This window comes from Quercus lobata, chromosome 10 (assembly GCF_001633185.2).
Source record: "Quercus lobata isolate SW786 chromosome 10, ValleyOak3.0 Primary Assembly, whole genome shotgun sequence".
Lineage (NCBI taxonomy): Eukaryota > Viridiplantae > Streptophyta > Magnoliopsida > Fagales > Fagaceae > Quercus > Quercus lobata.
In genome coordinates this window covers 31,106,360-31,178,448 of record NC_044913.1, presented here as the reverse complement: position 1 = coordinate 31,178,448, position 72,089 = coordinate 31,106,360, and the positions used below count along the sequence as shown (strand labels likewise).

Here is a 72,089-nt window from a genome sequence, read left to right as displayed (position 1 = left end):
ATTTCCCTAATTATTTCCGAAACAGTGCTCTGTTGCTAAATATTTCAAAAATTAATGCTGATGGGCCATTTTTGCCAGTCAACATGCGTTTCTCTCCCCCACCCCTCCCCAAAAAAAAAAAATAGTTAACATGCTATATTATATGGATGCACTCAAGATTTTAAGCTAGCAGGTAGAAGAGTAAAAAATTAAAATAAAATAAAATAAAATAAAAATTAAAAAAAAAAAACTCCAAGTAGACATCCATATAGTATTAAAAAACTATAAATACACAAAATTGTTATTTCTAAATACATTAAGATGCAACCATCTACCAATAAAGAAAAACAAAAACAAAATAATTTTTTTTTTTTTTTAATACTGGCTGGTTAGGATTTTTTGTTGTCATTGAAGTTAGAAGTATTCACAGTGGTGGTACTAAAAATTTTAGTTTTTAAACCCTTAAAAAACTAATTTATCTATTTTACTACTGTGGACACAAAGGGGTTTCGGAGTCGTCGTCTTAGGAAGATGTTGGGCATCCAAAACTGCCCAACTCTAAGGTTGGTTTCCCATTATTGTGTCTTATGTCTTAATCCTATTAAAGGCACACTCAATATTGATATCTAACTCACACACACACACACACACACACACACACACACACACACACACACATTCATCTAACAATCAACATGACATCAATCATCCCTAACCATACATCTATCATGGCATACCCTAGCATTCATCTAACAAACAACCTATCATCCATCTAGCATACATGTCATGGCATCAAGGCATTTATCGCAACACAAAATCCTAATCATACATCTAATCATGCTTCATTACAAACCCTATCATCATATCATAGCTATCCAAGGCAGAAGCATGTGAGCTTTAAGATCAAAGGTAAAAACAAAGCCAACCAAAACATGTCATCATCCAAGGCATTAAGATCACAATTATATCATCAAACCCAACCATGCATGTGCATTGTGAATGCATAACTTACCTTTACTTACCTTGCAGCAATCAGGACCTATGGCATTATGCATGAACATGTGAATGCATGTACATGGCATCAAAAAAAAGAAAACACAAAACAAACCCTAATTCTAACATGTGAAGGCAAATAAACAATTAAACATGTGAAACAGAAGCTTTAATAGCATAAAAAACATGGAAAAGAGGCTATATAGAAACATACATGTGAAAGCAGAAGCAAAAACAAATAAATAAAAATTAGAGTTTCTGGGTAAGTTCATACGCACATACACACGCATTAACTTCCCTACATGCGTATAATCAAGTCTGCATGTGCAAGCAAGATTATGCATACATAGTTTCTGCCTAGAAACCCTAGAAACAAAGCAGATGCAATAAAACTTCAAAAATAGAAATCTAACATCCTAACATACTTTTAAAACTACATAAACCTAAGCTAGATAAACATACTAATCCATATTACGACAAAAAAAAAAAAAAAAAAAAAAAAAGGGCAAACAAAAATATTAAGGCATAAAAAAAGAAGAGAAAAGGAAAAGAAAAGTTTAGACTAATACCTCAAAGAAAAGCTATTCAAGATTGATTTTTGACCGTTTCCTTTAGTCAAATCTATTCACAAACCAATAAGAAAGTGATTAATAATATTAAACTCAAAGATCAATGCCAGAAAATGCCCTAATCAAAAGAAAATTGACTTGAGGATATTTTGTGAAAAACTCCTTCTTTGATTCACTATTTCTAGTGAATCTTAGTATTTTCTCATGGGATTTCTTTGTGTTTTTTGAAAATATACCATGTAAGGCTACTTATAGTGTGAAAATAAGGGTTTGGAACAGCTCTCAAACGATATGGGATTCGTTCCAAACCTCAATATTAATGCAGAAAACTTGTCTTGTATAATTTATGGAATTCGCTATGCATGCGCAAGATTAGGTTTGTGTACACGTGCAAAAAGTTGCATGCGCAAGTCGATTCTTATATGCACATAGCAAGGGTTTACTTAGCCTTATTTTTCCAAAAATAGATTTATTTGCTCATTAAAATTTATATTTTCATTTTAATATTTCTCAACTCAATTTAACATCTAATTGGGTCCTAAACCAACCTTGGGTCTTATAATTCAGCATCATTGGAAAATGGGGGCCCGAGTCGTAAGAGATACAAAATGCGGTGTCTACAACCATTTCACTTTACAATACACCCAATATCAAATGTTCTATTTTTTTTTTTTATCATTTCATTTAAAATAATATAAACAAATCATTAAAATAGTAAGGGAAGAGAGAGAATTAGAGTTTTTTAATTGAAGGAAGAGATATAATCTTAATAAAATATTGTATTTTATTTTTAATAACTTGCTACAGTCAACTAGTATTTATTCAAGTTTGCTACAGTTGAAAAAAATTAGCTTTAGCTTCTCCTATAATACATGATTTTTTGGTTCTTTGGTGGTAAAATAGTTTTTTTTTGCTAAAATACAATCACTATTGTGAATGTTCTTATTGTTTTTGATAAATTTTTGGATTGGATAGTTGCTATTTGGGTTAGACTAACTAGGCTAATTGGGAAAAAGGGGGCCTAGGGTTTTGGAAAGGAGCCTAACTACAAAAATAAAATATATAATAATTATATAATAAAAAATTGGACCCAGGGGGACCCGAGCCCTCTTGGGCTCCCACCTGGGTCCGTCCTTACTGTACTAGATTACTAAAACATCACATTTGACGGTCTTATTCTCACATTATGCAGTACCCACATTACATGTGACTATACTTTTGCCACATTCGATGGTTTCCTTATTTTTTTTCTTACATTTGATTATTTCATTGTAAGTAATACCAACATCACATTTTAGCGTGCTTTTATCACATTCGATAATTCCTTAACTTATTTTCCTCACATTTGACAGTTCCATCATCACATTGGGCAATACCAATATCATATGTGACTATACTTTTGTCACATTTGATGATTTCTTTTTTTTGTCACATTTGATAGTTTCATTATCACATTCGACAATACCAGCATCACATATGACTGTAGTACCAACATCACATGTAACCATACTTTTGTCACATCGATGGTTTCCTTATTCATTTTCTTACATTTGATGGTTCCATTATCACATTAGGCAGTACAAACATCACATATGATTGTACTTTTGTCATATTTGGTTTTACCTTTATTGTTTTCTTACATTTGACAGTTCCATCGTCACATTAAGCAATATCAATATCATATGTGACCGTATTTTTTATCACATTCAATGGTTCCCTTATTTTTTCTCATATTTGATGATTCTATTATCACATTAGGCAATATCAACATTACATGTGACTGTACTTTTGCCACATTTGGTTGTACCTTTATTTTTTTCTTATATTTGATAATTTCATTGTCATATTGGACAATACCAATAACACATGTGGCCGTATTTTTATCACATTTAGTGATTTCCTTTTCTTTCTTTCTTTTTTTTTTTTTTTTTTTTTTTTTTTTTTCATATTTGACAGTTTCATTGTCCCATTGGGCAATATCAATATCACATGTGACCAAAATACCTCCAAAATTCTCAAAAATTACTAGGATGCCCTTAAAATCTAAAAAATGACCGAAATACTCTTAGAACCTATGAAATGACCCTAAAACCTAAAAAAATGTCAAAAATATGCTTAGAACCTAAAAAATGACCTAAATGACTCTGAAATCTAAAAAATGACCAAAATGACATTATAACCTAAAAAGTGGCTGAAATACCCTTAGAATCTAAAAAATGACGATTATGTACTTGAAACCTAAAAATGACCGAAATACCCATAAACCTTAAAAATGACCGAAATAACCTAGAAAAGTAGAAAATGACCGAAATACCCTTAGAACCTAAAAAACGACCGTGTTAGGTTCTAAAATCTTAGGATTTTATGTATTTAGAACTCTAATTTGTATTGTTGGCAAACCATGATCAAAACAATCTGTTTAGAAGTGTTTTAGTCTAGCTCAAAGTTGTGATTTTATGTAAAGTTGGAATCGAGTTAAAGCAGGAAGTATTGTGCCTTTCGGCCTGGCTCGATCGATCGAAAGACAGGCTCGATCGATCGAAGCTCGGGCAGAATGATTTTCTACAGATTCGTCCAACTCAGCCCTAAGTGTTTTAAAACGTTTTTAGGGTTTCTTATTTGTCCTAAGTATAAAAGGCAAACCTTAGCCACATTTTAGTGTTGCTCATAATTGCGGTTTGTGTAAATCTCTTGTGAAATCTAGAGGAGCTTTCCTTTACACAAACTTAGGGTTTTCAAGGAGAAGATTTATCTACGCCTTGATGATCAATTCAGTTGCTGCTATTGAAGCTTAAAGAAAACACAAGCGAGTGTGCTTGTATCTGGTGGTGAATCCAAGAAAGAAGGAGTCTGTAGATTCGGAGCTTGCACGTGGTCGTGTCAGTAAGTTCTACTGGTTGGTAGCAATAAGAAGTCGAGCGTGGGGGCTTGTAAGTCTTATTGTATGAACTTTGATTCTTTCAAGATAGTGGATTCAAGTTTACCTTGAGGATAGTTAGGTCAAATCCTCCCCAAGTTTTTACCGGTTTGGTTTCCTGGGTGATCATATCTTGTGTTATTTATTTTCCGCTGTTTTGCATGATTTGAGCTTTATTTTTGTGATAACCTAGACTTGTTTAATTGGACTAAGTAACAACTTGGCTAATTACCTAAGTTAAATCAATTGTTTAAGGGGTGTAAAAACTATCAAGTAGTATCAGAGCGGGTAGCTCTTTTGTTGTTGATCCTTTGATCACTGAGCTAATCGTTGATCCCTTTGTTATGGACTCTTGGAAATTCTTTCTGCTTATTCATCAACTTGCTTACTTTGTGTATTTGTCTCTTGTTGAGTTTGTTAAATCTTTCCTTGAACGTCTTGGTCTTATCATATGTGGTAATAATTATTTGTGTTATACTGCCTTAACCGCCTTAAAGGCACATGATTCTTGTCTTTGGTATTTGGATAGTGGTTGTTCCAGGCATATGACAGGAAACAAAGGATTATTCAAGACCCTCTTTGAAGGGAAGATTGGGACAGTCACTTTTGGAGATGGAAGCAAATCTGGCATCAGAGGCATTGGAACTGTGGACATCCCAAGGTTACCAATTTTTGAAGATGTTTGGTATGTTGATGGATTGAAGGCAAATTTACTCAGCATCAGTTAAATTTGCGACAATGGACTAAATGTTCTCTTCACTAAGTATGAATGTGAGATACTTGATGGAGGAGGTGACTGTATGTGTGTTGGTGTAAGGACAGCGGACAATTGTTATGGATTGACACCAAGCATAAGTAACAAGTGTTTTAGTGGAAAGATTGATCAAGTTGATTTGTGGCATCAACGGCTAGGGCATGCAAGTCATAAGCAGTTAGAAAAGATTTCCAAATGTGATGCTGTTGTTGGTTTACCTAAGTTTGAGAAGATAGATAAGTGCATATGTGGACCATGTCAGATAGGTAAACAGATAAAATCTAAACATCCGTCTGTGGCTAGTGTTCAAACTTCAAGACCTCTGGAGTTACTGCACATTGATCTTATGGGTCCTGCTCGAGTTCAGAGTTTAGGAGGAAAGAAGTATATTCTAGTGGTTGTGGATGACTTTACCAGATATACTTGGGTTGTGCTTTTGAAAGATAAAGCCGAGGCTCCTGAGAAGATGATACATCTATGTAAGAAATTGCAAGTTGAAAAAGATACAGTGGTAGCCAGAATCAGAAGTGACCATGGAAGAGAATTTGAGAATACCAAGTTAGCTACCTTCCGCAATGAACAGGGCACACATCAAGAATTTTCATCACCCAAGACACCCCAACAAAATGGAATAGTTGAACGAAAAGATAGGGTCGTTCAAGAGATGGCACGTGTCATGTTGCACAATAAAAAATTTCCAAAATCTTTCTGGGGAGAAGCAGTTAACACTGCTTGCCATACACTCAACCGGGTGTATTTCAGACCTGATTCCAAGAAGACTCCTTATGAACTCTGGAGAGGAAAGAAGCCGGTCGTTAAGTATTTCAGGATATTTGGCAGTGATTGTTACATTCTACGTGATAGAGAGCACCTAGAGAAATTTGATGCAAAGAGTGACAAGGGATATTTTCTAGGGTACTCCTTTACTAGTAGAGCATATAGAGTGTATAATCTGAGAACCAAAACTGTCATGAAATCTTCAAATGTTGTGATCAATGATGAAGTATGTCCAGAAGCACATTCAGAAAGTACTACTCAAGTTCAAGATAAGCCTATGGAGGTTAATGACTCTCTTCCTGTTGATTATGTTGGGAAACATAGTGATGAGGAGCTAATGGTGTTGAATGATGCAATTTCTGTACTCCAGTTCATGAGACTCAATAGGTTCAACATGAGTTTAGTCCTTCATCAGAACAGAGAGGTACATCCACATCTCTAGTTAAAGGTCCTTCCTCTAGAGTAAGGTTTAATCATCCCTCCTCAAATATATTGGGAAGTCTGAATGATAACATGAGATTAAGGTCAAAAGCCTTAAGTGTAATTACACATCCATGCTATTTGTCCCAATTTGAAGCGAAAAAGGTAGATGAGACACTTCAAGATGCTGATTGGGTAAACTCTATGCATGAAGAACTTCATCAATTTGTTCGGAATGATGTGTGAGAATTAGTTTCTAGACCAAATGGTGTAAATGTAATTGGAACTAAATGGATCTTTAAGAACAAGTCAGATGAACATGGCACTGTTATCAGAAATAAATCAAGACTTGTTGCTCAAGGCTACACATAAGTGGAAGGAATTGACTTTGATGAGACCTTTGCTCCGGTAGCAAGATTGGAATCCATTAGGATATTATTGTCTATAGCTAGTCATCTGAACTTCAAGCTATATCAAATGGATGTCAAAAGTACTTTCTTGAATGGAATACTGCAAGAAGAAGTATATGTTGAACAACCTAAAGGATTTGTTGACCTTCACAGACCGGATGATGTGTATAAGTTGAAGAGAGCACAGTATGGTTTGAAACAAACTCCATGGGCTTGGTATGATAGATTGACTGCATATCTTACTGAGCATGGCTTAAAAAGGGGATTTGCAGACACTACTCTCTTCATAAGAAAGGATAAGAACAGTTTTGTTGTAACTCAAATTTATGTAGATGATATTGTTTTTGGTACTACTAATGACTCTCTTGCTCATTCTTTTGCAGATGAAATGAAGGCGATGTTTGAAATGAGTATGGTTGGTGAACTAATTTATTTCTTGGAATTACAGGTGAAGCAAATGAATTCAGGGATCTACATCAACCAAGCAAAATATGCAAAGAATCTAGTCAAGAGATTTGGACTGGACAATGCTGCCCATGCTAGAACACCAATGGTCGCCAATGCAAAATTAACAAATGATCCATCAGGTGAGTCTATTGATGTTACATTATACAGAAGTATAATTGGATGTTTGTTATATTTGACTGCTAGTCGGCCAGATATTGCATTTAGACAGGTGTTTGTTTTAGATTTCAATCTAATCCTAAAGTTTCACACTTAAATGCTGTCAAAAGAATAATTAAATATGTTGCTGGAACTTGTGATTATGGATTATTTTATAGTAAAGAGTCTAATCTATCTCTTGCTGGTTTTTCTAATTCTGATTGGGCTGGTAATACTGATAATAGAAAAAGCACCACTGGTGGATGTTTTTATGTTTGAGCTAATCTTGTTGCTTGGATGAGCAAAAAGCAAAATTCTGTGTCCTTGTCTACTGCCGAGGCAAAATATATTGTTGCTGGAAGTTGTTGCTCACAACTTATTTGGATGAAAAAGGTTTTAACTGATTATGGGATATCCCAAGATACCATGGTGGTTTACTGTGATAACTTTAGTGCTATTGACATATCTAAGAACCCTGTTCAACATTCTAAGACTAAGCACATAGAGATTAGGTATCACTTCATTAGGGATCTTGTTGAAAGAAAGATTGTGTGTCTTGAGTATATTCCTACTGAACGTCAGAATGCCGACATTTTCACCAAACCTCTTGATAGAAGTAAGTTTGAGACTCTTCGTCAAGTAATTGGTGTAATTCTGTGTTCCTGATCTGTTTTGATCTTTTTGGTCCTTGTACTTCATTGCTCTACCTTTTGTGACCATTGTTCTTTGGTTGTGGTTTTTTTTTTTTTTTTTTTTTTTTTTTTTTTTTCTAGGATCTGCATAGCATAACATTCATGCATTTCATTTTAGGTTTTTTTTTTTTTTAATTTTTTTTTTTAAAAAAAAAAAAAAAAAAGAAGAAAAAGGAAGCAAATTTTGTTTTCTACTATTCTTCTTGGTTTTTTAGAACAAGGTTGGTCAATTTATTTTCACATAACATGTCTTTTGTACCTTGTTTAGCTTTGATGAGCTTACTTATTGCACTTTACTAGTTGAAGTTTTGTAGTGCATGTTGTGTGGGAAAGATGTTTATGGCTTTTGATTATTTTGTCTTAATCTTGAAGTCACATGTTTTTAATTATTTGACTTGAACTTTTGGAGAAAAACATAAATAACCATCTCACCACTGTTCACTAGCCAATCATGAACACCTTAGTGCATATCATAAGATTTTGTACTCGAGAAAGTGTAGCACATGCACAAAAAGAACATAAGGTGAAGCCTCGGTTTAAATTGCTTAATTCTTAAAATTGGTGTGTACTATTAGGCTTGATGCCAAACTCACATGACTTAAAATTGGTATATATTATGAGGCATAAATACAAGAAACTTACATGATTGCAAGCTTATGATCTAGGAAATGTGAGAGTTATATGAAGTAACTCTTTAGGTGATAGTCTCTTTTAAATTCTTTGTGATGAATTTTGTTGACTTTGTGATTGATTGCTATTCACATATCACCTCACATGTATCTCAAGTTTTTGCTAGTTGCACACACTACACGAGTTACTCTTTGCTAAACTTTGTACATGTTATTGTGTGTGTTTATTGGTCTGACCAACCAAGTTTTGTAAATACTTTGAATTTTGTGCAAAATTAATTTGTTGCTTGAAAATTTGTGGAGAATGCAAGAAATTTTGTTTTGGAGAATTTGGGCTTAAAATTATTGTTTTTGAAAATCATATCATCTCATACTCATGCATTTTGTTCTTAAATTTCAATGCTTTGAGTTGATTCTAAATTTTTTTCAAAAAAACTGTGTTTTTCCTCAAATTTGGTGAGCCTCTGCCCATTTCGATCGATCCATTCTGTTTTTCGATCGATCAAAAATTTTAAATTTGATAGAGAGAGCCTCTGTCTGTTTCGATCGATTGAACTTGTTTCAAATTTTTTAAATAGAGTCTCTGTCTGTTTCGATCGATCGAGGCTATTTTTCGATCAATCGAAACTCGTGAAACATGTTTTTTAAAAGGTTAGTTTGTCTTTTTTCAAAAGGTTCTTTTTCAAAACTTTTCAACCTTTTCTCTCTCTCCAACTTGGCTAAGGCTCCACCATCGATTTTTTGTCGTTTTCCTCCAAGTTTTTTTGCAAGGTTTTTGTCCTTGAAGGCCGGTAAGTCTCTTTTGCCCTTCCTTTTGCATTTTATTTCATGATTTTATGCATTTTTCATGCATTGTTATGGGTATTTTCGGCAATTTCTATATATTGGGGTTTTTGATGATTCAAACCTGTTTTGGTGAAATTGATCAATGGGTTTTTGTTCTAGGATGCTATAATGATGATCCTTGTAGTTTAATTTGATCAATTTTGTGGTTTTTGAAAAATTGGAAATTCTAGGGTTTGAAATTGATCCGATTTGGGGATTTTTTCTAATTGGGTCAAGATTGATGAAATTGGCTTGTCATATTGATGTATTTGGTCATTAATTTTTTAATTCTATCATGTGTGATGATCAATTCGTCAATATTTTCCAAATTGATCAAGTGGTTTTCCAAATTTTGGGGTTTTTGTGTTAATACCTCTATGTTCAAGCCAATTTTGTGAATTTGAACTTTTTGGACTTAATTGCACTGCATTAGAACATGCATCATTCCATTTAAAATTTGTCATGCATCATATAGATTGTAATTCTATATTTTTTTTGTGCTAACTTGCAGTCTGCCATTGGTTTTATGTTTTGTTCTTGTGCTCTGTGTTTTGGTCCTTATCTTAGCACCATGCTTAGGAAAACTAGAGCCAATAGGACCCCTTCCACTTCCTCTGTGTCTCCCTCTAGGGTTGAGGAGTTTAGGAATGATAAGTGCAGAGAGGCCTTTGAGACTTTAAACCGTAAGCGTAAGATTTGGGCTGAGTGAGCTGTGGTCTTAGATGAGCTTGATCCGGCCATTAGGGCCAATTTTGAGTCTAGAGGTTGGTTGCCTCTCTTAGAGATAGATCATCCACCCCCGACCGCCCTGATTAGAGAGTTTTTCTCGAACCTCTCTTGCCACATCTATGATTCCAATACCCTTGTTAGGAGTTGGATACGAGGTGTTGAGTTCACCATTACCCCTAGGGTAGTGGCTGAGGCTCTTGGGGTTCCGGTTGTTCGGGAGCCTGACTATCCCTATGATGAGTCACCCTCATTAGATGTAGTCATGTCATACATCACTGGGTCATCTATCCAGTAGGGTTCTGATCCTCGGATCACGTCCGCTGAGCTTACCGAGACTGCCTATCTTTTCTTTAAGATAGCGTGTAATTCATTGTGGCCTATTTCTCACTTCCACACCATCCCTTTAGAGCGATGTGTGTTTTTGTATGCCTTTGTTTCTGGAGCATCTATCAGTTTTCCTCACTTGTTCCTTCGTTCTTTGAACGAGGTTCATAGGAGTTCTGCCGTAGGGCATGCGCTGATTCATCCTATTTTCATTTATAGGATTTTGCTCTTTTTAGGTCTAGATGGTTTTCCGTCTGATGAGTCTGTTCATGTTGTTGCTCCCATAGGTGCCACCTTTCTTCGTTAGAGGACTACTCACTTGCGAGTTGCTCCTTCTCGTCCTAGAGGTGCGTCATCTAGTGGTGCGTCATCTAGTGGTGTTCCCCCTCCTCTCTCTTCTACAGGTGTTGATGCTGCTGAGACATCAGGTGCTGCTGCTGATGATGATGTTCCTCCACCAACTACTTCGGATGATTCAGACATTCGTCGCACGTTGGATCATGTCTTGACCGTTCAGGCGGCTCATGGACAGATTTTGGTGGACATGCTCGATGAAATCCGTGCCCTGCGTGCGGAGTTGGCACAGTTTAGACCACCTCCCTTTTGATGATGGATTCTGTTTGCCCTTTGGCATTCCGTCACAAAACGGGGGAGTACTTTGTAGAGTTTTTGCGCTTTCAAGGGGAGTTTATTTGTTTTTGGTTGGAGCTTGTGGAGTTTAGATTGTATCTAGGTGCTTCACTTTGTACTTTACTTTTTTAGCTCTTGCCATGTTTTTTTATGGGATATTCATGTTAGGGGGAGTTTTATGTTTTGTTAGTACTTTATATGTTTCTTGTTTCAAACTGCTTATTGATTTAAATTTATGAGTTATTCATTAATATATGTTTTTATTGTGTGTTGTTTGAAATCAAGAAGTTACTTTGTTTACTTGTATTGTTTCCACACATGCGGTTATGCATTTTGTTTAGTGTTTCAGGAAATATACAGGTTGATTCAATTGAGCTGCTGTCTACACTTGCAACTGATGGATAGTAGTTAGGATTGAATTTGTTTTATGAGCATTATTTTGCAAAGGGCTTTTTATTTTGTAAACTTTGAGCTTCTAGTTTTGTTTTGTCACGGATTGCCAAAGGGGGAGTTTGTTAGGTTCTAAAGTCTTAGGATTTTATGTATTTAGAACTCTAATTTGTATTGTTGGCAAACCATGATCAAAACAATGTGTTTAGAAGTGTTTTAGTCTAGCTCAAAGTTGTGATTTTATGTAAAGTTGGAATCGAGTTAAAGCAAGAAGCATTGTGCCTTTCGGCCTGGCTCGATCGATCAAAGCTCGGGCAGAATGATTTTCTGCAGATTCGTCCAACTCAGCCCTAAGTGTTTTAAAATGTTTTTAGGGTTTCTTATTTATCCTAAGTATAAAAGGCAAACCCTAGCCACATTTTAGTGTTGCTCATAATTACGGTTTGTGTAAATCTCTTGTGAGATCTAGAAGAGCTTTCCTTTACACAAACTTAGGGTTTTCAAGGAGAAGATTTATCTACGCCTCAATGATCAATTCAGTTGCTGCCATTGAAACTTAAAGAAAACACAAGCGGGTGTGCTTGTATCTGGTGGTGAATCCAAGAAAGAAGGAGTCCGTGGATTCGGAGTTTGCATGTGGTCGTGTCAGTAAGTTCTACTGGTTGGTAGCAATAAGAAGTCGAGCGTGGGGGATTGTAAGTCTTATTGTATGAACTTCAATTCTTTCAAGATAGTGAATTCAAGTTTACCTTGAGGATAGCTAGGTCAAATCCTCCCCAGGTTTTTACCGGTTTGGTTTCCTAGGTGATCATATCTTGTGTTATTTATTTTCCGCTGCTTTGCATGATTTGATCTTTATTTTTGTGATAACCTAGACTTATTTAATTGGACTAAGTAACAACTTGGCTAATTATTTAGGTTAAATCAATTGTTTAAGGTGTCTAAAAACTATCAGACCGCAATGCACTTGAAACCTAAGAAAATGACTGAAATACCCATAGAACCTAAAAAGGACCAAAATGACCCTGAAACCTTAAAAATTACCGAAATACCCTTAGAACCTAAAAAATGATCGAAATAACCCTAAAACCTAAAAAATGACTAAAATGACCTTGTAACCTAAAAAGCAACTGGAATAACCTTAGGACCTAAAAAATGACTATAATGCACTTGAAAACTAAAAAATGACTGAGATATCTTCAAAACCTAAAATGACAAAATACCCCCCCCCCCCCCGAAACCTTCTAAAATTACAGAAATACCCTTAGAACCTAAAAAAATGACCGTAATGCCATTAAAACCTACAAAATTACCCATTAATTATTGCTCCACAACAATCTTTTATTTCTTGTTAGGCACTTTTCTCATTTCATGGCATAAAAAGAAGCAGGATATTGTTGCCTATTCTAGTATCGAAGCCAAGTATTGTGCCCTTGCTAGCACCACCACCGAGCTAGTCTAGGTCTAATAGCTCTTGGCTGACTTGGATACTCCACAACTTACTAGCACTTCTTTTTATTGTGACAATTGATGTTAATCACGTTGCTCTAAATGATGTCATCAATGAACTTACCAAACATATTGAAATCGATTGCCACAGCACTTGTCATTAATTATCTCAAGCAAGGAACTCTCTAGTTGCATTCCATTTTCTTAGTAGACTAACTTACAATGTCTTCACCAAGTCTCACCCACCTAGTCATCTTCAAGATCTTATCTAAATTCTAGTTGACTATCTCCACGCCACCTCCAGTTTGAGGGGAGATGTTTGTATATATGTTAGGTTATCAACCCACTAGGCTTAGGTGCATTGTACTATTGTATTTGCTCTACACTCATACAGTCATACTACTTGAACTACACACATAGTGTGCCTATATAAAGGCTCTCTCTTGTACAGTGTTACACACATAAATATACAAATCATTCTTTCTCTCTCTCTCTCGTGTTGGTAGTAATGGAGGATGATGAGTATGCTTTTTTTTTTTTTTTTTGGGTGGAGAAGGATGATGAGTATGCTAAAGGTATAAAGCTGCATATTACATAAGAAATAGTTAAGGATAATAATACGAAATGATGTTAATTAAAATGTAACTACATTATTTTATATCACTTATAAATATTAATCTTTTTCCCCCTCTAAAATAAATCTAAAACACAAACTCTTTCCTTGAAATATATTCATCCTATATGGTATGTTAATTTGGTTCAAGTGAAAAAAGGAAGGATGGAAAGGCAAGAAAAGAAAAGAGAGAATGCCATTCTCTTAATGTTTGGTTGAGTTGAAAAACAAAATAAAAAATAAAAATATTATGGGACTCGATGTTTTCCATCCAAACCCACCAAAATGTATCTGTTGGAATCCGAAAGAAAATGGGGAATAAAATAGGAAAAGAAACTAAAATGAATCTTTTGCCCACGTTCCCAACTACAACTTTTCCCACATTGAATCTGTTAGGCACCCCATAGTACCTTAGTTTTTTTTTTTTTTTTTTTTTTTTTTTTTTTTTTTGAGAAAGCCAATAGTACCTTAGTTAACAATGAACTAAGACATAATCATTTTTGTGATTAAAACCAACTAGAGGAATTAATGAGTCAAACAATTTAATGACTTGCCACAAGGTTCAAATAGAAATATCTTCTCAAAAGTTTAAAAAGAAAAGAAAAAATAAATAAATAAAAAAGAAGACTAGGATAATGGTGGTTCGTAGGCTTGTAAAGGGATAAATAAATTACATATAAGTGAGACATATAATTTTCATAATGAAATTCAATAACAAACGGCCTCAATAATTAGCATTTAACAAGATAACGTACTTTTTTATAGCAATAAAGTACATATATAAAATACATAAAATCTTTATTGACATTTCTGTTTTCCTTTCTAGATGCAATTTTTAAACAAATTATTTTTTCAATTGCACAAACTTTTTATTGATGAAGATAAAGTTTCATGCGTAGTCATCCCAAAGTTCTTCCAAGGACTTATAAGGCCCCTTTTCAGTAACAAAATTTTCAGCTTTGAATGCCCTGCACTGATCATTTTTTTTTTATTTTCTCTAACTCATCATCACATGCATAACTCCCAATCAAATATTTGCATGTTTTCTTTCATCCTCTTCTTGTTGAAACTCTCAACAATGACAAACATCCCATGCTCGAGTACCCACCTTAGTGCAACCTGTGTTTTGTTACATAGTCAGTTTGTCACATATATAGAGAAAGGTACAAAAAAAAGTAATGATTCATGTAATTATTAGCTATTATTGAAGTACTTCAAAGTTAGATGACTTTGACTTGCTGATTACTTACTGTGTAGGAATGATTTGCCAATTTTAACTTGGCACTCTATATATATATATCATAGTTGAAGACTTCTATTGAAGGATGTTGGATACTGTAATGCCAAATAGTTGGGAGGAGAGATTTGAAACCTAAATATTTTTGTTGAAAATATTAGAATGTATCAATTGAACTGCAAAGCTCTTGACATAATACTAATAATGATTATAGTGCATAAACAAAATGATCAACTTCAAATTATAAAATTTCAGGATAGATTTAGATGGGCATCATTTATGTCTATTGGTTGCCAATGCAAAAGACAAAAGGATGATAAAATTGAGTTTTACAATAAAAAATATGAACATTTTAAAAGAAAATTCTCTCGTGGACTAAAACATCTTTGATATTGAATTTCAATTAATTTTAGATTTTTTTTTCAAACATTTTAAAAGTTGTTACCTATTTTTTGTAACCCAAAATAAACATAATATGTTTTTAAAATATATAAAATATACATAGAGGGATGTAAAAGATACTACATTTTTTTTTATTAATTTTATAAGAATCGGGGCAAGGGGATTTGAATCTTGATTCTTCTAGTGAAGAAGATCAAACTATGCCATTGAGCTACATAAGTTTTACAAATTAATAAGTCAAACTTTTAAAAACAATTCAAAAAAATTACTAAAATAATTTATTTCTTTTTCGAAGTGACACCACACCAATTCACATCTATTTGTAAAGTTTTAGAACTAAAATTAGTAATATAGCAATAGCGTTTTCCATATTAAAAAGTTTATTACTTGATAAGGATATGGCATGTATTTACTTAGTTGTCATTGACTCGACTCGACCACAATGAGGCTAATCATAGTTTTCAGAACCGGACTAGACCGGGAGGTCGGACCGTGAAAACCGAGAATCGGGATGAAAACCGGTTTTTTAAGCCTAAAGAACTGGATTTTTTATTAATTTCGTGAACCGCTAAAACCGGGGTTGGACCGCACGAACCGGTAAGAACCGTGGGGTCCAACCCCTAGCAAATTTTTTTTTTTTTTTTACAATTTTATTCTACTTAATTAAATTATCCATCTCTTACAAGGAATAAAAAAAATTATAATTAAAATCCTTTAAAGATATTCAAATTTACTTCAAAAATTAATCATAAATTTTAATGTTTTCATGGTTATTATTTTATTTTATTAACTTTCTTATTTAATTATTAAATATATGCTTGAAAATCATTAAATTTCCCTCACATATATAGATATATTGTCAATTTTGCTAGTTTTATAAATTTAATATCTATATTTAGGCTTTAATTAATTATGACGTCATCACGGTTCAACCTCGGTTCGACTTCGGTTCGTCCTCAAAAACCTTGAACCTCTCCCTTTTACGATTCAATGAACAGTTCGGGTCTGAAAACCTTGAGGCTAATTCATCAAATGTCCATTTCGGAATTAACTAAGAGAGAGAACAATGAGTCGATGACTTCAGCAGGAGAAACAAATGAATTAACTAGCAGGGGAGCCAGCAACTATGTGTTTTCGTAAAATATGTTGCCATGTTTTTAAAGGTGAAATGTTTTACAGTTTTTTTTTAAAATGATTTTACAATCAATTGAAATATTTTACAAGTTTGACCACATTTAACATTTTAAATGCAAACAAACCCCTGAAAATGAAAAAATATTTTCTAGAAAATATTTTCAAAACAAACAAAGTGTAAAAGCGCATTTATGGTTTTTAAAACCGGACTAGACTGGCCAATCAAACCGGGTTAACTGAGAATCAAACACCAATCCAATTTTTAAAAATAAGAAAACCAAAAATTTCAATTTAACTAGAAACCATTTGAACTGAGGTTGAACCCTAGTTTCCAAAAACGGCCACGGGTTTACTGGCTAAACCTCAAAATCTTGTGTAAACGATTTCTCTCAAGAATGGCCAATAATCAATCTTATTATTCGCCTATAAACCCAACCCATCAATCCCGTTCGTTAGGCTCTAATTTCTTTGCCGATGATAGCTCCACTTTGCTAGATCTTGCCGCATGAAAGTTATGGGGAAAAAAATAGAGATTAAAAGGGAGGAGGAGGCTTACGGGAAAAGAGAATGATGCATTGGGTGGGGTTCTGACTTTAGGTGAAAGGTTTTTTTTTTTTTTTTTTTTTTTTTTTTTTTTTTTTTTTTTTTTTTTTTTTTTTAAATCAATTAAGCTCTCTCTCATGAGAAGAGATGATGAGTGGCCCTTTTGTTTGAAATTTAAAATTGCACCTACTACCAGTATTTGCTAGGAAATGACATATATTCACTTCTTTTCGTTTCCCTTCCTTTCACCCCTTTCCAAACATAGCATTAAAGTTTTTTTTTTTTTTTTTTTTTTTTTTTTTAATTTAAGATAATACTATTTTTTTTAAGATTATATATATGTAGGGATAAGAGCCCAAATCATATATTGGGCCTTGGGCTTTGTCCGAAAACATTGAATGATCCGAGGAGAGACAAATAGTTATGAGAGGTTCCAATTTAAAGTCTCATGAATAAGGAATGAATCGAAGGTGGTCCGAGAAGGAGCTTCTCCTCAAATATGATGAATGCAGCTCAAATATGTATTCCAGCAATTAGAATGACCCTCCAAGAGGCTCTAGGGATAGAGGCGTGCCTCATGAACATACGAGAAGGAAGGAAACCCAAAAATATCTAAGGGAAAGCTGCTACCACCGCATTAAATGCATTGCAGCTACTTTTCTGGCCGCATTTATGTGGAGAAGACCTCTAAACAGTGCTGTCTTGTTTACTACCACTCACAGAAAGCCAAAGAGGGTGTCTGATGGGACAAACACTCAAGTAAGGACTCAAATAATCAACAAGTGTAAAATCAAGATGATCCCAAGAGAGCTATATAATGTGGGAGACCCTTTATGAGAGGGGGATCAAAAAATTGATTAGAAAGAACATTTTAGCAATCTAAATTGCACTTGTACCCAATTGTGATCAATTTATAAAAGTGAGACTTCCTTAGATTGTAAGTCCATTGATATCAGAATCTCTTATTTGTATTTGATTGTCATTTAATTCAGTACTAGCCGTTGTCCAAGTCACTAAGGCCTAATTCTTTGACTCACTCTCTACAAATTCATTGTACTGGGCTCACTAGGCTAAGATCATACAACTTGGGTTTAGGTTGCGAAACGGGTCCTTACAATTGGTGCCGTCTGTGGGAAGAAGTTGTGTGACAGTGAGTACGACGTTTAACTATGGTAGGATCAGGTCCCCATCAAGAAGAATCTATGGGTTCTAAGTGACATGATGACTTCCTTAACCTTGAATGTAAGCGAGATCGAGAAGATAGCACACACACCACACATACTGGTAAAAGTCATTCTCAAGTTGGGAGTCACGTCTCTCAAGAGCAGAACAAAAGAGCCATGCAAAGGGAGATTGACAATTTAAAGAAGAAGCTGCGCCATGCACAACGGAAACAAAACCCTTCCAATTCTGACGTCTCCTCCAATGATGAAAAAGATGCTAGTTATAGGCAAAGGTCAAGAACTCCACCAAGCGAATCTTTCTCCTACGATGAAGAGCACCACCACAAGCAAAGATACAAGAGCCCGCCTCGTAAAGGCTTAGGAAACAACGCTATGAGCAAGGCGTTGAATCAAATCTCCAAATCACCTTTCACACGCAAGATAGAGAAGGCAAAACTTCCTCGACGATTCCATCGGCCCACATTCACCATTTACAATGGTCGAATGGGCCCTGTAGAACATGTGAGCCAATTCAACCAGAGAATGGCTGTCCACTCTAAGGACGAGGCTTTGATGTGCAAAGTGTTTCCTTCCAGTTTGGGACCTGTGGCGATCAGATGGTTCGATGGTCTGAGGGTCAATTCCAAAGATTCCTTTAAGGAGCTTACCTAGGCCTTTGGCTCTTGTTTTATCACGTGTAGTAGGGTACCTCAGCCCTTGGACTCACTACTGTCCTTATCCATTAGAGAAGGGGAGGCCCTAAAAACGTACTCGGACAAATACTAGGAAATATACAATGAGATAGATGGTAACTTTGATGATGTGGCCATCAGTATTTTAAGGTCAACCTCCCTGCCGAGCACAGTTTAAAGAAGTCTCTGACTGGCAAACCTGTTACCAGTGTGATCCAACTCATGGACTAGATTGATAAGTACAAGAGGGTTGAGGAAGACCAACAGTAAGGGAAAGGTAAAGCGAAGGTTTTTCTTCAGGAGATGAGAGATTTCAGGTTAGACCGATTCAATAATAATCGACCTCGGAAAGATTTCGCTGGACAGTCAGGGTCTGCCAACACCCAGGCGGTTAATGCAGTGTTCCGAGAACCGATGCATCAGGTTCTGGAGAAGATTAAGAATGAGTTCTTCAAATGGCCGAACAAATGGCTGGAAACCCCATGAGGCGCAACTAGAGCCTTTATTGCCAATACCATCAAGACCAGGGACACACTACGGAGGATTGCAGGAATTTGTAGGACCATTTGGACCAACTGGTCCGAGAAGGAAAGTTGAAGCAACTATTGCACCATTCCAGTGGCCAGGTGACGTAGACAGGTTCAAATCCCTAGAGAGATGCTTCTTCAAGACCTCCTCTGGGAACGATCAATATGATCTTTGCTGCTTCCGGTAGGATCGATTCTTGTCCCTCCAGAGTGATGTTTGTGGCTCAGTTGTCCACCGAGGACAACAATTCAAAGACAAAAAGAGCCAGAATAGAAATCCAACCAATTTTGGACTTCTCGGACAAGGATAAGATCAGAACCATCCAACCCCATGACGATGCTTTGATGGTCACACTCAGGATAGGGGGTATGATGTGAAGAGAGTGTTGGTAGACCAGGGCAGTGATATCGAAATTATGTACCCCGACCTATACAAAAGGCTAAATTTGAAATTCGAGGACCTAACAGCCTACGATTCCCTTCTTGTAAGTTTCGAAGGGAAGACTATTATTCCAAAAGGTCAGATTAGACTACCCATACAGACCGGTTCAGAAGTAGTGGAGGTGGATTTCATTGTGGTGGACGCTTATTCACCCTACACAGCTATTGCGTCCAGAACTTGGTGTCATGCCTTAGGAGCCGTCTCTTCTACCCTATACCAGAAGGTGAAATATTCGTCAGAGGGCCAGGTTAAAGAGATTATGGGGAGTCAGTCCATGGTTAGGCAGTGTATGGTGGCTGCCATCTTACATCGGCCCGAAGCTGAGTCCTTGATCTCTGCTGAAAAGGGCTTATAGCAATCAAAAACTCCAATGTTGCTCGATAATGGATCAACTGAGGAAGCGAAATGTGAAGATCTATAGAAGGTTGTTGTTCGCAATGATCTGGAGAAGTTCTTTCAGGTCGGTTCCCAGCTGCCTCCCCAAGAGAGGGAAGAGCTAATTGAGTTCCTTAGAAAAAATGTTGATGTATTCGTGTGGAGTGCTTATGAAGCTCTAAGGGTGGACCCAAACTTCATTTGCCACCATTTGAATGTCAATCCATCTGTTAAGTGAAGAAAAAGAATGAGAAATGGGGAGTATGTGTGGATTTCACGGATTTAAACAAGGCTGCACCAAAAGATCCCTTCCCTATGCCTCGAATAGACCAGCTAGTAGATGCCACTGTAAGCCATCCTCGGATGAGCTTCTTAGATGCCTTTCAAGGATACCATCAAATACCACTAGCCCTAGATGATCAGGAGAAGACAACTTTTGTCACTCCCACTAGAAATTACCATTAAAAAGTGATGCCCTTTGGCTTGAAAAATGCGAGATCCACCTATCAAAGGATGATAACTAAGATGTTTGAACCACAGTTAGGCAAGAGTATTGAGGTCTATATAAATGACATGGTGGTGAAGAGCAAGGTGGTGTTTGAGCATGTGGGAGACCTTGGAAACATTTTTGAAACTCTAAGGAAACACAAGTTACACCTTAATGCTTCCAAGTGCTCTTTTGGTGTGGGATCAGGCAAGTTTTTGGGTTATATGGTGACTAACCGGGGAATCGAGGTTAATCCCAACTAGATTAAGGCGATAAACAATCTACAACCACCTTGGAATCCCAAAGAAGTTCAAAAGCTAACCGAAATGACTACTGCCTTGAACCGGTTTATCTCTCGGTCAACGATAGATGCAGACCCTTCTTCCTGTTGATGAATAAATGGAAGGGATTTGAGTGAACCGAGGAATGTGCTTTAGCCTTCCAGCAGCTTAAGGAATATCTCTCTCATCTACCTATCATGTCCAGTCCTGAGATGGATAAAGTTCTATTTGTTTTAATTGTTGTGGCCCCTCATGCTGTGAGCTTGGTCTTGATTCAAGTTGATAGCGGCATACAAAGGCCAGTTTATTATGTGAGCAGCTCGCTGCATGAGGCCAAGATCCGTTATTTGCCATTAGAAAAGACCGTTTTGGCGGTAGTACACACTACATATAAACTCCCCCATTATTTCCAGGCACATATAGTTGTTGTCCTAACTCAAGTTCTGCTCAGAGCTCTACTCCATATTGCTGATTACAAGAGAAGGATTGCCAAATGGAGGTACGATCCTAAGGGCTTTTGACATCAAATATATGCCCCATACCTCTGTCAATGGCCAAATCCTCGCGGATTTGGTGGCCGAGTTCGCTAAAGCCCTGTTTAAGAATAAGATAGAAGTGCAGCACATGGATGAAAAATTGGTTAGCTCAATTAGCCCGCAAGAACCTTTGTATTGGAAGGTGTATGTTGATGAAGCAACAAACCAAAGGGGATCCAGAGTAGGGCTAGTTCTGATCTCACCTGAAAAGCTCACCATTGAGAAATCATTAAGATTGGGCTTCTCAGCCACAAATAATGAGGCTGAATATGAAGTTTTACTGGAAGGAATGTCCATGGTTCAAAGAATGGGAGGAAAGGTAGTAAAGATATTCTCCGACTCAAGACTAGTTGTCGGCTAGGTGAAGGGCAAACTAGAAGCAAGAAATGAGAGAATGCAAGGGTACTTAAGTCAAATTAGGCATTTGCAATCAGGATTTGAACCCTTCAGCCTACTACACGTCCCTAGAAATGGAAACACACATGCTAATTCCCTAGCCACGCTTGCAACCTCCTCGGTACAGAGCTTACCTCAAGTTATCCTTATAGAAGACTTGTGCAAACCCACAGAGATAAAGGGAAAGATGGTTCATGTTCACCAAGTCAGAGTAGGGCCTAGTTGGATGGATCCCATAGTACTATTTCTGAGAAAGGACATCTTGCTGGAAGATAAAACAGAAGTTGACAAAATACGGAGAAAGGCACCTTGTTTCTAGCTATTCGAGGACCAAAAATTATACAAGCGCTCTTTTTCTAGGCTGTATCTACTATGCATTCACCCTGAGGCATCAAAGCTGCTCCTTGAGGAATTACATGGAGGGATTTGTGGAAGCTATACAGGAGGCAGATCTTTATCTCATAGAGCCATCACTCGGGGCTATTAGTGACCAAATATGTAGAAAGAAGCACATGAATATGTGAGGAAGTGTGATCATTGCCAAAGATTTTCACCAAATATACATCAACCAAGAGGACCCCTTATCTAGCCCTTGGCCATTTGCTCAATGGGGCTTAGATATTATTGGCCCTTTCCCCAAGGCTGTAGGGAACAAGAGGTATTTGCTGGTCAGTACGGACTAATTTACTAAATGGGTTGAAACTGAGCCCTTGGTGAATATCAGAGATGTGGATGCCAAGAAATTTGTCTGGAAAAACATTGTCACCCGGTTCAGGGTCCCTCGCACCCTCATCTCGAACAATGGCCTTCAGTTTGATAGTAAATCTTTCAAAAGATGTTGCTTTGATTTGGGAATTACAAATATATATTCTACACCAGCTTATCCCCAAGGGAATGGACAAGTCGAGACTGTTAACAAGGTCATAGTGAATGGAATCAAGAAGAGGTTGGATTATGCGAAGGGAAAATGGGTGGAAGAGTTGCCACATGTCCAGTGGATGTATCGAACCACATCTCGCAAGTCAACGGGGGAGACTCCCTTTTCAATAACTAATGGAGCCGAGGCTGTTATTCCTTTAGAAACTGGCTTCCCAATGCTAAAGACCAGCTCATTCAATCCGAGCAGTAACAATGAGTTGCTAGAAAAGAGCTTAGACATTATTGAAGAAAGAAGAGAAAGTACAATGGTCCAATTGGCATACTACCAACACAAACTCAAGCAAGGTTATGACACCAATGTAAAGCTGAGACCATTAGTGCCTGGTGACTTGATATTGAGAAAAGTTTTGGTACTGCAAAGAACCCAGCGTGAGGAAAGTTAGGGCTCAATTGGGAAGGACCATATCGCATCACCTTGATGGCTTGTATAAAAGCATATTTTTTAGAAGACTTAGATGAGCATGTAATACCGCGCCCTTGGAATGTAAACAATCTAAAAATGTATTATTATTAATGAAAGTTTCCTTTGTCAATATGTTCATTTGTTGTATAAAGGCATTATACTTCCCATTATTCAATCTTTATAAGTGTTAAACAGATCCTAAGTTATGTTAGGTCTCTTGGACCATATACTTTGGTGAAATTAACACTCAATGGCATCCTTATAAGTGTTAAACAGATTCTAAGTTATGTCAGGTCTCTCGGACCACATACTTGGGTGAAATTAACACTCAATGGTATCTTTATAAGTGTTAAACAGATTCTAAGTTATGTTAGGTCTCTCGGACCACATATTTGGGTGAAATTAACACTCAATGGCATCCTTATAAGTGTTAAACAGATCCTAAGTTATGTCACGTCTCTCGGACCACATACTTGGGTGAAATTAACACTCAATGGCATCTTTATAAGTGTTAAACATATCCTAAGTTATGTCAGGTCTCTCGGACCACATACTTGGGTGAAATTAACACTCAATGACATCTTTATAAGTGTTAAATAGATCTTAAGGCATGTCAAGTCTCTCGAACCGTATACTTGGGTGAAATTAACATTCAATATCTGATCCCCCAAACTGCATACTTAAGGGAAATCAATACTTTATGGTATATTGCTAAGTATTAACACTGAGGTACTTATTTATTTTTCACTTAGTGCTAAAACAAATGTAGGAGTATATCTGACTCCTCGAATAGCTGGCTTTGTGCAAGCTAAAGTCCTTAATTATTTACCCAAGTGTTGGGTAGAATGAAGAGTACTTATCTTTATTGGATTTAGCCTTCATGGCAGAAGGATCAGGTTACAGTACAAATATGGGATAAATTTCTTTGTTGCTGGCACTTAGTCAAATCAATTAAGTTGGTGGCAGGGTATTGTTATTAGTTTCTATTAAAGTTAGAGTGGCAACAGTTCAATCTTATTTGCAATAATATTAAACTTGAAAGCATATAAAGTAGAGACACAAGAAGTAGAAAGAAAAGTCTATTCATTAGTCAAAGGAAGATGCATTACAAGTGGTGGCAGAAGCCACAAGAAAAGGAAAAAAAAATACAATAATAAAGAAAAATCCTACAACTACTTTTCTGCTAGTTAAGGGCCCTCTTCGGAATCAGCGGCCTTCAGCTTGCCACCCTCAGCCTGGGAGACCACATCCCTGATTGTAAAGGCATCGTCAGAGGGCTTGGCCTTCATTGAAGGCTGAGCCTCCTCACCCACTTTAAGAGGGAGAGCTTGGGTGGTAAGGAGTTGCTCGGGAAGAGGAACCATATCCGGAATTTCTCGAATATCCTCTAGGAAGAAGATATCCTCGACCCTCCTCAGCTCAGAGTCTACAAGGACTCTTGGCCTGGGAGACCACATCCCTGATTGTAAGGGCATCCTTAGAGGGCTTGGCCTTCATCGAAGGCTAAGCCTCCTTACCCACTCTAAGAGGGAGAGCTTGGGTGGTAGGGAGTTACTCGGGAAGAGGGACCATATCCGAAATTTCTCGAATATCCTTTGGGAAGAAGATATCCTCGACCCTCTCAGCTCGGAGTCTGCAAGGACTCCCACCCGGTCCATTGCTACTCCCTATGACTCGGTGTATTAGTCCTTGCACACTACGGCAACCTCCTCTGCCAGCCGGGTCTCCGTGTCCTGCACCCCACATTCGTAGGATGCCTTCACAGCGGCCTCAACGGCTTCCCTAGCCACCTGAGCAAAATCCTTGGTTTTCTACAGCTCCGCCTTAAGATCCAAAACTTTTTTTTTTTTGTGGCCAGGTTTATCTCGGTTATGTGCAATTTTTGGCGCTGATCCTCTAACTAGCTCTCCGTGGTCTTTAGGCCAGCCTTAGCGCTTAGTCGAGCCTTGTCCGCCTCCTTCAACTTCTTGGACAACTATGTGTGCTCTTCTTTGAGGGCTCTGAGAGCTTTCTCAACCTCAAAAAGGGAGTGGGCCTCAACTTTAACCTCATCATGAGCATTACTGACCCACTCCTCGGCTATATAAACTTGTTAAGTGATTTGCATGATAATAGCAAAGTGATCAAATATATACATATGAATAAATATGCATCCTAGCGTTAAACTCAGAAAGGTATTGATTGACTTACCATTGCAAGGTCCCTCTTCAATAACATGAAAAGGTCAAGTTGCCTAGTACGCCTAAGGCCCTCCATATTTCGAAAGAGGAGAAGAGGTTGCTCTAGGGCCTCGGTGAGGATTGTGGCGTACCCCCTTTAAGACTTCCAGATTGTGGCATCCTAAGGAATGGGAGCACCCTCCACCTCTAGCCGAGGGGCCCAAGAGCGCTACCCTCAACGCACTTTAGCTTCATTCTGGCTCTCCACTGATTTGGCCCTTTTGTCCTTGGGATCCTTAGTTTTCTTTTGTTGCTTAGTGCCCTTTTGAAGCGCCACCCCACCTTCCTCCAAATCCTCAACTGGCCTTTTCTTCCTTAAGTTCGGATTGGCCTTCAGTCCAAGGTCAGTAAGGGGCAGGGGAGGAGGAAGAGGAAGATTGGGAGGAACTTAGGTCTTGGGAACTTCTTTTGAAGTTAACCCTTTGTTCCTGTTCGCTAGCAAACCCTTTAAGCCGGTCCTTGGCTTCAAGTTCATGCCTTCTTCCTCGACTTCTGAGCTAATATCGACCCGGGCAACAATAAGCCTCGGAGAATGAGCTACAGAAAATCTGTCGGACTTATGTTCAGAATCCGAGAGCTCCACAAGCTTTTCTAGTGCTCCTTCTACCTCTTCGAAGCGAAACTGATCGATCTCGACATCGAGGGAGCGACAAGAAAAGGTTGACTCCTCTCTCAAAGTAGCTACCTATTGAGGAACTCATTGAAGAGGCAACTAAACAAAAGGAAGATCTCTCCGAGCCAAAAACCCCACCTTGGAGACGTCTATCCGAGCTAGCCTAGAGTTACCAGCCCTTATTGCTTGACCGGCATCCTGATATATGCGTGAGATGGCTCGTACTCTAATATCAGGTAAGCGGCTCGTAGTTGCCCGTCCTCACTTATGAATATTTTAGACCGCAACAGTTTATTGAGACCCGGCGCATTGACAAAACTGAGTCTCGGAGCGGTATGATTTTTATCTGCAAAAACATCCAAGAAGAAAATGTTGGTTAGATCAGTAAAAACCACTATCCGAGGAGAAGAAGTTCTAAGCACGATTATAAGGAAAACTTAAAAGACTAAAGTCCCTGCCAGGGACCTAATCCTATGTGTTCCGCCTGAACTGGGCAATGAAAACCGTCATGCCACTCTCCAAAGACGATCAGATAATCGTCCTTCAAGCCCTTGTTGGACTTAGGAAGTCAAGATATTAGTCTAACCACTTCAGACTGGGACTTGAGGTAATATCCCGCGCTAGCGAGGGAATGGCACTCGTACATATGAATGACGTCGTGCCACGTAAGCCCTAAGTTCATCTGGTCGTTTAGAACATCTACGCTTCCTAAGACTTTAAACATGTTGGGGGCACACTAATGGGGCCACAACCGGTGGTTAAGCAGGTAGTCTCTGGTTATCCTACCCATGGGAAGTGTCATTCCTCCCTCTATAAAGGCGATCATTGGAATTACAACTTCACCCTCCTCTCTATTGGTAAGTATTCGGTCTGGAAGACAATATTGTTAGCCCACTCCCTGTGGGATATGGTATTTGGCCCTAAAACCCTCCATGCCAGCCGGAGAGTCAACTAAATGTTTAAACCTACCCATTTGAACAAACTAAGAAGACACAAAAGAAATTTTTTGGAAAGAAAGAAGGCCGAGGAGAAGAAGAAGAATTTAAAGAAATAGAAACTTACGGGAGTGAGTACTAGTGTTAGTCCTTGAAATCTCTAAAAAATGTTTTCAAAGATCTCTTGAAGAAAAAAAGGTAGTAAAGTTTGGAAGCTTAAAAAGCATTATGAGTTTAAGTGTTTGGAACCTCTGAAAGCTTGAAGACATGTGAAATGAGAGGAAAATGATTTTCCTCAAACTTTATATAGGGGATGAAATTAAGTGGGAGTTATCCTGCTCGAAATTCTATGGAAAATATCAGCCATTGGATTGGCGCCTCACCGTTGGATGCGGGGAACATAATGCCACCTGGAGCAATTAATGACGCCTTGCGGGCTACAAAGCGTCAGTAGCAATCATGGGACGTGCAAAACAGTAATTTCACATGTGTGAGCCAGAGAAATAAATGGTCTTGTCTCTTGAAAATCAAAACCCTACTTTTTCTCCTCAAATGAGAGGGAAAAACCAGAGTTTTTAGGGGCTATTGTAGGAATAAGGGCCCAAAATCATATATTGGGCTTTGGGCTTTATCCGAGAACGTTGAATGGTCTGAGGAGGAATGAATAGTTATAAGGGGTTCCAATTTAAAGTCTCATGAGTAAAAATTGAATGAAAGGTGATCCGAGTAGGAGCTCCTCCTCAGATATAATAAATGCAGCTCAAGTATGTATTCCAGCAATTAAAGTGACCCTCCAAGAGGCTCTAGGGATAAGGATGGCCTCATGAACATACGAGAAGGAAGGAAACCCAAAAATATCTAAGGGAAAACTGCTACCACCGCATTAAAAGCACTACAGCTACTTTTCTGGCCGCATTTATGTAGAGAAAACCTCTGACCAATACTATCTTGGTTACCACCACTCACAGGAAGCCAAAGAGGGTGTCTGATGGGACAGACACTCAAGTAAGGACTCAAATGATCAACAAGTGTAGGATCAAGATAATCCCAAGAGAGCTATATAATGTGGGAGACCCTCTATGAGAGGGGGATTGGAAAATTGATCAGAGAGAACGTTGAAGCAATGTAAATTGCACTTGTACCCAATTGTGATCAATTTATAAAAGTGAGACCTCCTCAGACTGTAAGTCCATTGATATCAGAATATCTTATTTGTGTTTGATTGTCATTTAATTTAGTACTAGCCGTTGTCTAACTCACTACGGCCTAATTCCTTAACCCACTCTCTACAAATTCATTGTACTGGGCTCACTGGACCAAGATCATACAACTTGGGTTTGGGCTGCAAAACGGGCCCTTACAATATATAATGAACTTTTCAAAATATTTCAATGTTGTCAAAATTTGTTGAAATGTTTGAAATAATATAAAAATGTTTACTTAAGTTTTAATATGTTTATGAATTTCTTTTTATATAATTAACTATTAAATTAATTTTGATGTCATCACAGTTTAACCTAAATCCTACCTTAATAACTTTTAACTTCACTATTTTCCAATTTTTTGAATAGTCTGAACCTAAAAACCATGTGTGCCTTCATCTACCAAGGCAATCATTATTAGCAAAAGTATAAGATTACGCCCAAAGAATTGTAGAACACTTCATACTTAGGCAAAGGGGCAGCGGCAACTAATATGAATATGGTATGTCATTTACTCAACTTGACCATTCTAAAAGTTAATTGTTTTGTCAGGACCGATTTGATCTAGTCCACCTCAAGCAAAAGATAGCCCAACATCTTAATGAATATTAGGCCAACACACAAAAAAAAAAAAAACAAAAAAACAAAAAACAAAAAAACAAAAACACTAGCTCATAGATTCATCTTTAAAACTATTGGTAGAGTATGGTATTTGATTATAGATGAGGAAGTTACGGCAGTTCACAAGTTGGTTTGGGTTAGTTTTGAGCTCAACTCAAACTCAACTCGCTCAAATCGGGTGGAAGAAGACGAGACTTGCCATTGACTGTCAATCACCATAAGTCGAATAGGATTGGGCTTGAGCGGACGATTGGTCGATTCGGTCAAAACCAATGAAGAAGCGGTGGTAAGCAACAATCTATCTTCACTAGATCTGAACAAAAGAGAGCAAAACTTGGCCAAATATGAGCTAAGGAGAGCCATACTTCACCGGATTTGAGCATATGTGGCTGAATCCGAGTGGATGAGAGTCAAATGTTGTTGTATCTAAGTAGAACCAAGCCTAATTGTCACCGAATCTAGGTAGATTCGGCCTTAACTAATTTGAAATGTTTGTTAGTGGGGTCAAGTGACTCAAGTTTTAGAGGAGGAAACCTGCTACCCAACCTGCCAGAGTTGGTTTCTAAGGACTGAAACCCGCTGCCAAAGGTGTCGGATCAAGCTGTGGATAGCTTAGTTCCAATCAGTTTGGTTGGTTGGGTCGGGTGGCTAAGGCTTGGACAGCCTTAAAGGAAGTATAGCATCCTTTTTTTTCTTTTCTTTTCTTTTTTTTTTATTTTTTATTTTTAATGTTAGACTTTCAAGAAGTCTTTCTAACAAAATAAAAGTCTCAACTTGGAAAAAATAAAATAATATTTTTTATAAAAATTCAATCTTTCTTTTTATCTTTCATTAATTCCTTAACGAGTAAAAAGTCTCACGTTGACAATTTCAATTTAACTAGAAACCATTTGAACTGAGGTTGAACCCTAGTTTCCAAAAGCAGCCACGGGTTTACCGGCTGAACCTCAAAATCTTGTGTAAACGATTTCTCTCAAGAATGGCCAATAATCAATCTTGTTCTTCGCCCATAAAAATAAAATCTAATCCAATAGTAGATTTTGCAAAAATTCGCATCTCATAAAAAATCATTGAGTAGTTTAATATAGCTTAGAAAACCCAATGGAATATTTGATCCCTAAATTTCTACATTAGAAACGCATTTACAAGTTAAGTTACAGAACTCCCATCTTCCACAAAATGCTTGATCACAAACAATTTATGAAATTTTGTGGCGGTGTTTTATATGTAAATCCTTCACAAATGAGCTTTTTATGAAAAATGTGATTTTTAATACTTCAGAAATATGAAATAGAAATAGCCTAATAACAATTTTCTGTTATTAATGTAGGCTTGACTGTTTGTAGCAAATTGGACTAATTCTATTTTTTTTTTTTTTTTTTTTTTTTTTTTAATTTAAGAAAGAATTGATTAAATTAATAAATTCTTTAAACTCAACCATTAAATTTCGAGCTTAATTGAACACTTCAAAATTAACCGAGAATATTGAGCATCATTGAGCCTACATTCTACGCTTTTATTTTGCATGTACATATCACACTATGTAGAGGAAAGCTCATGGGTAGAGTAAGGCAACTTCGAACTTCATCATAGGCCATCTTTCATAGCACCAATATTTTGACTTTCTACCTCTTCCTGTATCTCCAATAACGCCAGGGAGGCACTTCACAGAAGCCCAGAAAACAAGTGTTCATAAACTACATATTAAACTGAACATAAGGGATGTGTTCTCATTGCTATGGAGAGAAATCACAATACACCACAGGGCAAGAATGTAACCAACATTGGGGCATACAAATTAGGGTACAATAAGGTTCTCAACTCACAAAATAGCTCAACGCTAAAATCAAAACCTCACATAGAAGACCTGTGAACCACATTAAGGAAACAGCACATCCCGAACTAGTTTCAGCCTCTTAAGTTTTCATCTATTTCTGCAAATGCAAAACATCAATCACATTACTAAATAGCAAAATATATACAAAACGTGAAATAAAAATCATAGAAGCTTGAAATCATACATGTACAGGGTATACAACAACACTGTAATGATTAGTCTCCACAAATAATGCCAAATAGCCAGCTTTTGACTGGAAGATAAGTTATGCATTCGGATTTGTAGGGTGCTCGTCCTTCAAACCCTTAGAAAGCAGATCATAGTTGATTGATGCAAGCTGGGAGAGATTCTGATAAGCACAAGAAATACATAATTAAGACACCGCATGCTGATAATTTATGACAAAGAAAAATTATAAATGATGTTAAGGGGGGCAGAAAAATTAACCAACAATCACTATTCATTCCCAAGAGCTAAATGATAGCTAAAATAATATTGGTATTCTAGTAAGTCATTGCCATGTTAAACATCAAGACAGCACCAGTTTGACAAGAATTGAACCCATGCAAGGCAAACTTTCTAAATGTAGAAGGTGACTCTTTTACAAGCAACTAACCCCGCCCACCAAAACCAGTTACCAGGTAATCCAAGGGCATTCACCTCTAACGGGGTAAGAAGTCTATGCCCATGCCTAGGAGCTAAGGTCATTCACATTCTTACATAGAATTTAACATTTAAACCAATAATACAAAGACCAAAAGGGCAGAAAAGTCATTTTACACAAGTAAAAAAAATTTTACTTGAAAGTTACACGTGCCCTCTGTGGGTTTTGAACCCATAACCTCACCCTCCACCTTGCTCTTTTTATTGGGAATATATATATATATATATATATATGTTGTACACAAGATGCAAACATAAAGCTCTACTAAAAAACAACGGAAAAAATAGAATCACTTAACCCATGTGCCATGCCTATAATAGTCAACTCAGAAATAAATCATAAAGATGAAAAGTTACCTTGAATGAGAAATTACTGAAAGAGTAATTCGCAGATGAGCTTGACTCAAATTCAGCAAGACCCCCACATTCATCTCCCTATTTATCAGTGTTGCCAAGAGCAAAGCAATCCCATTAATCTTACATAAGTATAACAAATCAGAAAGTTAACATAAACGGTTCTTAAAAACCAATGAGTTTCTAGAAATACAATACCACTTCATCTTGGCGATGGCTCAAGCAACTACTACTGCCACTTAAGCTGTCAGCATCACTAGAATCCTCCAGATCACTGGTTGGATAAGCATGGTCATCCGAAGTATTCCATGAATAGCGACTAGTGAAGTAACTAGTATCTAGAGCACTCTCTGAAGTGGGAACAAATGCAGCCTGTAAAAAAGATGAAATTCAAATGGTGTATGTAGTCCATCTAAAACATCAAGAACCATTGCATCTAGATCGATGCAATTTTATGAATCAGGCAATCACACCTTCTGCCTTGCAAGTGTGTCCCAGTTGATATTTTTGAAGAATACATGTTGTTTCACCTGGATTATAAATTCACTTTCATCAATTCAACATCTAAGGGTACCATGGAAACATGCCATCAAAAATTAATTGACAAGTCATTAAGAACCAAGATCACCTCTGATGCTCCTCTGGCTCCAAGTCTCTGATGAGGATCTTCTGTCAGTAATCTGAAAACTGAATGTATCAGCATCTGTAAACTTAATGAGTAAACATTATTAAGTCTAGAGGTGTAGACATCATTAAGTCCATACAGCAAGCATTTCTCGGTTACATAAGTCTAGAGGTGTGAACCTTACATGAAGAAACACGCATCATATCTAGTAAGATATAAGCACATAATAGACAGTCTCTGAGAGACATCAAAATGCCCCATACATCATCATGCCAGCTCTCATACATCATCATGGCTCTATATAAAGTCTGTAATCGATGTACTAAATGCTGTTTCACTAAAGACACTTATTCATAAACATCGCAACCAAGGTACATAAGTGTACTTGAGTTACTACAAGACATCATCTAAAATTACATACATAAGAGTATAAGGATATCTTTTTTAACTACAAATGCATACATTCCCTTCAAATGTGTGGTTTGTGAGTTGGTGGTCCTAATTTAGAACAGTGTCCACTCTTACCTCACATTAAAATGTCAAAATTTCTGTGTTGGGCCCACACCTAAGCAGGAGTGTTAGAACAATGGGTAGGTAATTAATTCATCATTTCCAATCAACTTAAGCTTTTCGGATCAGTGGCAATTTATCAAGGGCAAAGTCAAGCTACCTAAGCATGTTCAGAAGCTCATGTTTAAAGAAAGATGAAGAATAAATCTATCTTAAGCAAGGAGTTATCATATGAAGCAGTAAATCACAAACACCAGTGATCATAAGTTGGAAGAAAAAGAGTTGAAAATAACCAAATAGCAAAAAATATGAGGTCATTTTTTTTAATTGAAAGTAGATAAGGAAACATGTTCAAAATTTCAAAATCAGTTCATTACAGATGCTTAAGCAAGCAATGTATTAAATCCAATCACAAAGAACAATTAGTAGATATAGTAGTCCTTGAAACATAGATAATAAAACATTATTTACTCCCAAGTATGTATAGCATAGCTATACTAACATCAACATATATTAGATCCTCTCAAATAAAAGCTAAATATTTTAACATTCAAATGCTTCTCTTACCGATCAATTAGATCTTGTGCTTCACGGCTCATTTCTTCTGGTACCCGGGGCCATGGTATTTTACGATTAAGAATATTGTCGAATATTGTCTAGGAGCGGAAACAAAAACATGGTAGTAATAACTCAATCAGCAATACTCAAAACATAATCAATAAATACCCCCCCCAACCCCCCAAAAAAAAAACAAAACTTTTAGATGGTAAACTCATATCAAGAATCTTTCAAACCCACCCCAAAAAAAACCATAAATATACTCTATCCTAGAAGTATCATTTATCATCCAGTTTTGAGGAAGAACACTAGTCTTGCAAACAGAAACCAGCTTATTACAGCATAAATTCTATGTGATCTAAATGAACCAATCTGTAACATACCTCCTAACACTTAGCACAGTAATAATCTGCACGAGATTGAATGAATTTTCATTTGCATCCATTGACATGTTAAAAATAATTTTGTCAACTCCCAACAACTATGTTGAAAACCAAGTACTTGTCCTTATGCCATTTAGCTCTAGCTAAAATGGAATCTCCTCTCATTGTAAGAGTAAGGTGGAGGCTGAGGTCATGGGTTCATGACCCACCAGGTGCATGCGTAATTAGCAAAAAATAATAATAATAATAACAACCTGTTCTTATGTCCCAAATTTATAACTAAATGTTATAAACGTCTCACGTCTATGTATCCTGGACATTCTTTTGACTAACATCACCCAATTTACTCTTTGTACAAAAAATAAAAAAATAAAAAAATAAAAAATAAAAAATCATAAAAAAATAATCTAAGGCAGGCATATAAAAAGGTTTTTTCCCTGGTAATTGTGTAGTAAATTATTTCCAACAGCAGTGGTGAGTAGAATAAGGAACATGTACCTGGGGATGTTCAGCATTAAAAGGTGGAATGCCAACAATCAATTCAAATAATATGACACCCACAGACCACCAATCAGCAGTTGCAGCTGCAGAGAAAAGGTTCAATGATAGACTATTAGTCCTACCATTTCAATAACTGCTCAATCCAAAGAAAAAAGCAGAAGCTGTTGTGTAGATGATATACTGGTGTGAGTTTATGTATGCACGTACAAAGAGAGAGAGAGAGAGAGAGAAGCATGACTGTTGAGTATTCAAAGTTAATCAGCACTAAAATTTCGAAACCATGTGGCTTATAATTAATTATCCAACTAGCTTAAAAGCTTCACTTCTTTCAAGATGAACAAAGTTAAACCTAAAGTTAAACTTTAAGAAAAACAAGAATAAGATAATTATAGCACCTTAAACTTAAGAAAATGCTATACGAACCATGTCCTGTTCCCAAAAGTATCTCTGGTGCCAAATAATCAGGTGTACCCACAGCAGATCGCTTTTTCCGCCTTTCTCGCTGATGCTCGGATTCGGCTAACTGAGACTCATCTTCAGCAAGTAAGGATGTCCCACTTACTGCTGGACCAGACAAGTCATCAGTGCTGTTGATAAGACCAACCTTAGAAAGCCCAAAATCTGTCAACTGCACAATGGGGACAAGTTTTTTTTTTTTTGATAGGTAATAGATATTTTCATTAATAAAAAAGTACATCATGTTCACGATGATGAACAGACTGTACTTTAAATAAATACATAAAAAAATAAAATAAAATAAAAAATAAAAAAAATCACAGAGAAACAGAAACAGAATGCAGGAAATCAAATACGGAAAGACATTACGTAAAACCCCAAATACGAGACCACCCAAATAATGGGGACAAGTTTCTTTTTCTTAGTACTAATACTTCCATTATCTAGTAAATTTTGTACACAAGTCAGGCAGTCAAGTGCAAGTGCACAAATTTGAGCCTGGATGATTGCTTGTTATCCAAGAATTCTAAACTTCTATATAGTCTGTAAACTTGTGCAACTTTAAACCATCAGCCTTAGATAAGAGAAAAAGAAAATAAAAGATTTTGTCACCTTAATATGACCATCATGTGCAATTAACAGATTATCAGGCTTCAAATCACGATGAACCACGCGCAGTGAATGTAAATATTCCAAAGCAAGCACCTGCTCCCCCCCAACCCCCCCAACCCAAAAAAAAAAAAAAAAAGAAAGGAAAAAGGTCCAAAGATATTAGAATTGCACTATAACATAAGAAACGATCATATTATTTCATGATTATAAGAAACAATCAGATTTCTGAAGAAAAAATATATACTTACAACTTCTGCTATATATACACGAGCAACATCCTCATCTAAGCAGCCCAAATTTCTCAATAATGAATACAAATCTCCTCCATTCAAATACTCCATAACAAGATACAAGTTTTCACGGCATGTAAAAGAATAGAAGAAGCGAACCTGATAAAGACCCATTCATGTTAAAATGAAGTTAATATTTTCAAGCAAAGGGAAAAATGCTATGCTAGCTAGACCTGCTCACCACAAAAGGGTTGCGGACTGAAATTAAAATATCACGTTCAGCTAGTATACTTTCTACAGCATTCTTACGGATCATATCTGCCTTTTTAAGAACCTGTTGCAAGTCACACAAATATCAGATGCAATTAAAACATAAGATCCTTTACAGCTCAATGGCAACATACAAGCATAGAAGCATAATGTGATGAGGGGGCTTCCAAGGGTTACAAACACAAAAAAACAAACAAACAAAAACAAAACAAAAAAAACCCCAAACAGGTGGAGAAATTTATCCCTATAAAACCATGCAAAATCAAACATAAGATAATCTTCCCTGATGTCTCCAAAACAAGAAAATATGAATCATAAAAGCATAGGTGAAAAATAAAAGCAGGATTTATAAATGGTGGGGACAGTTGCAACTTTATTATTTGGTTGGAGAATTTGGTTTGGGAAACATGTCTCAAGTGTATGGAACTTGGTGCCAGCATGTCCGATGTGAATTGTGAGGAAGGAATGGAATAGTTGTACATTTGAGGATATTAAGATATCCTTGAATCAATCGAAATCCTTGCTATTTCGTACTCTCTTTGATTTGTCTTAGGCTTGGGGTTTTACACATTGTTCTTCCATTTTATCATTCCAAAATTCTTTTAGATCTTCCATTGGACATTCTTGTATTTTTTATGATACTTTGTGTTCATCAGTGTGAACATAAAGTATTCTTCATTATCAATAAATTTTGCATTACTTACCCAAAAAAAAGAAAAAGGGAAGATAAACCTCAAGTGGAATTTAAAATTTACATAAAACAAACAAACAAAACGAACATATTTTTTTTCATTAAAAGTTTTAATGAGACAACAACCCCTAGATTCAAACCAGCACTCTGAGTCTTCCCATGGGGAAGAGCCAGAGGTACCACTCGAGCCAAGAGACCTAAATCATATTTGAAGAAACTTTAATCAAACCAATAAAGAAGAGAGGCTAAAAATAGAAATATACATATATATATATATATATAGTCGTACCTAGTGCACAAAAGCTTCCACTTTAGCTAGGTTTGGGAGAGGTGTTTTGACAAACAGCCTTACTCTCAATTTTTTTGGAGAGACTAATTCCTAGACTCAAACCAACTTGTCACTTTTAGTGGAAGGCACTTACCATCATACCAAGGCCTGTCCCTAATCTCTCTCTCTCACACACACACATATACACAAAAACACACACACCACACATAACAAAGATGAAAATCCAAACAAGAAGTTTAAAAAACAAAAATAAATTATTAGAAATCAAATAGTAGGAAAAATATATTATTTGGAGCATTAATCAATCATCTTATTCAGATTTTCTTTTTTCTTTTTTCTTTTTTTCTTTTTTTAATCATATAAATGAATGTTAAAAACTTTTATGAATTAAAAAATTGTGTGCTCTAGAATTGTTATTGATAACGTCAGGTAAAGCAATGAATGAAATAAATCCCCACATACAAATCATACAATTCGTTATAAAAATCAGGCAGTCAACAATCATTGCCAGCCCATCAGCAATTTAGTTTATAATAAATAACACAGCCCTGTATAGCTTTTACTCATTTCTTTCTCAAGCACATCATCCCATTGAGATGATCCTGTCAGTACATCATCCCATTGAAAGGGTCCTCTATCACTGAGTAGCTCCCCATTGATATTTAGAATGTGATCCCATAACTATAGAGTGGTTGATTAAGGCTGTCTTCCATCAATGTCAAGAAGCAGCATATACAGTTTGAAAGGTTTAGGGATGGATGTGGAATTAAGGCAGCTGGAATAACATTTATACATGTGTTTGGATAAAGAATTTTAAAATTTCTTATTTATAGTTTTGAAAATTAAAGGGGATTTAAATTAATGGTAATTTCACTCCAGTCAATTTCCATTTTCTTAGTTATAATGAATATATTTAACAATTAAGAAATTAGAGTATCATAATGGTTACAACGACAATGGTTACGTGGTGATGATTTAGCAATAACAGTGATAGTGGTGATGGCCACGGCAATGACAATGGCAGAGGCAACGCTATAGCGGTAGTAGCGCGATAATAGTAGTGGTGGTGGAGGAGGTAGGGCTGGTGTGGTGATAGTGGAGATTAAAAATACTTGAAGATCACATGTTCAAAATTCCACAAAATTTATAAATAAATAAAAAACTCTCTTGTTATCCAAACATGAGAAATCAACATAGAAAACTTCCACATTACAACTTTCAATAAAATCTTATCCCAAAATCCCTCATCCAAACAAAGCATAAAAGACACAATAGTTGTTTCCCATGCCCTAGTCTAGGTGGTTAGAGTGATGGGGTGCAGTTGGGGTAGAACCTACTTCAAATCATGCCCAAGTGGTAAAGGGATGAGTAAAGTAGTTGGTGTTTTTTTTTTTTTACAAGTAATAATTTTATCAATCAAGTTGGCTCCGTTTGCTTTGGTGTAAAATGTTTTTTGTCACAAAGTGAAAACACTTGCAAGAAGCCTTTTGTTTCAGAGTTTAGTTGTATTTTTAAAAATGCTCAGAAAAACATTTTTTGTTGTTTGGCTCAAATGAAAAATCACAGATCTTCCAATATTTTTATATAGCCATCAAATAACAACTTTATTTCTTCACTTTAACACATTAATACAGAACAATTAAAATCAAACTAAAAAATAGGCACAATTAAAATAAAATTATTTGAATTGCACTAATAAGCATAATCAAAATAGGAGTGCAAAAAAAAAAAAAAAAAAAAAAAAAAAACCTAAAATAATTAATAAAAACTATCAACTAAACTTAGGGTCTGTTTGAATACCGCTTATTGCTGAAAGCTAAAAACTTATTACTGAAAACACTGTAGCAAAATAATTTTTAAAAGTGTGAATAGTACTGTGGGACCCAAATTTACCTAGAAATATGCATTTTGCTGAGTTTGGTGGTTCATGAATAGTGCCATGGGACCCCAAAAAAACACAAAACGCAACTTAAATATAATTTCAGTGCCAGGCAAACGCACACTTACAAAAAATAAGAAATAAAAATAAAAAACTACCATCAACTTTTTTTGCCCTAATTTCTTCTAATAAACAAGAAAGATCTCATAGGAACTATAGGGAAAAACGGACCGTCCCGAAATTACTATCGGCAAGAGGCAATGACAACTTTGATCTGGGTGCCTATGCGGTGAGTGGCATTGACAACTTTCTCATCCTACTTGGCAATAGAATTGGGGGACTTCTTGCAAATCACCATAGACTCCCAGTCCTTAAAGGTGGCAAATGAGTGAGTTGTGCGAGTTTTGAATCGGCTCATAGAGAGATCAGGATCGGGTACATAGTTAACCATTTACTGCCTACTCAAATAAATATTGATACCCATTACTCACCCAACCCATTCATTTTGGGCAATACCCAACCCACCCATGGGATTAAAAGGTGACAAACCCATGCACGTTTACAAGGTTTTAAGAAGTTGGGAATTCAAGAACGGAAAAATAAAAACAACAAGGGCCTGTGTGGTTGCTGTTTTGGTTATGTATTTTTAAAACCAGCAAGAAACTTGTTTTGAGAATTTAATTTCAATATTGGTTTTCAAGTTGTTTTTCCCCCTTCAAAACTTGTTTGGCAAGTTATTTTAATTGTTGGGTTTTTCAAAGAATTATGACTTATTATTCTAAATTTTAAATCCTCATCTCTTCCATTAAAATAAAAAATCACAGCAACCAACGGCAGCCAAACACAGAAACTCGATTTTGAGATGACCTTGCCATTGTTACCCACCCACGGTGAAGGAACGGCTTAGAAAGAGAGAAAGAGGACCAGCTGTGAGAGAGGAGGAGATCAACCAACTCCCCCTTCTTACACATGCAACATCATTCCACTACAATGTAAAAGTAAGAGATGTTAAGTATTTCAATTCTTCTTTTTACAAAGAACTACCTTTGTTTATTTTAGTTATGCATCTATTGATTCCGATTTTCATATCTTCAAGAAAACTTTCTAATGAGAATTTTTATTTATTAATTATCTAGAAAAGGTGAAAGAAACAGAGTCTCTAAAGATCAATAAAAATTTATTTCACTCCCTCAGGACTTGGCTCAAGCGACAAAGGAGAGGTTGGTGTTGAGGTAGGTCTTAGCCTCTTAGGTCAAATATTTGCTTCACCAAATAACAAATGCTGATGATGGTAATAATGATAAATGGATAGCAAAAAAAAAAAAAAATTTGGGGGGGTGGGTGGGGACATAACTTGGATTGTCCAACCTATTATTAAGACTAAAGTCTAAACTTCTTTTTTCAGTCCCCAAACTTGATTTAGTAGCTAGGCTCATATTCTTATGCTTAAGGATTCAGGATTGTGCTCTGATATATTCTTAAGGAGGCTACCACCTAGACACCACCCAAAGTCTTCAATCTCTATAAATGATCATAGTAACCTATGCAGATCACATTGGTAGAGCATGATCACAGAAGCAGCATTATACCTTTATTGCAAATAGGTCCCCAGTTGTTCTCTTTTTAGCTAAGAAAACACGTCCAAATGCTCCACGACTGATTGGTTTTATGATCTCAAAGTCATCTATAGAGGTACGGTCCTTTGAATGTACAGGACTCGTTCTCAAGCTACGGACTACATCATCCTCCAAAGGAGCATCTTCATCAATTATAGTACTGGTTATATCAACCTTTTCATCTTCCACCATCTCACAAAGCTGCAAATACTTCTCCCTAAAAAATCACAATTCCTTACAGGTTAAGAATTTCACATACAGTCTCATTAAAACCTTCTAATTTAAAATCACAGGTATGGAAGTTTCAAACAAAAGAAAAGTTGAACAAACATTTCAGTAGAACCATTCATGGAAAATCTGATGCCCTGTGTGGTTTTAATTTGAAATATTCAAGAATCATAGCAGCAAAGAACTCACCGAATCAGCTTCTCAATGCGTGCCCCAAACGTCTCCACTGTAAGCGCATCAATCTTCCTACGGTCAATGACAAGCCTCAAGTCTTCAAGACAAGATAATAGATATGGCATAGAGCGATCATCATCCAGAGGTGTATTTGCTACACATCGTGCAATATCGGCAAGTTCATTCATCTGCAGTGCCCATAAGTAATTTTAACATAACAAAATAAATAGTGAAACTTATACACATACTAATAATTGAATATCAGCAAGTACATGCTAAGGGAACAAAGTGTAAATTCAAATGGATAACAAGTTGAACAGAACTATAAACTATATTGGTTAAACCAAGTTAAAAATTCCATATGCCAAACCCAAACGTAAGAGGGAGTGTTAGAATAATGGTTAAGTGATTAAATTCATCATTTCCTATAAATTTAGGCATTTGGGATATGTAATAATTTCTCATGGAATTGACCTAGGTTCCAATCCTCAATGCTGTGGTTTTCCTATCAACTTAAACTTTTAGATATTAACAATAGTTTCATCAATCTACAAATTTAAACTATCAACAAATTTATAATATATAAATGTTCTACTAATATAGCAAATAGCTCACTACTACAGAAACACAACAATCTAAATCACATTGTCAAACAATTTGATAATGCTTTCTATCTCTTTCAGAATGCCATTTTAGGCAGGGTTGCATAACTAACAAATGTCAATACCACTGGAGTAGACCTTATCGCCTAGCACAACCACTCAAGCTGCATAAACAACTGCTTAAAAAGGTTAATTCATAAAATAAATTTTGGAAAAAACACTTTAGATGGATCCAAACATTTTCTATAATTGTATGGGTTCATATACAATATATTCTTGAGACACAAGGTTGCTCCCAAAAATTTCTTTTCCTTTACTGTATGGAGTTGGGTTGCCAAGCAGGCAACAAGGAACTGTTTTGTAAGTAGGAACGATGTTTCCTTGAATGTACAATGCTATCAGTTATGAAATTCCTCTGTTTCTACCGGTACATATTTGGTAAACCCTTTTTTTTTTATCTTCTCTTTTTAACGAGTAAAATTAACGTTTCCTAGAATGAACCGCAATGTCAAATCTCGGATTGGTAAAAATACAGCCTCAGAACTCAAAAAAAATAAAAATAAAAATAGGGATCCTTATTTGCTTTGAGGCAATGTCTGAGCTGAGTCTGGGCTGAGAATAAATTTGGGAAAATCTGAAATTGTGCCAATAGGGGAGGTTCTGAATATTGATGAAGAGTACTCTTGGATGTCAAGTAACAATTCTTCCTATGAAATACTTGGGACTTCCATATGGAGCAGCTTTTAAGGTGAAATCCACTTGGGATCCTATAATAGATTGTATGCAACAGAGATTTGACCGGATATTGTATCTGTCAAAAGGGGCCACTCACTCTCTTTATAAGTACATTCTCAAGCCTCACCACTTATTTTACATCTTTGTTATCTCATCCAAAGGGTGTGCCAAATTGAATGGAGAACTCCAAAGAGAGATTTCCTTTGGGGTGGCATGGCTGAGGAGTTTAAATTTCATTTAGTGGGTTGGAGTTCTTGTTGCACCCCTGGTAGTCGAGGGTTTGGAAATTAAGAGTTTATGTCTTTTCAATCAAGCTTTGTTGACAAGTGGTTGTGACTCTATAGGATCAAAGAGGACGCTTTTTAGCGTCGGGTGGTCGATGTGAGATATGGATCCAAACCCCTAGTGCCCAGGGGAGGTGAGGGGATTGTATGGAGTGAGTTTATGGGACACATATGAAGAGGGTGGGATAGATTTTCTCGTTTTAGTCGTTGTGATGTAGGTGATGGCACTAGAATTAGTTTTTGGCAGGGGGAGGATGCTATGATGGACCGGCATCCACCTTTGTATCTTATTGCCAGGGATCACAATTCAACAGTTAAAAATTACATGGAGGTAAGGCATGGCCAGTTTTATTGGAACCCTTTGTTCATTTCTGTAGTGCAAGATTGGGAATCAGAGGAGGTGACTCAGATATTGGGGGATCTAATTTACAGCAGTAAGATTAAGGTGGGGTAGGGAGACAGATTGGTATGGGTCCCTTCATCACAAAATGAATTCCAAGTGAAAAGCTATTACAAGGTTTTGCGGGGAAGTGGGCCACAGTTTCCGTGAAAGAGTATATGGCAAACTCTCACCCCATCAAGGGTGGCTTTGTTTGTTTGGTGAGTAATTCTCAAGAGAATTTTGACTGCCAATCAATTAAGAAAGAGGGTTATTATCATTTTGGAATGGTGCTTCATGTGTAAACGCAGTGGGAGGATGTGAACAGTTCATTCCAACACTGTCTGGTGGCTCGGGATTTGTGGTCCATTATATTTTTTTTGTTCAGTGTTTCTTGGTTGATGTCATATTCAGTATAAAATAAATAAAAAATTAGAAAGAAAAAAAAAATTTGAGTTTGTCGGGGTAGTGTGGGAGAACAGGCAGTAGGGGAGTTTGGTCAGTGGTTCCATTGTGTCTCATGTGGTGTATTTGGCATGAACAAAACGCGAGATGCTTTGACGACCAGGAGCTTAGCCTGATCAAGTTGAAGTTTTTGCTTTTGAAGTCTTTATATGAGTGGTGCTCAATGACTTCTTCAATTAAGGGGTTCTTAGATTTCATGGACTCCCTGGGTTCTAGATAACTGTTCTGTTTTTTCTTGTTTTGTATTTTCTTTTTCTAGCTCTCTTCTCTTGTATACTCCCCCGTGTACTTGATGAGTGTTCTCTTTTAATAAAGTTTTTTACCCAAAAAAAAAAAAAATTCTCCCATTGAAGGTGAAATCCAATTATGACTCACACCTGGAGGGATTTAAACCCACATCCTCACCCACCACCCCATACATATCGGGGATGGAAACTCCATTAGGCTCAAGGGCCAGTGGCAAATGAGAAACCAGCACCTTACGTATCTCACCATTTTTGGCAATAAGTGATCCTGCAACACCCAAACAGAGAACTAGATAAGAAAAGGAAATACCTGTGGAAAATCATCGTGTTCAGAGTAGGCACCCTTTCCTGCCAAGAGCAAGTCAATCTGACTGGTCCTTGGTGTCAATAATGGAGACCTAGGAGTCATGCTACCAGCAGATGATGTTGTCATTCCTTGATCAGATTTTGGACCAAAACGAGTTTTACATGTCATTGAAGGTAAACCTTTCAGGTCATCCATAAACATAGAATTATCAGCTTCAGGAAAACAATCAAGCATGTCCTCTGAGCCTCTACGGGACCAATCACTGAGTTTTGGAGATAGAAGATCAGATTCTTCAGTAACACTTGAATTTGATACTTTTGCAACATCTGGACTTTCTACTACATGTTGAATATCCTTCTGTGCAAATGACTCAATCATCTTCTCAAGAGTTTCAGCAATTCTAACAAGTCGCTCATTGACACTTAGACCCATCTGATCACATCGATCAGCAATGGCACAAATTCTTGAATGCTCTTCCACATTTAAAGTGGGAACCTCCTCCTCACAAATGCGACATATTATTGAACCTTCATCAGAAATATTTGGTTGATCACCCCAGTAACCCCAAGAAACTTTGTGTTGGTGCTTGGAAGAATGTTCATGAGAATCTTTTGCAGGAGGAAGCTCAGGAGGCTTAGCAGCAGACAAATCTGCATCAGAAACCCCTCTCACCTTCAAAGATTCAACCTTAACATCATTCTGCAACTTCAAAGGAGCAGCTTCTTTCATGCTTTTCCCAACTGGAGATGGGAGTTTCTTCCAAGAAGCCATCCGGTCCCTGCTTGTGGGAGACTCCGGATTTTTTGAAGTGTCATATGTAGGAGGGGAGAGAAAATTTCCTGGCGATACAAAATGGTTTTTCTTCCAATTCGTCTGCTCCTGACTGTAAGATTTCCTAGTTGCAGCAGCCTTTGAGGCCTTTGCAGCACTAGAACTTTTAGACTCTCTTCCTATGCCTGGGGGAATCCGTTTTTCTGCAGAATGAGGGACTATAGATTGACGAAACTGAAAAATATTTTCATCCTCGGCCAACCCACTTTCTTTGTGGAACTGCAACAATCTGGTACACCTCGTGAGAATGAAAAGCATTCGGGTATGAAGCTGCTTCAGCATACCCGGTGGAAGTTCTTGACGCCTATCATCCAATTCCTGGACTATGCCTTCACACTGAAGCCAAAACTCTGCAGGAGATGTCATAGCACAGCTCCGAGCCAAAACCAGCAAATCCTCAAGAGTTTCCTGCCACTCAGGATGACTATCTGCATTTTTCTCCAGAATTCCAACCAGATCTGCTGCAAAAATAGCCAAATCAGAGTCTACTTCTTCCTTTGCTTTGTCAAATTTTGCCCGGATGACGACCAATACTTCCTGCACAAAACAGCCAGGAAATTAAGAACGACTAGACCTTCCAAAAGCACAACCCATCATGTTCAAGAAAATATATTGCAAACTAAAAGTTTAGTACCTCCAAGTTATTTAAGCCTCGAGGCTTCCAAAATGGGAAAGGCCGAACACCTTTGGAATTTAGTTCATGAGAAAAACTTTTGATATCAGCAGGAAACCTCTTTCTAGGTGCACTTGTGACACGTAGTATAGCTTGAAAACGGGGAGATTCAGACTCCTTGGGATTGTCACAATCATATGCAGTCTAGGAAGCAAATATTTAAGTCATCAACTACACTGTGAAAAGTAAATATTGGATAAAAGAATATACAATAAGTCTGATAAAAGTGAATGCACTGTTATTAATATTATCAATAAAAATCTTTTCACCAGTACCTCTGGTGTACATGCATCTGAGCTTCTTAAGCCTCCTGATTGACACCATGATGATTCTGATCTCCCTGTTAGATGATTCAAAATATTAAAAGCAACTTTTGAGGGGTAAAAACCAAATATGCCAGTTATTCAAATTAAGGAAAACACAAAAGACATCATTTTATTAATTGAATCTATCCTAGAATTCCAAGGTTTAAATTGACACCAAAGTTCTAACCTCGCATACGTCCTAAAAAGACAGGTAGTATATTTTAAGCAAAGAAGAAAGAAGATTTTCAGTAAAATATGCAATGCAAAAGAAAAGGCCTAAGACCACTAGAGGAGGTCCATAGAAACCCCTGGCAATGTTTATTTTCCGGTTTGCAACATGTCAACCACATTTCTTTCCACTAGCTAGGTAAATGAGATGGTAGATCAGCACCATCCAGCAATGGCAGTTTTTAATGGTTATAGTGGCCATGGTTGGTAGGATTTTTTTGGAAAATCAACAAGTTGATGCGGAGGTCAGTTAGAGGTTTTGAAAACCACAACCACCCCCCCCCCCCTCCTTCTCCTTTGAAATGTTTCCCGAACCCCTAGCCCCTCTTCTCCCCTCCCAATCTTTTTCCCCCAAATCCCCCCCACCCCCTCTCCCCACAAAAAACATCATTCAAGCCATGACCATAGGCAAGGTCCCAAAGAAAGCCATCTGAAGCAATCGTGATGGTACAACCATAACATGATCAGAGAAAGAATATCCTCTTTGGAAGAGTAAGGTTAAGGCAAAGTTTAAGAATTAGTGTCCATGGTAGTTAACTAAGGTTTATCTTTTATTTTATGTTATTTGGTCATTCTAGTGGAGCCTAGTGGCCGGAGGCTTGGGATAAGTTGTAGAACCAGACATCCTGGGTTCGATCTCCACAAGGAGTTCCCCTGAATTACCTAATACAAGAATCTAGTGGGTGGGTCATGTATCCGTGATTTACTCCTCAAGGATGGATCCAAAGAGCCCTACCTTGGTGAGGTTCCAAGTCAAAAGATAAATAAACAAATGGTCATTCTAGAGTCAAAGGGTAATTTAGTAATTCTACAATTGTTGGGTATGGGCCATGGGTTTTCTTTTATTAATAAGTCTTATTCAGTTTATGGGTCTTTATGTGTAGATTTTGAGAAAGTGATTTTGGCAGAATGCTATGGAGAGCAATACTTATGGAGAAGGGTTGTGGATCTGAAGTATGGTTTCTAATGTTGTACAGGGGCCTTATAGGGTCTGCCTTTGGCAGAGTATTAAGAATGGGTGGGATACTTTACATCGTTTTGTTAGCTTTAAAGTGGGCAATGTTTTGTCTATTAAATTTTGGCATGATTCTTGGAGCAGGGAACCTCCTCTGAAAGATATATTTCCAAAGTTGTTTTGCGTTGCATGTAACAGGGATTCTTCAGTGCCTGATCTCATATCTCTCTCAGGAGCTAGTTATCATTGGAATGTCAATTTTATTCGATCAGTTCAAGATTGGGAGTTAGAGTCGATCGCTGCCTTTATGGATCTTATTTATTCTAGAGTGTGGAGAGGAGATGGAATGGACAAGCTTTGCTCGAAACCTTCCTCTTAGGAGATTTTTTATGTTCATTCCTATTATAAGGCTTTACACTCCAGTTCTCATACGTCCTTTTCATGGAAGAATGTGGAAACTAAATGTGCCAACAAAGGTTAGTTTCTTCCTGTGGATAGAGGTATGGGGACAAATCTTAACTATTGACAATCTACAAAGACAACTGAATGTAGTCCTCGATTGGTGTTGGGGAATCTAGTACTCATTTACTCGTACATTGCTCGGTTACTACATAGATGTGGATTATAGAATTTTCACTATTTGGGGTTTATTGGGTTAAGCCAAGATATGTGATGATGTGGAGCTTCTAGCTAGCTGGCTTGGCAAGTTTAGAAAACAGAAATGGGGCGATTTGGAACATGATCCCTCACTGCCTTATGTAGGATATTTGGCAGGAGAAAAATGCTCAGACCTTTGAAGGGAATGAAAGATTGATCCAGGACCACAACTTCTATTTTCTCTAGAACTTATTAGAATGGACAAATGCAACGGATGTTTTCACTTCTTTTTTTTTTTTTCTTTGTTTGATTTGATTGATAGATGTACTTTCATGAGTCCCTTTTTTTTTTTTTTTTTTTTTTAGAAGAGGGGTGGGGGGGGATTCCCTGTTTCTTTTGCACACCACCTGCGTGCTTGGATTTTGTATTCTATCTTTTTTCAATGAAGTTAATTACTTATCAAAAAAAAAAATGTGTAGGTTTTGGTTTACTAGTCAAAGTAGAAAACCTAGATCTACTAGGAGAAGTTACAAGTGTATAAAAGTGTTATTGTGCTCAAACAAGTTAGAATTGATTAATAAAATTATTCATTTTAAGTATTAAGGCACGTTGGTAATTAGGTTTCTTTTTCCTCCCATTCTCTTCTTTCTTTCTTCTTTTCTTCCTCTACGGTATTGTTCATGGAACTGTTCATGCACTATTCACGAGTATGAAAAAGTCCTATTTCAATTTCTTTTTTTCTTTTTTTTGATAAGTAATAAGAGTATTATTAATCAAACTGATAAACAGAAGAAAGCAAATACAAGGTGTTCATGATGGTGAACACAAGGAAATGCAACAAACAAACAAACAGCAACAAACAACAAGAAAAAACTTAAAGTGCAATACTAAGAGAAGAAATAAACTCCAAGATAGTGGAACAATCCGAGAAGCCCCAACACCTAGACCAATCAAATAAAGTCTTTAGGCATAGAGCTTGTAATTGAACCAAGGATTTCTCGATATCCTCAAAAGAGCGCTGATTTCTTTCCGTCCAAACAATCCACATCAAACAGTCAGGAACCATATTCCAAATGTTTGAATTAAATTTTCCCAGCCGAAAGCTCCAACAATACACCAAGCTTTCCACAAAGCCTGGCATGACCCATTGAGTCCCAAAGATCTGAAGCATATAAACCCACAAAGAGTGAGCTATAAGACAGTGGAGGAGAAGATGATCCACAATTTCCTCATTCCGATGACACATACAACACCGATTCACTAAAATGCGCCCCCTAAGCATAATGCTTAGAGAAGCTCTCCCACCCTTCATTAATGCTTCTCCATAGGCCACACCCATGAGTCCTCTTGCACACTTTGGAACACCACCCCCCTTTACCCTCACCATATTTTGTGGAGATAACTCGCCGCCAAAGATGGGTATCTTCATGCCCATATCTCCTCAACCATTTCCCTAATAAAGCTTGATTAAATGACACCACACTTCTAATCCCCAAACCACCCATCTCGACGGGTAAACACACCTTTTCCCAAGCCACCAAAGGATATTTGAAACTCCCCTCAGAAGACCCCTAAAGAAAGTTCCTCTGAATGCTTTCCAATCTAGCAGCCACAGATTTAGGAATAGTAAAAAGAAATAAAAAGTATGTTGGGAGGCTTGATAGAGTACTCTTAAGTAATATGAGCCTACCACCCTTAGATAAATAGAGACGCTTCCACCCAGATAGCTTCTTCTCCATTTTCTCCAAAATAGGATTCCAAATCGAAGCTGTCTTAAAAGAAGTCCCCTACGGCATCCCCAAATATTTCATAGGCAAACTGCCCACTCTACATTGAAGAATATTAGCCAGTGCGTCTAGATTATTCACCTCCCCAACTGGGACAATCTCACTTTTCCCAACATTGACCTTCAAACCCGTAAAAACCTGAAAACAAGACAACACCAACCTTATGGACAGTAGTTGTTCCCTAGAGGCATCACAAAATAAGATAGTGTCATCAGCAAATAGCAGATGAGAGATACGCACCCCAACAGAGTTCACAAAGCCCACCTGAAAGCCCCGAATAAGATTACATTCCTCTTACTTCTTCAAAAGTCTACTCAAAACCTCCATTATCAAAAGAAACAGAAGCAGGGATAATGGATCCCCTTATCTCAATCCACGGGAACTATCAAAAAAACCTTCAGGGAAACCATTTACCAGGACAGAAAAACGAACAGAAGTAACACAAGCCTTAATCCACCCCCTCCATTTCACCCCAAAACCCATCCGGCCCAACAAATAAAACAAGGCCTCCCAGTTCACATGGTCATAAGCTTTTTCAATGTCAAGCTTGCAAACCACACCCAGTAATCTGCTCTTCAACCTACTATCCAGACATTCATTTGCAATAAGCACTGAATCCAGAATCTGTCTTCCGCCAACAAACGAATTTTGAGACTTTGAGATAAGATTATCCAAAGCCGCCCTCAACCTATTAGCCAACACCTTGGATAGCAGCTTGTACACACTACCCACCAAACTGATGAGGCAAAAGTCCTTAATGGAAACAGCATTACACTTCTTGCGAATTAGAGTGAGAAACGAAGCATTCAAATACCGTTCAAACATAGAGTGCCGATGAAAATAGTCAAAGAAATCCATAACATCCTTTTCCACAACACTCCAACATTTGTGGAAAAAAGCCATGATGAAACCATCAGGACCAGGGGCTTTATCACCCTCCATCTCCCTTAATACCTGGATGACTTCCTCCTTCGAGAACTCCTTTCTCCAAGGACAACCTCTCTTCCTCTTCAATGCAAGCAAAGTCTAACCCATCCATAGTAGGACGCCAAACCTTAGTTTCCTTATACAACCCCTGGTAAAAGAGGACTAACTGAGAGCGCACATCAGCCTCATCCTCATAAAGATCTCTATCTTGATCTCTATGTGTGCTCAGCGGTCAAGGATGCTTGTATCTTTGAGGTTTTGTGGATGCCAGAAGGGGGTACTATTAGAGTATGGGACTTAAGGTTCTATAGAGCTTTTGAAGATTGGGAGCTAGCCGCTTCTTATTCCCTACTCCAGCTTATCCAAACTTGTATTCCTCGGGGTGATAGGAGTGATACTCTTTGTTGGCGGTTAAAGGGTGATGGTAATTTTGACACCCGGTCTTATTACCATGCGATTCAGGGTGCTTCGAATTCTTTGTTTCCTTAGAAGGGTGTTTGGAAACCAAAGATTCCAAGGCGAGTGGCATTCTTTTTGTAGACAGCTGCTCATGGTCGAATCCTCACTTTGGACAATCTAATGCTTAGAGGTCGCCCATTGGCTACTTGGTGTTGTATGTGTTGTTGTGATGGGGAGCCAGTAGACCATCTTCTTCTTCATTGCCCAATTACTCATTCCCTTTGGACTTTTATGCTTCAGGCCTTTGGTATTCATTGGGTTATGCCAGGATCAGTGGCAAGTTTGTTATCTTGTTGACATCAGTGGCTTGGGAAACATAATTCAGACATTTGGAATTTGGTTCCAAGGTGCTTAATGTGGATTGTGTGGTTGGAACGAAATCGTCGTTCCTTTGAGGATAATGAGAAGACGTTGGATGAGTTAAACATTTTATGTCAACGTAGTCTTTTGGAGTGGTCTCATTGTTGGGGTTTTACTGATTGTTCTTCTCTTTCTGAGTTTATGTCTTCCCTTAGCTTAGGATGAGTTTGGTTCAGCTTTTTGTAAAAGTGCATAATAAAAAAGTGGAGTTTTCAAAAAGTACATAATGAAAACGTGCATTTTTAAAAAGCTGAGTGTTTGGTAAAAACTGTTAAAAAGTGCTTTTTGAAAAAGCTGAGTGTTTGGCTAGCACTTATAAAAGTGGCAGTTTGAGGTATAAATTACCAAAAAGGACAATGTATATATAAGGGAGTTTATTTCATACTTTTTTTTTTTTTTTATGTGAGTTTGGTTCATACTTAAATCAACTACTTCATCATACTTAAATCAATTTTTCTCTTTCTAAAAAAATTATTTTTTTCTCACCAATATTACTAATAATAACCTATCACTTAAATTTATTTATTGTGAAAATATTGTGATAAAAATTGATACTGATTTTAATTTTAACGTGCTATTAAAATTATTTTTTCCTCTTTCTAAAAAAATTATTTTTTTCTCACCAATATTAGCTAATAATAACCTACCACTTAAGATTTATTGTGAAAGTATTGTGAAAATATTGTGATAAAAATTGATACTGATTTTAATTTTAACATGCTATTAAAATTATTTTTTTCTCACCAATATTAGCTAATAATAACCTACCACTTAAGATTTATTGTGAAAATATTGTGATAAAAATTGATACTAATTTTAATTTGAACGTGCTATTAAAATTATTTTTTTCTTTCTAAAAAAATGATTTTTTTCACACTAATATTAGCTAATAATAGCATACCACTTAAAATTTATTGTGAAAATATTGTGATTCCATTTCTTTTTCTTTTTTTTTCCTTTTTTTTCCCTCTTTTTTTATCCTCCACACACGTACTGCATTTCTTTTTCTTCTTTTTTTCCTTTTTTTTCCCTTTGTTTTTTCTCCTCCACACATATACCCTTCCACTTTTCTTTTTTTACTTCTTTCCTCTTTTGCAATCTACCACTTCCTCCAAACTCAGAACGTTCCAGCTCTCCTTCTTCCTCTCTTCTTCTTCTTTTTTTTTTTTTTTTTTCTCTAGCACTTCCCTTCTCCCTTTACTAAAAATATACCCTTACTCTTTTCTTTTCTTTTTCCTTCTTTCTTTTTTTCCTTTACTCTTTTCTGCTCTTTGTTTTTCCCAGAACATTCCACAGACTCACAGAGCTCTCCTTCAGTCATTCTTCCTCTTTTCTTTTTTTCTTTTTTTTTTCCCCCTTTTCTCTTAGCACATCGTCTGTAACACCCATGCAAGGGATTGATTTTTTTTATTTTTTTTCCTTAGCTGATTTGGGAATTTGTTATAGATTTTTTTGTGTTTGGATTTGGAAATTTGTTATTGAGTAGGCAGAGCAGAGAGATGAGATGAGAGGAATGAGGACCGCATGAGAACTGAAGCCATTTATCAAGGGTAATTTGGTATTTTTCTGCAGAGACCAACGGATACCATTCAAATGCGCATTCGACTTTTTGTTTATAGACCTCCAGAGGTCCATAACTGTCTTGCGCGTTTATGCCTTCGTCCAAAACGCAACTTTTATATAAAAGTTGCGTTTCTGCTTCACCAAACGCATATTTCCATCCAGCTTTTAGACAAACGCGCGTTTCAGCCCATAAAAGCTGAAACAAACGGGCACTTAGTCTCCTGATTTCTTGTTTTGCTGTGCTGTTTGTTCTTTTTTTCTTGTTGTTCATCATCATGAACAACTTGTACTTTTCTTTTCTTTCTTCTCATTAATAATATATTTCCGATTACCTATCAAAAAAAAAGATTATCCAATGTAAGGATCTGCCCATGTACCGCTGTCCACACAAAAAATGCCACCCTCTTAGGGATCTTAGCTTTCCAAACACCTTTCCACGGGAAAATGGAGGCAGCTACACCCCTATGATATTATAATAGGACGGTCTATCAAACTTGCCATTCCCTTTGAGACACCAATGAGAAGTGTCAATCCCACCACCCCTTGGGATCCGAGGTTGAATGAACTCAAGGAAAGAGTAGGCAGCCTCTAATTCCCTTTCATGAAAATCCCTATGAAATCTCAAATTCCAAATTCTAACATTACCACCCTCCTGGTAGCATAAAACATCCGAGATGCAAGTTTCCTTGTCATTACAACACACATACAATTGAGGATAGAGCCTCTTTAGTGAGTTATCTTCAACCCACTTATCATGCCAGAAAAGAATACGAGTGCCATCACCCACCACTAAGGCCACATGGTTGGAGAAACTCTCCCAACCATCATGAATACCACGCCACAGACAACATCCGTGTACCCTTCTACATATTTTAGTAGTCCACCCCCCCTGACCCTCTCCATATTTAGTGGCAATAACCCTCCTCCAAAGATGAGTTCCTTCTCGACCAAACCTCCATAACCATTTCCCTAACAAGGCTTTATTAAAATGCACTAACTTCCTGTTCTTTTCTTCTCTTTCCAACTACGAATCAAATCTTTTCTACTTTGAACCCTAACCCTTCTTCTCTAAGGGTTCTAAACCTAAAATCTACAAATCTTCCTAAACCTTAACCCACCACAAGCACACATAGACAAGTTCTCTAATTTGTTCTGTGTCAATTTGGTATCAGAGCCAAAATCCTACCACAAGTTTTTTGCTAAAATATTCTTTAACTAACCACTGGAAAAAATTTCTCATCTAAAACAATGGTGACTAACGTCGAAATTTGAGTCCCAATTTAAGGTTTTTTCACAAGATTACAAAACAAAGAAGACTTTGGACCAATTATGAGAGAAGGTAAATTCAATGGAAGCAAAGCTCAAAGAATTATCCGCCAAAAAGGAACCTTGAATAGGCTTTTTGTAGTCGTTCTCGACAGATGTTCTACTGAAACCATCATTGATCAAGACCCCAAATCATTTAAATCAGGTTCAGGTGCGGCACCTAAATTTCCTTCAAGTTCAATACTATTTTCTTCCAAATTTTCCTATCGACCAAGCACTAGCCGGATGCCCAGCAAACACAATCCAATATTGTGTTTACACATCAAGGTGTTGGTTTGATGGTTCTGCTACCTCTGATTTGCAAGTATCACATTCCTTTTAATGAAATTATCGACTTTTAAAATCGTTTCCAGTGCACAAGTATTAGTAAAAAATCAACCCTTTTCTTAGGGAACTAGTTAGCCTTGCTCATAGTCACCTTCTATTACAATGTCATCGTTACATGTCAAGAGCTTCATATTTTCTTCCCTTTCCTCTTGTTTTTTTTTTTATTTTATAGGTAAGAAAAAGTTCAATAAAGAGACTACAATATGCATCAAAAGCACAAAGTAGTAAAAAAGTACAAAAAGAGGAAAGAAAAAAACAGAAAGCTAATTACAAAAAAGAAGCAAGCTAATGAAGTTTTAAATGAACATGAAAGGATGTTGCCTAAGACAAATGATACTTGTAAATCAGAGGTAGCAGAACAATAAAACCAACACCTTGATGTGTAAAAACAATATTGGATTGAAAGGATGTGGATTATAGTATTTCACTATTTGGGATTTATAGCATTTTCACTTCTTCTGTCAAGGTACCCAAGTTTTTAAATTATTTTAAACCCTTTTTTATAGTTAAAAATAATTTCATTAAAACAATAAAGAAAGCACAATATAAGATTTTCCCACAAAGGAAATCACACAATCAAGAGCAAACTATTGATGAACTCAATAAATGAACATGAAAGGATGTTGCCTAAGACAACCACCACTCAAAAAAATATTGTAGTAAGGATTGCTTGATAACATGAATTGGACACTATACTATCAAAAGTTCTACTACTACGCTCTTGCCAAATCACCCACACAATGCATTACGGGACAACAATCTTGGCTTAAATCTACAATGACATTGAAACCTCCAACGTCAACAGCTTTATAACTGTGACACTTTGGCAGAACCCAAAATATTCCAAACAAAGAAAATAAAAACGACCACATATTTCTCACCACTGTGCATGAGCAAAAGTCAGCAGCTGATTCCCCAATATTCTTGCACATATAACACCAGTATAAGAATAATGTGAAAAATGAGATCATGAGTTCAAAATTCATCGGGTACACAGATTTATCATTCAACTTGCATCTCAACTAAAATGCTTACAAAAGCACGAATACTTTAAACTTGTAGCCGTATCCGCATTGGACAAGAATTTCTTTTTATATATAAGTTTTGCCCCAAATGGAGGGAAAATGGGAAATTCAAACTAGTGACCTCTAGTTCATAAGACGTTGTTCCCAACCAATTGTGTGACCCCCACAAGATACTTCTTTGACTAATTTAATTTTCTCTCCCTCTCTCTCACTCACTTTCTCCCTATAAAATTTATAGCTTGTTATTTATTTTATTGTTGAGACATAATTGGCAAGTTTTAGCATTTTTTGTTTATCTTTTAATATCAATTAATCAATGTCTCCATTTTTATAAGTTTTAATTAATGTGCCCCTGCCCAATCATAACCTAAATTTTCAAAATTTGGCATATTGCCATGTGCACATATATCATATGCATATCCTGCATCCATCTCGGTGCTCCCAAGTAAAATACTAAATCTCAATTAGAAATAAAATCTACACAAACCTTCTTCTAATCCAAATGTGCCCATTTAATCATACAAACAAACAACAAAAACCGTGGCAGTCAAATTGATGATACAAACGAAAAATCCAACAATCACTTAATACATTTATGCATACAAGGCATTAACAATATTACAAGAATCCAAACAAGTGAACATGTAAAACAAAAAGAAATGCATACCTGCTTCGGAAGTAGACTCCCCATTGTGTAATCTAGAACGCGCCAACACATTGGGACTCTGGTCTCTAGACTGCGCGCTCCCAGTGGACATACTATCCGAATTGCTCCCATTATCAACCCAATTCTCTAGTAAACCCGCCGCCTTACTCTTCGTTGGAGTCGGACCTGCTGCCCCGGCCGCCTCCTTCTTCTTCTTCCCATCACTCCTCGATAAATTACTTGCGCCGAGCGCTGACCCCTTGTCGCCGCCTCTAAACCCGAAGAAGCTCTCCTGCGGCAACGGCCCTGATCGCGTCTTTATCCTATTCAATCCAAGCGACGACGCCAGTATCGGCGACACAGACGCGGCCTCCACCGCCTCCGTTTTGGTCTTGGAGCCCAGCGTGGAGTTGTGCTTCGACTTGGACGAAGAGGTCAGAGTTTCTTTGCCTTTAGAGCTGTCTTTCTTCTTAGTTCCTTCTTTGACTTGTGCTGGCCGACAGGCGGCGGCGGCGGCGGTAGTAGTAGTGGCGGAGGAGGAGGAGTGAGGATCATCCTTGGATTTGGACTTTTTCTTGTCGGATCGGACAGGGGAGTTGGAAGCGAAGGATCGAGGAGAGTTGGAGTTGGATCCGTCGGGACTTGAAGAATCGGATTTCTTGGAAGAAGAGAAGAAGCGACCTTTGAAGACCATTTTTTTAGGGTTTGAAGTTGGAAGGATTTGAAGAGTGCAGCCCTAGCATAAGAGCAGGGCTGCTGAGGAGACCGACATTTGAAGAAGAGAAAGTAGGAAGTTTCAATTCTTAGAGAGAGAAAGATAGGTAAGGGTAGGAGAAATTTTAGAGAGAGAGAGAAAGAAAGAAATGAGGTTGAAGTTGAATGAAGCAAACCCAGTAAAGAATAGTTGAGACTTGAGAATAGAATACGACTTGAAGTGGGAAGAAGTGGCTCAAGTTTTTGCTTGTGGCAGAGGATCTAATTTTTTTTTTTTTTTTTTAAGAGTAGTAAATTGCTACTGGTAACGGGTAAAGTGTAACCATAAAAGATTTAGAAATAATTTTTTTTTTCTTCTTCTTTTTTAAGAAGTAATACAATACACACCAATTACGTAATATTTGCAAAACAAATCATACGAGGGAAGTTATTATTAGTTCTAATTTAAATTTACAACTTAAATTACTTTTTTGCTCACTTATAACAACCAATAATAACATACCATTCAGAGCTATCATTAAAAGCCGACGTCATAAGTTGAAACTCTCTCAAAAAAAAAAAATAACAACCTATCATTTAAGATTTGTTGTGAAAATATTGTGAATAACTAGATATAGCATTTTTTTTTTTGGTTTATCAAAATATATTCACATTTTTATTTTGTTTCTAAAATTTAGGAGAATATCTGTGCCTAGTTCATTGAATTTGTTTTGGAAAATGAGTAATATTCTGGTTACAAACTATTTTACAAACTAATATTGTAGTCAACTTATTATTGGTTCTTAATTGGACCCACCATTTACATTATTTTTTCATTTACTAATAATCATTGACCACATTAACAATATATAAAAAAATTGTAAAAAAATTTGTATCTCTAATATTTTACTTGAAAAATAGTAATAATACGTACTCGCACTTTTCTAAAACATTTTTCACATTTCTAGAAATTTTTTTTTTTAACAAACTGATAATATGGTATATTCTGACTAGTTCTCATTCCTTTTTCATTAATATTACTTTTTAATTTATTATTAAATATTCACTGTATAGCCATTTGTAAAAAAAATTATAGCTTTATATAAATATTATACATGCTTTAAGAATTTAAAACGGTCGATCTGGATCAATATTTTTGGCCCATTCAGAAATCTAGAGCCAGCATTGTCATTTATGTCTTTAGAACTGGACTTAATGCACGGCCCATTTTAATGCATTTAGTCATTTAATATACTACGGTGGGTGGCAAGTACAAGGCATGTGCTACCTTTTGAGTGAAAAAATTAAGATATAATTTTTATTTGAAGAAGTATGAAACTATATATATAAAAAAAAATATATATATATATATTATACAAAATTAATCTTATTCGTATCAGAATTTTGATACTTATTTTCTAAAGGCAATATCTACTCATTAAAAACTTCTAAGAATGAAAACAGATATCATTATCTTCCAAAAATAAGCAATTGAGTTTTACTAAAACCTTGTCACAATATTTAAATTTTTAAAATGAATGATGTCATATGTTACAATTGAAACTCTTCATCAAATACTTTCAACCATACAAAATGAAAATTTTGTCATTAATAATTTCATTTTTATCATTTTACATGAGTCTAGATGCAATCTTTAGCTTAATTAGTTTTTAATGAATACTCATTTTAGGAAAGGAAAAAAAAAAAAAAACAAAAGGCATGTGTCATTGAATTTTCCATTAGATATATTATAAGTTTCAAAAATTTAAATCTAGAAAATCAATTTTTTGGTAACAAATAAAACACCTTATATTACCGTTCCAACTTTCTAAGCATTACTACCATCTAAAACAAAAAATACATGAAAAAAAATTTTGGGATGTTAGAATTTAGTAGGAGTATTTTAGTCACTACACAATGAAATATTTTAAGAATCATAAGTTTTCATTAGGGTTTAATTGAGAGTGTGGAAGAGAAATGCCCAAGAGTACATCTCTACCCATGTATTGGGCCAGGGGCCCAATTTGAGGACGTAACTAGTCCGAGGACGAATAATTGCTTGCATGAGGGTCAGTGGAAGTAGGTAGAGGGGTAAAATCCAATCAAGATCACCTGGCAAAGGTTCGAGGAGGAGTGTCATCTCGAAAGAGTAAAGCCAAGGTAAGGGGAAGCGTATTACTGTCAAAAGCAACATTCCAAACCGTTCCATGGATAAGGGTAAACATCAAGAAGAGACACGACAAAGGAAAGCTACAAATATCTTGGGAAAAGCTGCTATCACCGCATTAAATATACCACAGCTAACTCTCTGACCGCATTAATGATGAAATGATCCCTGAACAGTAATTCTCAGCCTTCCAGGTACTACCCAAAGACTTTAGGAATGTACCGACGGGACAAGAAGAAACCCCAAAGATCTGATCTGCACGTGGAGGGTGGGGATGCTAAGGGAAGATAGTATAAAATGGAATGGAGACCCTAAGAGAGAGGCATCAGAAATTTGTAAGAGAAAGCACTGTTATAGCTTGAATCATATCTGTAACCATTTTCAATCAATATATACTAGAACAGACCTCCTCGGATTGTGCCGAGGACAAATTTACTTAGATAACTCCAATTCATTTCTGTTTGATTATCTATTAAAATCCATTCTAACTATTATCTCATTTATTAGAGCCTAGTTTTTCAACTCACTCTCTACAAATTCATTGTTTTGGGCTTGAATCCAATCATACTTTAGGTCTAGGGTCCAAAAACAAGTCCTTACAAAGAGAATAGAAATATGAAATATTTGCTATTTTCCAAAATATTAAGAGAGAAATTGCTTGATTTTAAAGTTTAAGGAAGAATTGTGACCTACCTCAAACATAAAAGATGAAAAGTGTTTTAATCCTAAATTTTTTTTTTTTTTTTTTTTTTTTTTTTGGTGTGTGTGTAAAACTATGTGCTTTTTTTTACTTAAAACTAGCTTGTAACCCCATGTATATGCATGAATACACTTAAAAATCTACAATAAGATGCATAATATAATTTCTATATATATAAAATTTAAATACTATTGATAGTCACTTTAAAAAATTTTGTAAGGATATTATTAGGTATAAAATGTAAATTGTCCATTTAAAAAAAAAAAAAAATTATTGTGAAGCAGCTTTTTTTTTAACGATTTATTTATTCAACACTCTTTGGTTTTTGTACTTAATAACTCACTTGGATAAATATTTATGATGTGGTCCCACATTTTATTCTAAAATTAAGAAATAAAACTTTTTAAGAATAAATAATTTAGGACATATGGTGCAAAATTGAAACTCTAATTTAAAATTTTAATTTGAGTTTCTCTCAACTTCACCTATTATTGTATATATAGATATATAGATTGTGCATGAAGAAGAAAAAACACAAAGCAAAATACAAAAATTCAACCTAAGAAAAATGTACTTGAAATAGTGAATTTTGGATCATCAAAAATTGACTAATAAAAAAAGATTCTAGAAACATAAAGAATAGCACAACATTTTCATAATACCTTTATAACTTCATTATATTTTACTTTGATTTATTATATTGTGACAAAAACAAGATGCCTTAACATTTTCACAAGAGAAATTTTATGTCCACAACCTTTTCATTTTAAATCATAAATAATAGGTTGTTATGGGTTGTTATTGTTGGGTAAAATAATAATTTCATTGGTAAGTTTCTATTAGAATAATAATTTACTACCTAAGATTTGTTATGAAAATGTTATAAAAAATGTTGTGGATGTAGCACTTTTTTTTTACAATACCTTTATGTTTAGTTACAATTGGTATCAGTATGATATTTATTATTTTATTTTAACATATAAGGAATTAACACCTTAATAATTGTGAAAATATTGTGACAATTTATTGTGTTAATATTTTTTTATTATTATATAAGCAAGTTAAACGAAAGATATTACCAACGAAAAAAAAAGCAAAATAAGAAGAAGAAGAAGAAGGCAAGTGTAACAGTGGGAATTTCACGACATTTTTATTACAAATTATAAGTAGTATATTGTTACGGGTTGGTGGGCAATAAAAGTAATTTCATCATTGGTAAGTTTAAATTAAAATAAGAATTTACCACGTAAAATTTGCTATGAAAATGTTGTGAAAAATGTTGTGGATGTAATACTTTTTTTTCACAATACCTTTATTTTTTAGAAATGCTATATTCACAACATTTTTATAATACTTTCACAACAAATTCTAAGTGATAGATTGTTATTAGTTGTTATAGGTGGGTTAAAAAGGTAATTTAAGTTGTAAATTCAAATTAAAACCGATAACAACTTGCCACCTATGATTTATTATGAAAATGTTGGTGCCAGTATGATATTTTATTGTTTTATTTTGAAACAAAAAAATTAACACCTCAATAATTGTGAAAATATTGTGGCAATTTGTTGTGTTAATAATTTATTATTATTAACACAAATTACTGTAGCACAAGCACCGTAGCGCTATACCATTCATGCCATTTATATATAGATGGGAGACAATTTTTTTTTTCAAATTCTCCAAACTTTTATATTTTTCTTCCCAAAAAAAAAAAAAATTTATATTTTCCATTCATCTCATGGACTTAAATTTAAGGATCAATAGCTTACTTAAAAGAATCCCATAAAAAATTAAAAAAAAATGATGAATTTAATTATTTAATTAGATAATGACTCAAATTCATCATTTACTAATAAGGAGTGGGATTAACTCTTCACATTCTTTTTAAGTGTTAATCCAATATATATATAATATTTTGTGGACTTAAATTTATGTCATGTATCGATTTAAGTTTTTTAATCTTTGTGTCAAATAAATTAATGAATGCAAAATATTAAGAGTCTAATATTAATTAACTATTAAAAAATAAAAAACCAATCATATATCTACTCAACAAAAATCATCACATGTTTAATCTTATTAAAAATTAAAATTAAAATGGTCATAAGTAGTATTACACTTAGGCAAGAGATCCACGTCCAATATGGTCAACCAGAAGGGAAGGCAAAAAGATGTAACACCAGAAATGAGAGAGGTTATCTATAATAAAGGATTGGTCGTTTGCGGACAAAAGATCATAGACAACTAATGAATACTTAGTAAATTCTAAGTTGTTCTCTGCAAATCAAGAACAGTTGCACCACGATCCCCTATTCCAAGACGTGAGGTGAATTTCCAAAATTCGCTCCACTCTCCAAACTAAGTCCACACATCTCCTACGATGGTAGTGGCACCTAACAAGTAAACCCACTCCAAACTCTCTATAAAAGGGACCAAACCTCATCATGCTAAGGTATGAACAACTATTCATCCACTCCTCATACTTGAGCCATTGAGAGAAATATTGACTTAACTGTTGAAGGATCCTTGACTGATTTCACCCTGGTCACCTTCGATAATCTTTCCTTCTTTTTCAGGTTGTTGATCCACCATTAAGTTCGGAATATACGGCCTGCTGATTTCAAACATCATCACATTAAATTACATTTATTTTTTCTAATAATTTAATTAATTATGTATATTTTCATGAAAAAAATGTGTTTATTTTTATATGCATTAATGTGTATGCATAGGTTACAAGCTAGTATATATTTAAAGCCAAAATTAAGAGAAAATCAAATTAAAGTCAAATTTTATGTTATGTATCTTATTCAATTTTTTAAATTTTTGTGCAATTATTTATTACACACAAAAATCGAGGAGTACAATTTAATTTTCTTAGTTTTTTGTTCTAAATGAGCTATTAATTGAGGAAACCTTCCTAAAAAAAAAGGGTGAGGAAACCGTATAATAAAAATTAATAAACCTTAAAAAAATCATCACCATTGATTATTATTATTATTATTATCAAACAAATAGTGGTTGGACAAACTAAAATTGAAATTTTCATGAATAAAAGTTTAAATAATTTTTTTATTCGTTTCAAATAAACTTATATTTGTTTTATTAGTATCTATTTTATATTCTCAAATATACAAATATTATATATAAACTTGGTAAAATTTTAATATGCATTTAGTTATGCTTATTTGTAAATGTATCTCATGCAAATTCATGAAATTATAAGCTAGTATATATTTAAAGTCAAAGTTAAGAGAAAATTCAATTAAATTTTAAATTGGATTTCAATTATGGGCTAATTTTGTGCCATGTGTTTAATCTTACTTTTGGTGCACTACAAGAATAACACAATTTCAATCTTAATAGAATATTTATTACTCAATTATTCTTGAAATGAGAATCCCTACACTTAACACCAAAATCTAGGGGGCCTTAATAATAATTCTCACTCATCTAGGTATGATCTACTAATCAAGCAATCAAGTAGAAGCTAAAATGTGAAAGGCTAATGTCAATTACGGTGTACAAAGTAGGAATGGTCACACAACATCAGAGAGAGAGAGAGAGAGAGAGAGAGAGAGAGAGAAATGAATACAAAGAAAGTACATGAAGTAAAGAAAGATAAAAGGAGAGGCTTGCAGGTAGAAATTGTAGAGAAAGAAAGTTCATGCAGTAAAGACTAAAGAGAGACAAAAGGAGAGGCATAGAAAAGCTTCAATGAAAACTTTAATATGAGGTTGCTTTGTTTTCCTTTTTTATTTTATTGATCGCTTTTACTATTCAAATTTGAATCTCAGAATAAGAGCCAATGGGGTTTAAATATCTCTCTCTCTCTCTCTCTCTCTCTCTCTCTCTCTAATAAAGGCTTTGTTTTTTTGAGTTTATATTGACATTTTGGTTTTGGTTTTGGTTTTCTAGATTTCATGCTAATTTTATAATAGTCTCACCGATCCATCTAATCTTTTAAAATTGGGTGTTACAACTTGTTACTTATAGTCTTAAATCTTCAACTTTTTACAAATTAATGCTCCAAACAAATTTTTAGATTTTTTTCTCTTTTGTTGCCTATATTGAAATACTTCATAAACACAAACACATGTATTTGCAAATATGCTCTTTAAGTTTTGTCTATATGCCCTTCTTCAAATCAAATACTTTTTTAGACCATTTTCATTTTCATTTAGCTAAGAGCATGGTTTTGCCTTATGTGATGGGGTTTAAATTATTAGAAAAATTGAGTGATGGTATGATAGCTAACTACTTGGTTTTGATAGTGAAGTATGTTCAAAATTTATGGAGTTCTATGGCAACCTCATTGAATAAATTATGCTCAAGTCTTATTTTAACCATTTTGGTAGACATTGTTGCCCATCTTACCAATCTAACAGTAGATGTTGATTTTTTATCCTCTTGTGTAGAAAAAGGCATAAGTGAATTTTCATTAGCACACCATACCACTGTTGCCAATATATTTCTTGAGTATAGTGCAACCATAAGCTTCTCTCCTATGGATCATGTCACTCTACAATATCTAAAAATATTTGAAAGATGTTCAACATCTATGTTATGTATTATTCTATTGAGGGCACCTGTCTTTTTCTCTAATGTTTCTTTATTTTGTAATTATTTGTTTCAATAATTTATGATTTTTAGTTTTTACTTTTTTGGCTTTTTGGAAGCTTTGACATTTGAACTCTTGAGTTTTTTTTTTTTTTTTTTTTTTTTTGTTCATTAAGAGCTAAAAGTTAAAATCTTTTGAAGGATTTGTGACTTGCATGATTGTCAGATTGAAGGAACATTGTGCTTCATGTGATTTTTTTTTTTTGTTCTAGATATTGAATGTAGAACACAAAAATTGGTACAAATAATTTGTATTCATTAATAAAACTTGAGATACTAATTTTTTTTTTTTTTAATCAACGCTATTTCATATTTTCGAGCGTACACATGGGTTATAAGCTAGTATATATATTAAAGCCAAAGCTGAGTTAATCCAATTATATTTTTCAATTAAAGTCCAATTTTGTGTCATTTGTCTCTAATTTCTTCTTAATTTTGGAGTCAAATGTGGAGACCACACCATAAATATCCATCCAAGAATTATTGATTTGTCTAGGAACTAGGAAGAGCAAATAAGGGTTGTGAAATCAATAATATCATTTACTCATCTCCTACAATCCCAATACAATGACTCATATCATCTTGAAAGAATAGAACATTTAGCTTAGTTCCCATCATATATGATCTATAATCATCATATATATAAAACTGATTTCCTCTTTGGTAGCGTTTGGATTGGGCTGAAACACAGTGCGTCTGCGTTTCAGCCCTTTTTTTATTATTATTTTTTTTTTAAAGCCAGTTTTGTTGACTTTCAGTGCGTGAACAGTGCAGCCGTGTACTGTTCATGGACCCACAAATTTCATTTTTCAGCAGCTTTCTCATTAAAAATGGGTCCCACGACACTATTTACACATTTAAAAAATATTTTACTACAGTGTTTTCAGTTTCAGTTTTCAGTTTCAGCAAAAATAAGCTCAATCCAAACGGACCCTTTATATCTCACAATTTTCCATTCAAGATTCCTTTTATTATCGCTTCAATTTTGTGCTAAACTTCCTTTCTTTGTCTATGTCTCTCATTTTACCAGTTCAAATGATCCATTAAGCAATGACAACAATGACAATGACGTTAGAGATGCATCTTTCTATGTGAGTATGGTAGGTATTTTTTTTTTGGTGTAAATACACTTTTGATCCCTACATTTTGGGCCATTTCTCGTTTTGGTCCCTAAATTGATTTTGCTCATATGTCAGTCCCTGATTTTTCAAAATCATATTTAAAATAGTCCCTACTGTCAACCGAGTCACAGAATAAGCTGATGTGGCAAACAAAAGTGCCAGCTGTCAAATCCAACTAATAAAATATTGCAAAAAATGCCAGTGTGTACCACTCAACCCCACGAGACCCTCACGTGACCAAGCCACGCCACATTCCCGCCTTTTTTCCCCCACGTGACGATCACGTGACTGAGCTTATCAACGTTTCAACTACCCTCCTTCAGCCACTTCGTCACTTTAGTCCTAAATTCCCAAATTTCACCTAAAATCCCTAAATTAGCTCGTGCTCCCTGAGAAAACTCAAGCCCAGTCCCCTAAGAGAACTCAATCCCATTTCTGTGAAACAATTTCCCTGACAAATCAGTGCAAATTAGAACAACGATGTGATCTGGAGGAGGAGGAGAATGTCGCGATTTGAAACTTGATTTACCACATCGATTCTGACATCTGAGATTCTCATATGTGTGTATATCTGTTTCTTTGTGTATATATCTGTGTATATCTGTTTCTTTGTGAATATATATCTGTCTCTCCATCTCTTTTTATATGTCTCTCTCTCTTACTTTTAACACATTCTATCTATGTATGTAAATTTGTCTCTCTCTCCTACTTTTAACGTGTTCTATCTATATGTGCAATTTTGTCTCTCTCATCGATTAGGGACCACACTTTTGGTGATTCATTATGCTTTAATTTGTCTGTTTGGTTGGTGTTTGTTATTGTTTGGCCTCTAGGGATCAATGTGGTCCACGAGTGTTCCCTGTTATCAGTAAACTATATATATTTTTGACATTGTTTTGTCTTCCATGTAGGAGCTTATTGTTTAGAATGTATGTAGTCAATGCATGTTTGACTGTTTGGTTTAGTTTTGTCTTTATTGTAATAAAATAATCAGTACTTTTTTTCCATGCATGTAGAATGGACGATTTATTTACTTTGCATGTGCATTATGGGGGGCAGTTCACTGAAAATCTTGAGGAGTATGTGGGGGTGAAGTGGGGATAGTAGATAATTGTGATCCTGATGAGTGGTCTAAGGTAGAGATTGAGGCAATTTGTAGGGATTTTGGGTATACTGCTGTGAGCAGGCTATGGTACATAAAGCCTGGGGATAATGAGGAGAATAGGGTGTTCCACTTGATCAAGGATGATAAAGATGCAATGCTCATGACTGAATTGGTGAGGGGTCATGGGCAAATTCATGTATATGTAGAGCATCCAGTATATGATCCTATCCTCATTAATGGGGGTAATGGAGTAACATTGGATGTTGTTGTAGGAAATGAGCATGATGAGCATGACTTTGTGGATGTTAGTTCATCTGAGGGGGAACCTACTTATGATGCTTATTACAATGGTAAGGGCTACTTTGATGATTTTGATGAGGGTGGGTCCTCTGGTGGTGATGATGATTTTGATGGTCATCAGTATTTCTATGAAGGTGACATGGATGATGATTTTGGCAGGGATGATAGGGGTGATAGGGATGGTGGTGTTGTTGGGTCTGAGGGTGGTTATGATGGTGGTGAAAATCCTGCTCCCACCAATGGAGATGGTGTCCAAACTGATTCTGATATTGAAATAATAGGATACAGGAGATGTGGTAAGGAACCAGTTGTTGATGAACCAGAAGAGGATGGGGCTATCACCTCTGACAGTAATGATGATACTGATATGGAAGGGACCAGAGAAATGAACCCCAACTTGAGGTTTGTTGGAGTAGATAGTGATGACAGCTGGGAAAATGAGGTTGATGCACCAATGCCAGATCAGATGGGGGCTGGTGTAATGAACTTAGATTACACCAGTGAAGAGCTTTTAAGTCTCACTGAGTCATCAGATGATGTGGGGGTTAATGATAGTGGCAATGAGTGTCATGGTGAAGGTGATCATGGACAGGTGGACAATGTCACTAGGAGGAAGAAGTTTCCAGTGTTTAAGCCGGTCTCTAATCCTGAACACCTTAGGTTTGAGAAGGATATGTTGTTTATTTCTCCTAAACAGTTCAAGGATGCTATCACTGAGTATGTAGTGTGTGGTGGATGAGGGGTGAGGTTTGTGAAGAATGATAAGCTAAGGGTTAGACCCAAGTGTCAACCTCCATGTAAGTTTACAGCTTACCTAGCAAAGATGTCCAGGGAGATGACTTATCAACTTAAGACCTTGAACTTGGAGCATACATGTACAAAGAGCTACAAAAATCCAAGGTGTACTGCTAAGTTCCTTGCAAAGAAGTTGATGAAAAAGGTGAGGAGACAATCTGACATAAGACTGAAGGATATTCAAGATGTTGTTCATGAGAAGTATGTGGTGCATATCAATGCTGGGAAGGCTAGCAGGGCTAAAGAAATGGCTCAAGAGTTTGTAGATAGGACTTTCACAGAGCAATACAATCAACTTTGGGATTATTGTGCAGAACTGAAGAGATCCAGTCCTGGTAGTACAGTTCTGATGAAGACTCACACTTTTAATGAGGGAGACTTGGCATCTGATATGGATTTACATATTGGAGTGCCCTACTTTGAGAGGTTATATATATGCTGGGCTAGGTGTAAAAATGGATTCTTAGCAGGCTGCAGGCCATTAATTGGATTGGATGCTTGCCATCTTAAACACAAGGTGGGGGAGGGGGGGGCAGCTGATGGTTGCAGTAGCCAAGGATCCTAATGAGGAGTACTTTCCTCTAGCTGTTGCAGTGATGGAAGCTGAAACCAAGGACTTATGGACTTGGTTTATCAACTTGTTGCTAGCTGATATTGGTGATAGTAAGAGGTGGGCTTTCATAACAGACCAGCAAAAGGTATTATAATATTTTATAATATATTGTCTATTCCCAAATAAAATAACAAAAGTCATTTAGTTTATATAACAAATATTTTATGTTTATATTGCTAACTGCTTGCTGTTTACCTTGGCAGGGGTTAGTGCAGGCATTTGCAGATAACTGGCCTCATTATGAACATAGAATCTGTTGTAGACATTTATACAACAACTTGAGGAAGCAACATCCTAGTCTCTTGATCAGGGATTTGTTCTGGAGAGCAGCAAAAGCTACTTATGCACAGGAGTATGAGAGATTAATGAATAAGATGAAGGATGTTGATGAGGGTGCATATTTTTGGTTGAAAGGGCATACCACAACAATATGGGCTAGACACATGTTCAGGAGTGATGGTCTAACTGATACTGTCTTGAACAATATGTGTGAAAGTTTCAACAGCAGGATATTAAAATTCAAAGGGAAGCCCATTATCAGTATGGTATGACAACGTCATGTAGTTTATGTAGTTCATGTATTCATGTTTGAGTTATATACGGTATACCATCGACTAATATGTGGGTTGTTTATGTGTGCAGCTTAAGGACATCAAATTGTATTTGATGAACAGGTCCCAACAAAATAGACTAAGTATTTTGAAGGTGGAGTCTGAGTTGTGCCCTAAAGTATGTAAAAGATTGCACAGAGAAAAGATGGGTAGCAGTAGATGGTTGGCTTGTTGGGCTTCTGACACAAGGTTTGAGGTTAAGAATGGGCTGGTTAGCTTTATTATGGACCTATTTAAGAGGACCTGTAGTTGTAGGAAATGAGACATCTCTGGCATTCCATGTTGCCATGCAATTTCTTCAACAAAGAGGCAGCTGAGAAGTACACTGATAATTGCTACAGAGTCAGCACATACAAGGCATGCCATGAGCCAGTGATTGATCCAATCAATGGTCAGAATATATGGACCCCAACTAGACTCTCACTTGTGCAGCCTCCAATAAAGAGAAGGCCACTTGGTAGGCCCAAGAAGAAGAGAGTAAGGGAACCTAATGAACCAAGCAAGGGGCATAGCAAGGGTTTGGGTATTGCAAAGAGATGCAAATCATGTGGGAAGATAGGCCACAACAAAAGAAGTTGCAAAGGTGAGGTTGGGGGCAATTCTTCACTGCCTACAGCTGCTGCTAGTGGTCCAAACAGAAGGAGTTCTAGGCCAAAACAGGTATAATACCAGTTTATTCATCAATCACAATTGTTTGTACTTGTTCTCTACCTTTTGAAGTTAACTTGAGTGTATATGTATGTGTAGACAAGTAACAGTGGTCATGGTGGTAGAGTAAGTGGAGTGGCCATCAATGAGCCAAATCAACAAAGGGTACCATCTACCAACAGGCCAGCCAACAATAGTGCAGCAAACAACAGAAGCAGTGCACCCTCCAACAATCCAGCCAACAACAACAGTGCAGCAACCACCTACACACCTAGGAGCAGTGCACTCCTCAACACTTCAACATCCAAGAGGAGGAAGGGGAGTATCACAAGTGACACTTTGAATGCATCAAGAAATGCATCTAGGTATAGAGAAGTATTGAGGGGTAATGAGAGCCAAGCATCTATGCATGGACCAAGGGGATCAGCTAGTGGAATCTGATCTTTTCACTATTTGGATTTTTTTTGAACTTTTGTCTTTTTGTAGTCAGTTTGAACATTTGTCAGTTATGTGTATTGGCCCTTTTTGTTGGTTGTAATGAGGGCTGAACTATGGTTGACTTATGTCCATTTTTGTATAGCTGAACAGTGGCAGCTAAGTATGGTGATATGTGGTGCAATCACCTTTTATTTTTGTTACCTGAACAATGGCTTAATTAACTAACTTGGATTTCATGCTTGATATCTATATTGGATTATGATTGTTGGCAGGCAATGGTATGATTTGTATTTCTGTATTATGGCAGGGAATGACCTATATACTTTGTGTATTTGGCAGTAATGCTGTGGTTTCTGTATTATGCTGCAATTATGAGTATTGTGGCATGGAATGAGTTCCATTCTTTTCAGCTTATGGTTTGTATACTTTTAGCTATGATATGAGTGTCCAGCAGATTCATGTAAACTGCAGAATTGGTAACTGCAGAATTGGTAATTGCAGTCACTATGTACATGGGATATTTGGTAATTGCAGAACAATCAAAACATTGCACACAGTTACCAAAATAAGTTCAGTCATTCATTACAAACCAGTAAACAATGAGCAATTTAGGTAAAACAACATATACAGTTTAAGTTCAACCCATGAGAACTTCATTTCATTCCAGCTAAAATTACAAGGTCATTGGGATACACTTCTCCACAAAAGATTGCACAATGCATATTCCTAAACACTGACAAAGAGGCATGCCAACCCTTCATACAAAAAGCATGCCAAACCTTTATACAAGGCACTTAATTTCTCTACACCAGCTAATCCACCTAGCAATACACCATAACCCACCCAGCTAATCCAATAAAGCTAAAATCACACAAAGGCATATCCCACACAACACCAATGCCAAAATCAAAGACACTGTCAAACATTCCTCCCTCTTTTTGCAAGTTGAAACCTCAGCCTCGAGTCTAAGAATGGTTTGCCTCTGTTCTGGGATAAGTACCTTCCCACGCGCACAAATCTCATCATCAAGCCACTGAAAAAACTTGCATTTCCGGCCAACCTGAAAATCAAACCCAAATTTCAAAGTCAACCCAACCCACTATAAAAACGAACTAATGTAGAAAAATTTTAAACCATTAACACCTTACCCAATAATTGGGACACCCATGAACCTTCTGCCTGGATTGTTCTCCGTCCAGAACACCACTAGAATCGGTTTAGTAGGGCTGGGACAATAGCACATGCGTGGTGCTCTCCTCCTGAGGCTTACTGACAATGATGAGGTTGCTTCCATCTCTTCAGTAGTTGCAGCAAAGTTATGGTGGCTGTGAGTGATTTAGGGCTCCTCAACTGTATCTCTTTAAGGGGTGGCTGAAGGTAGTTGTTAAGCTTGGTCACATGATCGTCACGTGGGGGAAAAGAGGTGGGAACGTGCCGTGGCTCGGTCACGTGAGGGTCTTGTGGGGTTGAGTGGTACACGCTGGTATTTTCTGCAATATTTTATTAGTTAGGTTTGACAACTGGCACTTCTGTTTGCCACATCAGCTTATTCCATGACCCGGTTGACAGTAGGGACTATTTTAAAAATGATTTTGAAAAATCAGGGACTGACATAGGAGCAAAATCAGTTTAGGGACCAAAACGAGAAATGGCCCAAAATGTAGGGACCAAAAGTGTATTTACACTTTTTTTTCTTTTTTTGAAAGATGGATTGGTTCCAATATGTACATTTTGTGAATAGATTTATGAATTTTGATCCTTTGTTTTTATGTTGTTATTGGCTCTTTTGATTACTATTACCTATAGTGATTAATGAACCTGTAAGCTATTTGATAAAATGTAATGTAGGGATATTTGAATTAGCACTTGTAATGTCCTTATAGGTTTCGCGAAGTGATAGGTTTCGCGAAGTGAGAAGTTTGTACATCTTCTTTATTTACTTTTTTTTGTATAATTAAACCATTTTTTCTAATCATATTGGTGAATTTTTTTATTATCAAAAGATATTGGTGCCTTTTTAAACCTCATTGAAACCTTTCTTGAAAAAAAAAAAAAAAAAACACAAAGAATGCACGCGAAGAGGCAAAAAGTTTAAAAAACAGGCGCCACCAATCTATCTCTTCAAGCACAAAGCCTTAAGCCTAACCAAACCAAGCCCACCATCAAAACTTGTCATAGATTGTCCCTGCTTCCATGGTTCCTTGATGAGTCGACTCTTTTTTTATCTCTCAGATTTATGTATGCATATATTACATATATAATTGTTTGCGCAATACTCTTTTTTATTGCATATATGATTTTTCAGGTGTTGAGTAATTTGGACTTGTTTTGTTGCTATGTATAGATGAGAGAAAAAGAAGAGAAAAAAAAATAAAAAGGATCTTTTGCATGTTGAAATTGAAGGAGTAGGGAAAATAAAAAAAGGAAAGTAAACTTATAGTCGTGCATGTGCTTTTGAATTGGTTAATGAGGATGTATGGAAATATAAATGAAATAGAGGATAAATTATTTAGTTTGTCACATTAA

General features: G+C 36.2%; 2 protein-coding genes across 4 annotated transcripts; one reads left to right on the top strand and one right to left on the bottom strand.

Moving 5' to 3' along the window:
• Positions 1-30,440: 30,440 nt before the first annotated feature.
• LOC115964006 (probable serine/threonine protein kinase IREH1) lies at positions 30,441-56,685 on the bottom strand. 3 transcript variants are annotated; one of them, XM_031083293.1, is made up of 18 exons: positions 55,774-56,682; positions 45,523-45,587; positions 45,209-45,391; positions 43,747-45,111; positions 40,742-40,914; positions 40,298-40,541; positions 35,821-35,913; positions 35,598-35,738; positions 35,350-35,442; positions 34,705-34,885; positions 34,279-34,364; positions 33,407-33,495; positions 32,333-32,384; positions 32,178-32,234; positions 31,903-32,076; positions 31,708-31,785; positions 30,872-31,036; positions 30,441-30,784 (listed from the first exon to the last, which is right to left on the bottom strand). In XM_031083293.1, exons 1-17 carry the CDS (start codon positions 56,444-56,446, stop codon positions 30,953-30,955), a joined length of 3,831 nt encoding a protein of 1,276 aa, XP_030939153.1. In that variant the 5' UTR covers positions 56,447-56,682; the 3' UTR covers positions 30,441-30,784; positions 30,872-30,952. The 3 variants fall into 3 exon arrangements, with proteins under 3 accessions (XP_030939153.1, XP_030939152.1, XP_030939154.1); XM_031083292.1 differs by having other exon boundaries at positions 34,705-34,909; positions 55,774-56,681; XM_031083294.1 differs by lacking the exons at positions 30,441-30,784; positions 30,872-31,036; positions 31,708-31,785; ... (1 more) ...; positions 32,178-32,234; positions 32,333-32,384 and having other exon boundaries at positions 33,411-33,495; positions 34,677-34,909; positions 55,774-56,685.
• A 10,596-nt stretch (positions 56,686-67,281) lies between these two features.
• LOC115964636 lies at positions 67,282-69,566 on the top strand. Its single transcript, XM_031083905.1, has 6 exons — positions 67,282-67,679; positions 67,771-67,951; positions 68,070-68,411; positions 68,509-68,688; positions 68,733-69,137; positions 69,225-69,566. Exons 1-6 carry the CDS (start codon positions 67,282-67,284, stop codon positions 69,564-69,566), a joined length of 1,848 nt encoding a protein of 615 aa, XP_030939765.1.
• Positions 69,567-72,089: the final 2,523 nt, after the last annotated feature.

What these genes read in the sequence shown, in the direction of transcription:
- LOC115964006 (XM_031083292.1), bottom strand. Translation starts at nt 56,446, where the DNA reads ATGGTCTTCAAAGGTCGCTTCTTCTCTTCTTCCAAGAAATCCGATTCT. An exon ending in GGAGTCTACTTCCGAAGCAG is followed by an intron (nt 45,588 to 55,773) that starts GTATGCATTTCT and finishes ATCATCTAACAG; the next exon opens with GGAGATCAGAATCATCATGG. An exon ending in TTAATGCTGAACATCCCCAG is followed by an intron (nt 33,496 to 34,278) that starts GTACATGTTCCT and finishes TTCCGCTCCTAG; the next exon opens with ACAATATTCGACAATATTCT.
- LOC115964636 (XM_031083905.1), top strand. Translation starts at nt 67,282, where the DNA reads ATGTCCAGGGAGATGACTTATCAACTTAAGACCTTGAACTTGGAGCAT. An exon ending in TCATAACAGACCAGCAAAAG is followed by an intron (nt 67,952 to 68,069) that starts GTATTATAATAT and finishes TTACCTTGGCAG; the next exon opens with GGGTTAGTGCAGGCATTTGC. An exon ending in TTGAGGTTAAGAATGGGCTG is followed by an intron (nt 68,689 to 68,732) that starts GTTAGCTTTATT and finishes CTGTAGTTGTAG; the next exon opens with GAAATGAGACATCTCTGGCA.